Here is a 72,089-nt window from a genome sequence, read left to right as displayed (position 1 = left end):
TACAATACAATGTGGCACACAGAAAGGTATGTATCTCAGAAAGCATTACAGAATTAAATAATGTGAGGCAGCAGGCACAGTACAGTATGAATTACGCAAAAGAGTGTGAGGCAAAGGCACTCAGCAGAGAATAAATTAAAGCATTCAGTCATATAGATGAGAACACAGAGAAGTGGAGAGGCGCCACAAAATATGGAGGGAAGAAGTAAAAAAAGTTGGGAAGAGAGAAGTAATAGAAGAAACTTCAAAAAGATGCAAGTAACAGCTTCTATAGACAGTGTGTAGCTATGCTCAGGGTGGAGACAGGAGCATTAATTTATTTTGTGTCCTCAATATATATGGTGCTTTTAAGGATAATGGTGCTTTAAAGGATACTGGTAAGTAAGAGAGCAGAAGGTTTATACCTTTAGCAGCTTACAATCTAAATACTGACCCTAGCTGAGATGGGCAGGGAGGGAGAAGGGGAAGGGGAGGAGAAGTTTTAAAAAGATGTTGTTAATGCAGGTGTACCTATGTAGTTGGGTTCTATATATGTAGAGGACTAATGAGTACAGCACTGACTTCACAGAAAAAGTAGGTTTGGGATAAGGGTGAAGAAAGGAAGAATGGGAGATCATGTCTCATATATGTTCTGTTAGGAAGTTTTAAGCAGAGGGATGAGGATGAAATGGTTGCAGTAATCCCTCTTGTATTATATTTTATACTTAAAATATTGTCATAACTCTTTTCAACTTCAAAAATTCTCTGAAAACTTTACAGACAAAATTAAGAAAAGCAGTAAACCACCCAATATAAAACAGATAAAATAAACTGAACATGTCAGTAAAAGCATAGGCAAACAGGACAGGCCTCATTTCTCATCTTGAGAGCCAGTTTGATGTAGTAGTTAAGAGTGGCAGGACTCTAATTTGGAGAAACAGGTTTGATTCCCCATTCCTCCACCTGAAGCCAGCTGAGTGACCTTGGGTCAGCCACAGCTTCTTGGTGCTCTCTCAGCCCAGTCACAGGGTGATTGTCATGAGGACAATAATAACACACTTTGTAAACTGCTCTGAGTGGGTGTTAAGTTGTTCTGAAGGGCAGTATATAAATCAAATGTTGTTGTTGTTGTTGTTATCATCTAAAAGAATTAACCAACAACTAAGAGGGAATCTTCCTAAGAAAGCACCAACAGTAAGAGAGCAACTGCTCAAGGAAGAGGAAACAAGAAAAAGGTTCCCGTATTGAACCACAATTTCAAAGTCTATAATGCCTTCATTTGGCTAATGTCAATGAAGAGATAGTTTATATATATCACTGCACAAGTCCCTTATAAGTACATCAATACGTCAATACATCAATAGGACCCAATATATGAATACAAATATTATGAACAACAAGTGTACAAAGTTCAGTGGGTGCCCTTGGGCAGCTGCTCTTTTTCAATCTTGCCTACCTGACAGGGTTGGGTAAAGGTGAAGGTGCTCATGTGAGCTTCATGGAGACAAGACAGAATTAAACAGACAGATTCCTACGTGGGTTCAATGTGAATCTGAGTAGAAAGGGAGTTCTATAACCAGGACATCCATAATAGAAATTGTCCTTTCTCCTATAATCATTCACTTAATACCTGATGGCAGGGCTTCCAGAGAAGAGCTTCTAATACAGATTTTAACTTGAATGTGACCAAATGGTCTTTAGGATACCAAGGTCCCAAATCCACTTTGGGTTTTGAAGGTTAAAGTTTCTTTCAAAATCTTGGAAATACTTTCCATACCACTAGCCCCAGTCAGTCATCTTGCTGCCATATCTGGATCTGCTGATATTTCCAAAACACCTTCAAAGACAGCCAATGCACATCACATTGCAGGAATCAAGAATGGAATACTGTGGCAAGATCACTTCTATCTCAGAGGCTCACAGCCACCTCCCATGTCTGCTATGAGAATAAATTATGAAAATCCAATCAAATTGTGCTCAGCTTCTGTGCCTGAAATATTTTTTTAAAAAGTTCTGAATGTTGCCCTGGTGTTTTCAAGAAGCTTATTTGGCTGATTTGAATCTGACTTTGTTTAAAAGAAGATGCATGCAGCTCTGCAAATCACTGTGTTAGTAACCTCAGTTTCCATTCATTTTCCATTAATAATATCTTCTTGCCTTTGAAGTTTTGCCAAGATTTTTCTGCTTGATCAAAATCAAAAGTGAGGTGCCACTGGGCTTTGTGTTCTTTACACAGAAACAGGTTTAAAAACAAAGATCCTTCATGCACTTTAGCACATAAAAATGTTTCTGAAGCAACAGGATTTAAAAGCAACATCTTTCTAAGGATTATGTCCTTGGCATTCTTTATCTATGAGATAAAAGAATCAGGATGGGCCCAGAAGATATAATTGAAGGGGCCTCTAATCAGGTTCACTTACCAGCCCTGAGTTAGTGGGTAGCAGGTCTGGATTAATCAATTTGCTAAATCTCCACAGAAAAGGCCTGAGGGTAATCTGAGACTCCAGCATCAAACTGGGAGTTCTCCATTGTGGAAAATGTGCCTGTTCTGTTATTGCCTTTGGTTACTGTGTGATCTTTTGCGGTGAAGAAATGGCAGCTGTCTCATCAACATATTAGTGATGGATGAATCCTTTGGTTCTGTTTCATCAGTGCTTATCTGATTATCTGCAAAGAGATGTTCTGTTCCTCTGGCCTCCCCTTCTCCCATACACTATATGATAGGATATCTGTATGTGTTTGGCAGTGCAATCCTAAACAGAGGTACACCCTTCTAAACCCATGGGATCTGATAGATTTAGAAGAGTGCAACTCAGTTTAGGATTGGATCCAACATCCGAGAGGTGGATCCAACATTGCAGCAGGAGTTAGTTGGCTCTCAAACTGCCTCAGGCTGGGAAGGCCACCCAAACTGGTATAGTTATACTATCAAAAACTGTTGTGCAGCCCATAGATGCCCATGCAATGGAAAAGGCCAAGTGCCCCTCAGAGGTTTGCCTCACTGATGTGGGGATATGTGGGACGGCCTTGTAGTAGCTAGTCTCTTTTCTCCGCAGTTGGGGACAGTGGGTGGTGCTTAGGGAACAGGCATCACCATGCTTCCCATTGGTTTGTGGCATCCCTCAAGGACTGAATCTTTCTCCAATGTCTAACATATACATGCGTCCCCTCGCCCAGTTAGCACAAAATATTGGACTGAGTTGTCATCAGTATGCTGATTACATCCAGTTATATCTGTTGATGGATGGCAGGCTGGATGCTGCCCCTAGGGCTGCCAATCCTTCGCCCGGGGCAGGAGATTCCCTGTTCCCACCTGCTCCCCCTTGACTCCACTTACCAGGCCAGCGGGGGGCATGCCCCCAGTGGCACGGCATGCCCCCGGGTGGGATGGCATGCCCCTGTGTCCTGCAGTGGCATGCTTCTGCACCATGCAACAGGCCTGTTTCGGGCCAAATCAGGCCCATGGGGGACAATTCAGCCCCTCGGCAAGCACTGGAGTGCATGTCGGGCCACCCTTTGACTTGCATGGTTGTTGTTGTTGTTGGTGGTGGTGGTGGAGATGATGATGATGATGATGATAACAACATTTGATTAATACACCACTCTTCAGGACAACTTAATGCCTACTCAGAGCAGTTTATAAAGTATGTTACTATTATCCCCACAACAAAACACCCTGTGAGGTGGGTGGGGCTGAGAGAGCTCCAGAGAACTGTGACTGACCCAAGGTCACCCAACTGGCTTCAAGTAAAGGAGTGGGGAATCAAACACGGCTCTCCAGATTAGAGTCCCACGCTCTTAACCACTACACCAAACTGGCTCTTCCCAGAAGTGATGTCATCATGCACGCTGGGAGTGCGTGCACACTACACACACATGTGAGAAGGAACGCTGGATGCCACAGATTGTGAGTGCTGCATTCCCAGTCCCCCACTGGTGGATAAAAGGGACCTGGCAACCCTAGCCGCCCCAGATATCTTGGCCAGGGGGTTGGATGCCGTGACTGGGTGGTTAAAACAGAGTTGACTGGATCTGAACCTGATAAAGATGGAGGTCCTGCATCTGAGCTGTGGGGCAATGGATTTGGGAAACCAGATCACAGCCCTTGATGGGACATTACTGGCACCTGCACCAATGGTGAGGAGTTTGAGTGTGATTCTGGATGCCTCCTTATCAATGGAGGCCCAGGTAATGGGAGTTGCCGGATCTCTGTTTTTCTATCTTTGTCAGATCAGGCTGCTTGTTCCTTATCTCTATGTCCACAACCTGGCTGCAGTGATCTGGACAACGATCTGGAAACTGCAACTGGTCCAGAATGCAGGAGTGCATGTCCTTATGGAGTCCCCGTTTAGGATACATATACAACCTGTCTTGCATCTGCCACATTGGCTTCCCTTTTGAATTCCAGCTCAAGTTCAAGGTGTTGGTTTTAACCTTTAAAGGTCTTAGCGATCTGAGATCAACATACCTGTTGGACCACCTCTTGCCATATGTTCTCCGAAAGGTACTACATTCAGCTGATAAACATCTGCTGGTGATCTCTGGCCCCAAAGATGCTTGCCTGGCCTTTCGGCTCTGGCACTGGCCTGGTACAACGCTCTCTCTGTGGAGAACCAGGCCCTGTGGGACTTGCTGCAGTTCCACCAGTCTTGTAAGTTGGAGATGCTCCTCCAGGCCTATGGTTGTGGTTGAGGCACTAGCACACTATCCGACCGGCATCCCCACTGTGATTGTTTGATCTGATTCACCCTGCTCGATTCGATCTTGGCAATTTGCTGTGTCTTTCCCCACAGCATTTAAGTGTACTTGACTGATTTATATGCTAATTACCGCATTGGAGTAACTCTGTTTAATTGTATTTGTACTGTATTTATATTTAATTTACTCTATATTTATTGTCTTGCTTTTATATGTTTATGTACTGTATATGTCGTGCCTGGCCCACAGCTGCTGCTCCTGGGAGTGGCAGCAGCGTGGGAGAGCTGGAAGGCTGCAGTAGCTGTGGGCCAGGCACGGCTGGTGGCCAGGGCAGCTCGTGGGCAGCTTTCCACCCCTCCCAGTCAGCCGCCTGCGCACTGCTGCTGCCAGCTTTGTGGTACACAGTGCTGTCCCTGACACTGGCGCCCCCTCTGGTGCCTCAGTGCTGGAGGCGGTCACTGGGCTTGCCTCATTGGAAGTGTCGGCCCTGTTCACAACCGTGCACATGGTGATTCAACAGTGCGGGCTGATCCTGCACTGGGCAGGGGGTTGGACTAGATGGTCTGTATGGCCCCTTCCAACTCTATGATTCTATGATTCTATAATATTGAGACCCATCCTGAGCCTGCTTGTGGGGAGGGCAGACAAGAAATTAAATAAATCAAATCAATCATATGATTGGGGCTGGGCAGAGACACTTGCAGGCCCATACTGGGCTGTAAGCACACTCCCTGTCAAGGTTCTCCCTCTTCTCAGGCAGGGGAAGGGCTGCACTGTGCTTTGGGGTGCCTGGCAGCTGTCCCACTGTGCATTTTGGATCAGCTGACCAAGTAACCATGGGACGCATTGCTTTGCAGGATCAGAGCCCTATGTAGCAGTTGCTGAGCACTTCCCCACAGGATCAATAAGTGTCATTTGGATGGCTTCAGCATTCACTTTGGGGAGGGAGTCCCGAGCAGACAGAACCTCCCTCATGAGGTTGGAATTGCAGATCCTGCTGGGGCTCCTCAGGCATAGTTGAGGCCAGTACAACATCTGTGTCTGCTATCATTGCACATGATTATTTGACATCCAGGCCTGGCACCAGAGTTTCTGGTGGGGAACAAAAACACAAACAAACAGGAAAGTCTTCCTCCCAAAGACACGCAGAAAACAGAGAGCCACCAGGCTCAAGGAAGAACACCAAGGGGCACCAATATGAATACTTCCGTTGTTAATCCCAAGAATCCATGCAATAATACAATACAATATGGGTGCAATAGGAATGCAATACAAAATACAAAATGGATGTAATACAAAAAGCCAATGTAAGGCAAGATCAGTACATCTGTAGCAAGGCTTAAATAAGCTCATATGCCGGCAGTCCGTAAATGAGTCCAACCGGCTAAACCGGGGAAAGACAGTCAACACAATGCATCTGCCAAACAGAATTGCAGAAACGAAGGGTGTGGGCGACGAGTTGGGTCGACCTGTTCACTGCTCGTTTCAGTAGTACATTCTTCTTTCTTCAGGCCAAAATCTATGTGAACACATCACAGAAGGGAAATATAAACGGAATATACCTTATGGGCAGTTTTTAAGAATTAGGAGGAATGCCACTAACTATTTTGATTACATCAAGGAAGCCAGGACCATGAGTCAAGCCTTTAGATCACGGGGCTACCCTAGGCAGGTTATAGAACAAGCGAAATTACGAGCAGAGCGGTCCGCCCGGAGGGATCTACTTACCTATAAGGTGAGAGAGAATAGACCTCAAAAGAGAATCACATGGGCCATACACTTCTCGCCCCTATCTGGGAGAATTGCAGGAGCGATTAGGAGAAACTGGCATGTCCTAGCCGACGTGCCGGGCTGCGAGGCCCCACCACAGATCGGTTATAAAAGGACTAAAAGTCTAAGGGACATCCTGGTGCATTCGGATATGAAAACTTTGACCGCTGATAGTAATGTACCACAGGGGCATTTCCCCTGTGGCCGTTGTAATGTTTGCTCCCTTTGTGTAGACCTTAAAACCATTATTCATCCAGTCTACAATAACCCACTGGAGTCCAAAAACTTTTCAACTTGCTCCACGCCGAATGTGGTTTATTTGATCCAGTGTAGTTGCAAACTGATGTACATTGGATGTACCACCCGCCCGGTCCGTTTGAGGATCCAGGAACACCTCTCTAAAATACGGACTCGGAACGAGGAAGCTCCCCTCACCCAGCATTTTATGACTCAGCATAGTAGTGAGAGAGAACTAGTCTTTACGGTCCTGGAAAGGGTTAACAAACCTGGTAATGCAAACCGTTTCTTATTGCAAGCGGAGGCACGTTGGATTTTTCGCCTCCGCACAGTGTCCCCTGGTGGTCTAAACAATGAACTGGACTATTCATCGTTTCTATGATCGTTCTTCACACCATAGTTTTAATATTTATCCAGTAAGGACCTTTACATAGTGCCAGTATTCATAAGCAGGTCTCAGTCTCTGTGCATCTCAAGGTATTTATTGCATTTTTTGCATTTTTTGCATTGATTAATATTGCAGCAGAGTCAGATTTGGTGATTTTCACTTTAAGGAAATTTGGTGCCTTTTACTTTAATTAAATTGGCACAGCGTTTGTATAAATTATGGGAGAGGCTCAGACTCCTTATCCAAACGATTCGTTAGACTTACTTTAAGGACTTGAACTGGAAGATGCAGAGCGGTTCCTTGTCAGTAAGTTTTACACAGGGAAGATATTGTTTTGCTGAAACATTGGGGGAGGTGTGAAAATATTTCCCTTCTGTGATGTGTTCACATAGATTTTGGCCTGAAGAAAGAAGAATGTACTTCTGAAACGAGCAGTGAACAGGTCGACCCAACTCGTCGCCCACACCCTTCGTTTCTGCAATTCTGTTTGGCAGATGCATTGTGTTGACTGTCTTTCCCCGGTTTAGCCGGTTGGACTCATTTACGGACTGCCGGCATATGAGCTTATTTAAGCCTTGCTACAGATGTACTGATCTTGCCTTACATTGGCTTTTTGTATTACATCCATTTTGTATTTTGTATTGCATTCCTATTGCACCCATATTGTATTGTATTATTGCATGGATTCTTGGGATTAACAACGGAAGTATTCATATTGGTGCCCCTTGGTGTTCTTCCTTGAGCCTGGTGGCTCTCTGTTTTCTGCGGACCAGAGTTTCTGGTGCCTGAGGCCAGGGGGGCAGCTTCAGGACTGTTCCTGGCCCCGCACATGTTCACTTGGACTGTTGGGCGGTGGGCAACTGGGTGGGAGGGCTGGGAGGCTGCCAAACCAGCCAGGCATGGTGGGTGGCTGAGGAGGTGTGCATGCGTCCTCCCAGCCCTCCCACTCCATTGCTCTGCGCACCGCACCAGACACCTGCCGTGCCTGGCCCACAGCTGCTGCTCCTGGCCAGGGGCACATGTTTGGAGTGGCAGCAGGGTGGGAGAGCTGGAAGGCTGCAGTAGCTGTGGGCCAGGCATGGCTGGTGGCCAGGGCAGCTTGTGGGCAGCTTCCCACCCCTCCTGGTCAGCCGCCTGCGCACTGCTGCTGCCAGCTTCGTGGCACACAGTGCTGCACCTAACCCTGGTGCCCCCTCTGGCGCCTCAGTGCTGGAGGCAGTCACTGGGCTTGCGTCATTGGAAGTGCCGGCCCTGTTCACATCTGTGCACATGGTGATTCAACAGGGAGCATGACCAGTACCATTCCTGCTACTCTGCTCAGTCACCAGTTCCAGCCCAGCTCCTGGAGCATCCTGCCTCACCCAGCTGTCCAACCAACAAGTCCACCTCATTCACCAGCATGCTGTGCTCAAGACAGGTCAGCCTGTTCCCACATGGCCACTGGGAGCAGCTCACGAAGGCACAGGTGACAGAGTGGACAGAGGGAGTTAGCAACCCAATTCATCAAACCTCTTCATGATCTGCAGCTCAGTAAAGATTGGGGTGTCCTACAGCTTTGTCCCTGTCCATTTGTTATTGAGCAGATAAAACTATCTCTACACCCCCTCCCTGCCCCATCTCCTCTCCTCCCATCTTTCACTTGGGGCTACCCCTTCATACTTCCAGTAGAGTGTGTTCTGACTCAAGAATGTCCATGCTGGGATGGCTGTGGCTGGTCTTTCAGCTGCCACAGGCCTGTTTGGTTCAGCTGTAAAACATAGGAGGGGGGGCAGGGGCACCTTGGAGGCTGACCCCACATATTGGTCTTCTCTCTCTCTCTCTCTCTCACACACACACACACACACACACAGAGACACACACAGCAGGCTGCTATGTGCAACTTGCACATGAAATGGGCTGGTAGATGGCCCTGAGATGTGTGTAGCTGCCCATCATGGTGAGGGGATCTCTAGGTTCCATACTCCCACACAGCACTGTTGCTATTTAATAAGCCATGCAGTTGGGGCTTCAGGCAAAAAGGACACAGGGTGGCTTCGAGGGAGCTGCTGTCATGGGTGCAGCATGAAGGGGTTGTGGAGTGGCATCCCTGCCCAAATGATGGTTCTTCAGTGCTTCCCATTGGTTGGCTATTCTTCTCCCATTTTGCAGTTTGTGGGGACAAAATATTAGTGTCAGCCTCCGCCATCTGGGGGACAGAATCTAGGGGAGGTTTGCCATCAAGATTACCCTCTGGGAGGCCTCAGAAAATGGAAGGGGTATTACAGCACCCACACACACTCTCTCCCCCCTCAGAACAGTTTGGTTTCTTCTCTCTGGTACTAACTGAAAGGTCAAATCCCAGGGGGTATATCACAACAAAAAACCAACCAAAGCCCCCTGTACACAAATTCAAATTCAATCAATGAACCAATTTTTCAATACCAAAAATAAATTCATACAAATGCATATAATCAAATGCATATAATCAATATAATCAACAACTCTTTACAGACCAATAATGACTCTTTACACGTTTACAATTTAAATATCAAGTTTACAATTTCATTATACATCATTGGTTTTTATACTCCAACCGGCTGATGGTAAACATCCGACTGGTAAAGTGCAAGAAGTGCTGTATAAGATCTACTAATAGAGAAAGGAGAAACTCCTGCTTCCTCCAAAAGTCTCAAAGACAGAATTGCTAGCCGGCATTTTGGAATCGGTTTGAAGAATGTTGAAAAGAACTTGGGAATGATTTGAAACAATTGAACATCGCATTTGGTTTTTGAATCTTTTGCTCCTGAAGAAGCACTGCATTACATGCGAAACGGAGACGGCCGTGAGGTCCGTAGAGCAACTGGGTCTGGCAAAGACAAGAGGAGTCTCCTGGACTGCTATAATTTGCACAATACCACCCACACTTTCCCATAGGGGGGTTACCGAGCAATTCTGCCTTTGAGACTTTTGGAGGAAGCAGGAGTTTCTCCTTTCTCCATTAGTAGATCTTATACAGCACTTCTTGCACTTTACCAGTCGGATGTTTACCATCAGCTGGTTGGAGTATAAAAACCAATGATGTATAATGAAATTGTAAACTTGATATTTAAATTGTAAACATGTAAAGAGTCATTATTGGTCTGTAAAGAGTTGTTGATTATATTGATTATATGCATTTGATTATATGCATTTGTATGAATTTATTTTTGGTATTGAAAAATTGGTTCATTGATTGAATTTGAATTTGTGTAGGGGGCTTTGGTTGGTTTCTTCTCTCTGGTGCCTGCTAGAGGTGTCTCACTCTTCCTTCCCTTGAACACGGCTTTCCTGGATGCCTCCCTGCCCCCAGCCTCCATTCCCTTCCAGGGCTGCTCTCTCCCTTTCTCCAGGATTGAGCAGCAGACTTGGGGCCCAATCACCACCTTCAATGATTTCCTATTCACTGCCCAGTGACAGTTCTGGGCTTGCCTGCAGGGTGGGGCTGGCCAGCCTACTCCATGTGACGTGGGGTAGACGCTGTGCATGTGCTCTGGGCTGTGGCCTTACCCTGGTGTCTTACCCAACCCCAGCATGTCCTGGAGCCTTCTTGCAGCTCAATGGTTCCTGCACACCTTGTTGGACGGGTAGGCAAAGTTGCCTGTGGCAGCTGGGAAAGGATCCTAGGTCCCCAGGTAGGTGTGGGGGATCCCCTGCTCCCACTCTTCACCCCTTTCCTCCACTCACCTGGCTGGTGGGGGGTGAGACATGAGAACAAGCCACCTGGGTGTGCTCCCAGGGTGGCATGCCCCAAGAGTGCTCCCGTGCTTCACAGTGGGCTGATTTCAGCCCCAAATGGGCCCTAAATCAGCCTGCTGTGAAACACAAGTGCGCTCTTGCACTTGTATGATGATGACAGCCAGAAGTGACATAACCAGAAGTGACCTCATCACACAAGTGCAAGGAGTAAAGAGAAGCAAAGAGAAGGTGAGTGCCAGGTTCCCCTCCTCCCGGCAGGAGGGTAAGAGGTCTTGGAAACTACCACTGGGACTGCATTGTTGGTATGGAATGGCTGCTCAAGACTGCCATTCCAGCAGCCCTCAGGAAGATTTTGCTGAGTGGGGTCTTCCACCTTGGTGGTGTCTACCATTGCTCTGGCTGGGATGCCTCTCTGGGCTTGAAGCACTGCTATTCTAGAATACTGATAAGTCTAGGGCCCCCTCCAACCCTGGACAGTCAGCTCTGAGGATTTTACCTGCCTCTGGCCCTCTTCAGGTAGGGATTGAACATGAAGCCCTGGTCATGCTACCCCACTGTCTTTCTACTGAGCCATACTTGTCTGTTCAGTGATCTATGCCTGGCCCCATGTAGCTGATGGTGATGTCAGGTTGCAGTGGAGTTCCTACTGGTTGCTGGCATGCCTCCTTTGAAGCTACCGTCTTGTCCCAGTCATTAGGATGCTGGTCTTGGGTGTGTGTGTGTGTTGTGGGGTTATGGGTTTGACCCTAGCTTGTTTTATCTTGCCTTTTTATTTTTACTTTTTCAGGGGAAGGGTGTTTGTGACTCATAGCAGGAATGGCTTCATGCGGGCAATACTTTTGCTGTCAGTCAGGACCTTGCCAGGAATAGGTGGGAGCCTCCTATTTGGCACATGGGTGCCTATGGGTTCGGGAGGGTGCTCAGACCATGTGCCTTTCTTGGGATTGTGCTGTCGCTGGCTCTTTCCTCCCTGTTCACTGGCTGTCCAGGAGAGTGAGGATGGCATCAGGGGGTTACTGGACTGATCAGTGGCCATCATTGGCTGCAGTTGTCTGATTGGTTGGTGTTGCTGGGGTTCCTATGGTCTCTGGCATGGGATGTCCATAGGGAATGGACCAGCAGATCAATTGTTGCACCCACAGCAAGTTGACTCTGTCTTAGTGGCCTTCAGGATTTTGCTGTTGGTTCTAGAAAAAGTATATCAATTATTAAATAAACAAACAAACAGGGAAAACACTATTGTGTAGTTGATGATGGACAGTATTCATATATACACTATCTCTTCCACTCTGTCCGTACAGTACTGTCATACAAGTAATTCCATTAGGTTATTTGGGAATTACTGTTAAACCAATAAAATGTAATTAGAACTTTGCAGAAATAATGCACAGAAAAACATCAGCACCATCTGGTTATTTCAGCCTTGCTACTTGTTATTTTTATTTTGGAGCAGATGATGGAGATACTACACCAACACAGATTTCTGACACAAATGACCTTCATACATATATAGCAACTTGATTGCTGAATGCTACTATGAGATGCAAAAGCCCATCAAATGCAAGTTCTAGTATATTCCACAGCATCCCACCCTAACTGCAGAGACAGAAGTGGTAGAACAGGCCAAGGCATTATGTGGAAAGCATCAGGAGAGATGATAGGAAATAGGGTTTCACTTTTCATTTAAGAAATATTGGTCCCAGGTTAGGGTCACAATAACACCATTAGACAATTCTGGATGGAATTTGATGGATCATGGACAGCATCTGTTAGATTCAGTAGGGGTATTAATAGCAAAAAAAATCTTTGTTGGGACTGATCTAAAGTTTATTGTTTTGTTAGTTCTTGATGCTGGTTATCTGCCAATTAAACCAATAAAAAGTACCAGCAACTCTAGAGAGATAGCAGAAGTCAGTAACTCATACATTAATTTTGTCTTGGCAACATATCATAGTGGGATCAAGAACATAGTCAATAATAAGCCAGTGTGAAAAATCTGGTAGTAAAGCCAAGATGCAGAGGAACAGAAAGTGTGGGACATGAATGGGAATGATGACATCAGAGCAAGTCCATGGAAGAGGTCTCTGTCCCACATGCACACATAATTAAACGCATAGCACAGTGAACTATTGTTAACAGAAGACCAGGTTTCTAGAAACATGTATCTGAGAGAAGATTATAAGTATCTAGCCACAAAGGCAGTGGATGGAGCTATGCAAGTAGTATGGCCAAGAAGAGTGTATCTCCCACTGATGTTGATTTACTTTCCAGTGGTTCAACCTGATACTGTTACTTAGGCCAAGGTTTGACATGTTCCTATAATATGCTATGGGCCAATTATCTCCAAATTCTCTGGTGTATTCATACGACCAATTTCTGATTGGGACATGAAAGTAACCCTGGAGCACACTGAACGTAGTGGCTGCTATAGTGCTAACTAAGTCCCAGGAGTGTCAGTTCAGACTTGGCTGGTAGTGACATGGGAGGAGGCAGCACAACTTATGCATGTCGCTGCCACCAGTCAATTCCAAACCAAGCAGACCGTGAGTAGCAGATGTCCCATGGGAAATTTTTGGGTAAATTAAAGGGCAAATCCATCCCTGCATATGACCAAAACTTTTATTGACCTAGTTGAATAAAAATCCCCTCCTTGACCAAGGTACCCTTGAATTTTAATGCCACAGATTTTATCTATTTTATCATGATGGTTTATTTATTTTTAATAAACATTTTTATGCCACTTTCCCACACAAAATACGGTCCTCAAGGCAGTAAACAAAAGATGGTTAAAACATTAAAATAATATTTTAGATACATCTAAAATACAATAAAACGTATATGAACAAACAAACTAAGTGGCACAGATTGAACTGACACTACTTATAGCTTGAGATGGACCATGGCTCAGCGTTAGAGTATATGCATTGTATGTAGAAGCTTCTTGGATTAATCATGACATCTAAAGTAGAGGGTCACAATGTTGGGAAGACCCATGTCTGAGACCCAGGTATGTCATTACGGGTTAAAGTAGACAATGTTGAAGAAAAGCAATGGTCTAACTTAGTATAAGAAACCATATATACACCTCATTCTTCAAAAGGTCTGTTCTCAGGTACTAAATCACCGTTTTAGATTGTTTCTGCTCAGGAACCATGCTTTGCTCCTCATATACTCCCAGCTAAGCCATGTGACCAGATATTTAGATTATTAACATCTTGTTTTCTCTCCAGAATCCCTGGGTAACTATCACTGATATATATAATTCTAAACATGATCTCACATGCAGATGCTTAAATTTGCAGACAGGGGCCATGGAGAAAGGAAGGAGATTTTTCCACCCCACACTAGGCTTGCAGAAAAATCTGAAAAGCTAAAAAAATGGAGAGGGCTTAATAGAGTAATGTTCCTGTGCAGGCACAGATACTGTAAACATAGCATCAGCAGAGAGAAGAGGAACCCTCATGTCCTTTGGCATCCCAACACTGCCTATCCTCTGGAGGCTGACAGGCCAAAAGGAGGAACAGAAACCCCCTTGGGTAATGATTTGACTGGAAAGCAGCAGGAGCTGCTGCAGCTCCCCTGTTTCAGGGAGCCTGGCAGAAGGCAGGCAGATGGATGGGGGAGCAAGAGCCATTGCTTCCCCCTCACCACCAAGAGGTGGGAAGAAGGACAGACAGACAAGTGGACAAGATCTGCCATCCCCCATCTCTGCTATGTTAGCTGCAAAAGGGCAGCAGAGGAAGGAGCAGCCAATGCTACCACTCCTGAAGCTGCAGAGGGGCAGAGGTCGGTGAGGAAGGCGTCACCAATAGAGATGGGCACAAACAGAAAAAAACCCCGAATATGATGTTCGTTGTTCATTGCCATCCACGAACAGGAACTCACGAACAACCACAAACATGGCCCTGTTCACAAACATGTTCGTAGTTGGCTGTTCGTGGGGGGCAGCAGGCTCTCCTTTAGCCATCATCCAAGTCAAGATCCCTACTGCACCACTCCCAGAAACCTGACCTGAGCAGGCACCAGGAAAGGTACCAATAATAAATAATAGCTTGGCCCCAGAGCCTGGCACCAGCCTAGGAACTTGAAGGAGTAGATCCCTATCCCACCACACACAAAGAAAATTCAAGCTCCAATGCACTCTATCAAAATGCCAACAGTAACTGTCTCTCCACTGTCTGCAAAGTCAGAGCTGGAACCCTCCCCTCCCCCCTGGTCCTTGCTCCCTTGTTGTAACAAATTTGGAGCTCCACACTTGAAAGGAAGACCTGCCTATCAAGCTAAATTGGGCTTAGATTGGGATTTCCAGGGCAACAGCAGGAGTTCAGACAGAGCTCAGACAATCCCTGCCTAAGTTGCTAAGGGAATTGATTGCAGGTGCTAGACTATCTGGCTTGATGAACAGCAACGAAGAGTAATGAACAAGGCTTGCAATGACCATCTGTTCGTTTAGAATGGGGCCTCATGAACAGCTTGTTTGCAAAGAGCAGATTGGGCTGTTTGTGGCTTTTTTTTTGTTCATATTGCTGTTCATGCCCATCTCTAGTCACCAATGCTGCCACTGCCTCCCTCACTGGGAGCCAGAGAGTGGGTGAGTAAGCTGAGCAAGGAGAGCAGCAGTGTTGCCAGTGGGCAGACTACCCAAAAAGTGATTGACCCAGCAGGCAAGCTGGGAGAGGGGGAGATGAGCCCCCCCATAATTTTTGTGGGTCCCCACTTGTATATCCAATTGTCAATGTGGCCAAATCAGTGGATTCTTAAATCCAGAGATTCGAATCATGAACAGACAAGACAGAACTTTCTACAAACCTCATAAATACCCTTTTTTGGCAGGAAAACTGGAAAGCTAAAGAAAAAACTACATTGATTAAAAAACCCCAAAATAATAGAGACAGTGCCTGTAGTTTTAAGAAACGAATGCTCTTAGTGGCCATTGCTAGGCAACCACAACAACATGGCCTTCAAGCCTTGGTTTCTGCCAGTAAAAGGCAGGGGAAAGGGTCAGAGCCCTTTCCAGAGCTGTTTTGAGGCTAGGCCTGACAGCAGTCACCCACAATTTTCTACCATGTGACTTGCATAACTTATCCAGGTCTAGGATTGTCAACCTCCAGTTGGAGTCTGGAGATCTTCCAGAATTACAACTGATTTTCAGACAACAGAGATCAATTCCTCTGGAGAAAAAGGCTTTTTTAGAAGGTGGACTCCATGGCATTATACCTGGCTGAGGTCCCTGCCTTTCCCAAACCCCACCCTTCGAAGGCTCCACCCCCAAATTTCCAGGAATATACCAGCCTATAATTGATAACCCCTACCCAGAACTAGATGCATGCTACTATTCAACAGCAGCAACCCTACAAAAGTCAGAGTTTGTAGTGGTTAGAGTTTCAGAAAAGGATCTGGGAGACTGAGGTTCAAACCAATACCCTGCTGTGAAAGGATGCTCACTGAGTGTATTTGGCCTAGTTTCACATTAACAACAACAACATTTGATTTATATACTGCCCTTCAGGACAACTTAATGTCCACTCAGAGCAGTTTCCAAAGTATGTTATTATTATCCCCAAAACAATCATCCTGTGAGGTGGGTGGGGCTGAAAGAGCTCCTAGAAGCTGTGACTGACCCAAGATCACCCAGCTGGCTTCAAGTGGAGGATTGGGGAATCAAACCCGGTTCTCCAGATTAGAGTCCTGTCATTCTTAACCACTACACCGAACGGTCTCTCTAATTCTCAGCCTCTTATCTCGCAAGGTTGTTGAGAGGATAAAATGGAGAAGAGGAGAATGATGTAATCATCTTTGGGTCTCCTTAGGGAGAAAGGAAGGGTATAAATGAAGGAATAATAAATAGAGCTGAAGATGGGGGCAAAGAAAACCTTGATTGATTAGTAGGTGGAAAGGTGAGAAGGAAGCAGTGAAAAATATGGAGGTTGCCAGATGTAGGAAAGGAAGAAATAGCACAGGAAAGAGGATACATGGGGAAATGAGGTATTCCTCACAAGTCCTTGCAGATTCCCCATTGTGCAACTGGTCCCAATGGTTGGCAGCTGGCACTACACAACTGGGCCATAGTTTTCTTTGGTTGAGACTGCCAGGGAAAGGAAGGAGAGAAAGCTGAAGATGGGGAGGGAGCAGATGAAGGAAATTTCCCTGGTATGTTGAAAAGAGAGAAATCAGCAGGAAAAGGGGGAGAGATTATAGGGATTTTAGGTAAGGGAAAGAGGAGATAGCGGAAAGGGGAATATGAGATGTTCTCCACAAGTCCTTGCAGTCCCCGCTTGTTTATTCTAACTCTCTTGGCCAAGACATCATTTCTCAAATTATTCTAGCAGTGAATTATTCTAGCAGTGTTCCTAAAACACTGAAGTGATATCACAGTTGATTGGCAAACTTTGTTCCACTTAAAAATACTGGTAAGTTCACTCATATTTAAAAATAGAATCTATTAAATACGCAAAATGGATTCAAAAGCAGCATATACCTCTAGGAATTGTAATGTAGCTGAAGAATAGAACACTAACAAAAAGAAAATACTCTTTTAAAAATAAAAATGAAGGACAAGTATTCAGTTTTTCAGAGGAATTATTCTGTTCTTAGGAATGGCTGAGCTGGTTCCTTCAGATGAAAAGTATGGATTGATTTAGAGCTTTGACCCAAATCACAATGGTAAAATGTATTAAGGTTTTCTGGATTTGATAAACATATACACTCACAGGTAGAGCTACCTTCTGCGGGCAGCCTGCTTTTCCCACAACTATTCTAAAAGGCACTGGGATAATTTTTTTTAAAAAAATCACTTTCAGGCCAGTGATGTGACATCACTTGGGAAAGCTTGGATGACTTCAGTCTTCTCTAGGAGTCTCCTCCTAGAGACAACTGGCATCACTTCTGGGTTTTCCTTGGAAGCTACATTACGCTGTCACTGATGGTGCTCCCCCTTCATGTGCCAGGCCAGGCAACGTTACTCACAGACATGTGCATTGCACAGCCTCACAAAAAATATATGGTTCATTGAGCAGTGTTAACGAGGGTCTTAAATGGAACAAAAAGAAATATAATATCATAGCAGAACATTTGTCCTTCTTAGATATGGTTTCTCCATGGTTTAATTTAAGTCTGCAAAAGAGTTTCTTTTACTATGCACGATATATAGATAATTAGAAGAAAAGAACTGGAACTAGCCTCCTAGGCCATCTGTTCAAGTTCAACCTCCATTCAATGCAGGAAACTAAAAGTTAAAGCATGCCCAAACAAATGGCTATCCAAGTTTTTCTGAAGGCTTCCAATGAAGAATAGCCAGTACCACACCCTTTCAGGAAATTGGTTGAACTGTTCTCAAATTTTAGATTTTAACATTAGGAAGTTCCTCTTAATGTTCAACTGAAATCTATCTCCTGTAAGTTAGCCATTTCCATCAGATATATGCAAATTCTAAATAAAATAAAAACAGAAATTTACTCATCCTTAAATAACACCCCAAAACTGAGTAACCTTGAAAAATCTAAAATGAACAAGCCAATAATACTATCATTTCCCCCAAATCCTCTTCTCTGGCATTATTCCTGAAAGCTCACAGACAACTGAGGTAGCTAACTTGTATTTTGCGCTGCCTGATTCAGTATGCCCAAATTACCCCTATTTACCATAGTATCTATTTTCGCATACTACTCTAGTATGAGTAGTATGCCCCTATGTTTGCCTTTTGATGATTCCTTGTTAAAATTTAGTACAAATTTTGCTGGAGTTGTCATTCTTCAGGTACCTTCTCTAGAAGTTAAGTCTCCAAGTAGGTGGATGGATGCTCCTTGTCTCTGGGGCACAGGGATATAAATGCATTCACACAAATATGGAAGTACCATGCAGTGCACTGCCTGCCATTTTACTTACCCTACAGTTGCTAAAGAATATTTGCTATTGTTAGTAACATATTATAGGACAGTTATTTTTTCCTAGAACATCTTTAACTTACTTTTTTAAAAGAGTGGAAAATAGGCTATATAGCATACCATAGGGTTGAAAATTGCCTTCAGTAATGCATCATAATGTGTCCTTGATATGAGCAATGGGTTGTATAATCATTTCCTTATTTGTGAAACATCAGAACTGATGTAATTTTATGTATACATAAAAACTTTTGCTGATCTGCAGCTTTTTATAATTACCATACAGCTCCATCTGCACGGTGTAGAATTGATTGGAGATACTGAGAATGATTGCATTTCTCGTTTCTTGATTTCCTTCCTGGATATTTACCATTCCCATCCAACCTTCTTCTCTCTATATATATATTACTGAGAAAATGAGGAATTCCTAAAACAGTTGCTTTTCCTGCACTATAATAGAGAAGCTTTGTCCCTTTAATTATGCCCACAAATAGACAAACTCAGTTATGACAGCTTAAGGAACTACTTACACTCTAATGTGCTACATATTTTATTGTTTGACTTTCACCTATAATGGCTCTTTACAGTGAAGATACAAAATAAACATTGCCGTAGACCAGGATTACACAATGTCAGTCTAGACTTGTAGTACTGAAAGATGCTTTTACTCTCAGTTGCCTGGAGAAGAGCAAACCTCTTAGCTGAAGTTCAATATACTGAAATATTTAAAACTCAGCTGTTCAAAGTAAAGTCCCTCAGTTCCAAGCCAATGATTCATGCAATTACCTAGCACTCTGTGCAAAAGGCAAAAGTTGGCCTTTCAACCACAGGATGGCACCCTGCAAACCACCGCTTACCTAAAGGAAACCAATTTTTTAAAGCCTTCTATAATGTTATAAATTTCTGTCTGTCTCAAGGACTGTTTTCAGTTATAATACTGTTTTTAACCAGATTTGTGCAAACATATATTTTTTGTATCACAAATACAAGAAGTACACAGAAATAAAATGGTCTCTAGAAAATCGGTTTCTCAGATCCCTTGACCAGTAAATGTGAACAAGCAGTTACCTAGGTGAGTCAGAATCTTAACATACTTTCATAATATACAGTCAAAATCAAGGCTAATTTTTACCATGCAGCTATGTATGGTAAATCATCTGAGATAGCAGAGTTCATACCTTTTTCCTCTCCAACTTTTATCTGCATCTGTCATTAACAAAAATAAACTATATAGTCACCCAGACAGCACAAAGCATGCCATGTATATAAAATTATTCCACCTACTTAATGCCATGTAGGCCAACAGGTAGGACATCTGGGGATACTAATTAATCATACTACTCCCTCTGTACCATGAGCTGTTCTTATTTGAAATAAAGAATAAGCATAATCAGAATTAAAAAACTAAAATACATATAATACAGTTTATTAAGACTAACTAAAATAACACAGCACATTTTGAAAGATTTCAAGTTCTCTAAAACTATGAAGACATTTAAGGGAGTTTGTTTTCAAAGATCCACTTTTATTTTCAAATCCCCCTCTTGATACACAACTTAATTCAGTGAGGAAGTTTTAAGTATGTTAGTGAAGCTGAGAGCAATACCTGCAAAAGTTTGGTCTCTGTCAAGAGTCTAAATAGAAAACACATGGAATTAACTGAAAAACATGTTTTTGAAGTAAAAAAGGGACAATAAAATGGGTTAAGAATCCTTTTCTGTACACTACATTAAATATCTAGAATAAATGGAAAAAATAAACTAATTCCAGAAATACCCACATTACGTCCATTTATGTTACATCGTAATTTATCTTACATAGATAAACTAGAAGAATATATTAAATGGAAAGAAAAATGAATTTAAAGAATGAGAGATTTTTACGAAAATGGACCCCCCCTACTGTAGTACAATTAAAAGAAAAGTTGCAAGGAGTCTCCATGAATTCGATTTCTTTCCATCAATTACACTACAGTACTACACTACAATTACAATTACACTAATTCCCAGAAAGATGATGAAATTTGAACAGATTTTAATGTAACATAAGAATAGCGCAAAGGGAATAACCTTTAAAATATATTCTTATTTAATTGAAATAGTTACAAGTACATCAAATGGACTGAAAACAATATGGGAAAATGACACTAGAATAAAATAAAATTGTTGTTGTGTTTTTGTTGTTTTACTTTCCTTTTTTTGCTCTAACTTTTAACTTTTTCACAATAAAAATAAAATAATAACCTGGGAATAAAAATAGAACAAAATATATGGACAAATTATGGATGTCTCAAACAAAGAGAACAGTATCAATAGGCCTTAGAGAGAATTCTCTGAAATTATTACATAGATGGTATATTACTCTGGTACGTCTTGAAAAAGTAAATAATTAGACATGGACACGAACAGAAAAAAACCGAACATGGTGTTCAGTGTTCGTTGCCATCCACGAACAACAAACAATGAACATTGACGGACATGACCTGTACACGAACATATTCATTGTTCATGGAGGCCAACAGGCTCTCCTCCAGCCATCAAGATCCCTACCACACCACTCCCAGAAACCCTACCTGAGCAGGCAGCAGGAAATGTACCGATAATAAATAATAGCTTGGCCTCAGAGCCTGGCAGCAGCCCTGGAATCTGAAGGGGTAGATCCTTACCGCACTACTCCCAGAAACCTTACCTGATCAGGCTGCAGGAAAGGTACCAGTAATAAATAATAGCTTGGCCCAGAGCCTGGAAGCAGCCCTGGAACTTGAAGAGGTAGATCCCTATCCCACCACACACAAAGGAAATTCAAGCTCCAATGCACTCTCCCTGTATCTCTCTAAAAATGCCAACAGCAACTCTCTCTCCCTCACTTTCTGCAAAACCAGAGCTGGGAGCCCCCTCCCCCCTCTTTGCTTCCTTATAACAAATTTGGAGTTCCATACTTGAAAGGAAGATCTGCCTATCAAGCTAAATTGGGCTTAGATTGGGGTTTCCAGGGCAACAGCAGGAGTTCAGACAGAGTTCAGGCAGTCTCTGCCTCCAGTTGCCAAGGGAATTGATTGCAGGTGCCAGATTGTCTGGCTTGACGAACAGCAATGAACAGCAACGAACAAGGATTTCAACTACCACCTGTTCATTTAGAATGGGGCCTCACGAACAGCTTGTTCACGAACAGCTGATTGGGCTCTTCATGGCTTTTTTTAGTTTGTATTGCTGTTTGTGCCCATCTCTATAAATAATACAAATAACACAAAGCTGGGGAAATTGCAATTAGCAAGGTGATTACATTCATATGAGGTGGTTATGCCCTGTAGTATGAAAAAATATTTACTGAAATGGAAAACATCAAATCATTTATGCTACACCGGCATAAATTGTTAAGAATTTGGGGGGAACAAAATGGAAAAATGACATCAAAGGGATTAATAATGTTTATGTTGGTAGCAGCCCGTAGGGTACTAGCAAAGTACTGGAAATTGTAGAATCTCTATAATTACATTTTTGGTATTCTGAGTTATGGCAAATAGCTATGGCAGAAAAATTGACGTATCAACTTAGAGTAGTTAAAGGTAAGGCTAAAATGGCAGATTTCTATGAAACATGGCATGATTTTATTTTATAAACAAATCAGAAAGGTATCCAACAACATCTATCTGAACCCTTCCTCAAATTATGGAAAAGGAATTAAATATGAAGTACATATAGAAATAATTTAAAAAGAAATCTCCTGAGCCATTAATGATTTCCTCTCTTTGTTATATATTGCAAGATAAATTTGAAAAATGTGTTAAATATTACGCCCGCTGGGTTTTTTTCTGTCTCTGTGTGTTTTTTTCTTTTTCTTTCTGTAATCTTGCTTGTTCTGTCTATAATTCAGATGGTGGTTGTTCATTTTGTGTTTGAAAAATTAGTACAATTTTATTTTATTTTAAAAAGACTCTAAATTCCTAGCAGAGCCACTCAAGGTGGAATGATCAAAGCTGAGGCACCCACTCCCTTCACAAGTCAAGAGTCACATCAGCAGAAGAAAATTGATGGTTCCAGTAGTGATGGGGGCAGCAACAGTAGTAGAGATTGGTGGCTGATCTTTCCGAGACAATGGCAGTGACACTTCAGATAACCTTAGGAAGTACTGCTCAGGAGAAGGCAATGGTAAACTAATTCTGATAATCTGTTGCCTCAAAAATTCTGTGATGAGACAACCTAAAATGAAATAGTGCTGGAAGACTGGACCCCCAGGTAAGAAGGGAATCAATTAGTTACTGGAGAAGAGCAGAGGATAAATACAAATAGCACTGTTCTTAATTATAGGACTAGATTAAAGCTGAAAGTATGTCCAGTTGCTGATGTGAATAGATGCAAAAGGAAAGTCTAAAGTTGTGTGATATATATAATAGGAACATGGAATGTGAGAATTATGAAACCAGGTAAGCTAAAAATAATAAAAAGAGGAATTGAATGTTTAAACATAGTAATCATGGGTGTGTGAGCTGAAGTAGACTGGTCTAGGACATTTTTCAGTCAGAAAATTACTGTCATGTCTGTACCCCATCCATGCCATTATTCCCAGCTGAGCTGTCATTAAGAACCATTGTTAATGCTGTATCTTGATGTCACATTGCCGATGCTATAACTGCTTTGCTTTCACAGGCCTAATGAAGCTGCAGGTGTCTTATCTCATTCCTTTGAAGCCCCCAGAGCTTCTGACCTTGTAACTGTTCATTCTCATGACTTACTGTGTTTCAACTTTAATTTTGTATTTTCTTAGTGTCTAGACTTGATATGTAAACTATGTGAGGAGCTCTCAGGGCAATCTCATGCCAAAAGTTATGTTTATGGTTGGGAGGGGGGAAGTGTAAGTGTGCTCTATAATAGAATGATTTTTAGACATCTTGAGTATTCCTGTCAACCTGCTGTTACTGCTTAGTTGCTTACCTAGCTTCTGAGTAATCCTATGGACATATCTGTGGAAATGATCTGATTCCTGAATAAAACCTTTTAACCAAGAACCTGCATTCTTGCTGTAATGGTACAGGGGTCTATCTGCCATAGCCTGTCACCCATAGCCTGACAATTACGTAGTGTTTTACTATGGAAATGACAAACTCAAATGGCAAACTCAAAAGAAATGGTGTTCTAATATTGAGGAGAGATGTGGCATAATCAGGAGTTATAATGCAAAGTCTAACTGAATTATATCAGTCAGACTTAATGGAAAGCCTATCAACATGAACATCATTCAGGTTTACTCCCCAACTATAGATACTGAAAAGGAAGAAATTGAAGACTTTTATGCAAGTGTCCATATGCTGATAATCATAAGTGATTCAAACACTGAAGTAGGAAACAATGCATAAACAAATATTATTGGAAAATGTAAACTAGGATCACAAAATGAAGTAGGAGAGCAACTCATAGACTTTTGTGAAGCCAAAAATTTGTTCACTGCAAACATATGCTTCAGGCAACCAAACTGACAACCGTATATGTGGAAACCACTGGATGACCAATACAGGAATCAAATAAATTACATAATAAGAAATGAAAGCTCTTCTATGAATTGTTAATAATCTGAAAAATATTGAAACAATATTAGCATCAAAATAAAATCTAAATAAAATTCCTGAAGAATTTAAAGACCATGTAAAAAGCGGATTTGCGCTACTAAGATCAATAGAATGTGAACCAGAAGAGCTGTGAGTTAAAACCAAAGACATCACCAAGGAAGAATTCCAGTAACCAAAAGAAAGGAAAAGCCTCAATGGATAACTATTGAAACTCTTAAAATTGCAAAAGACAGATGAGAAGCAAAAGTAAAAAGTAACAGAAATCGGGTCAAAATTCGCAATGCAGATTTTCAGTGACTTGCACACAAAGACAAAAAGAACTTTTATAATAACCAGTACAAAGAAATAGAAGAGAACAATAAAAAAGGAAGAACAAGAGATCTGTTCGAGAAGATCCAGGAAATCAAAAAGAAATTCAAACCACAACTAGAGATGCTGAAAGATCAGTCTGGAAATCATTATGTGATCTGGATAAAATCAAGACAGAAAAAATACACTGAAGAAAAGATGAAAAAGTGGCAGATTCCTTGACAGAAGGATTTTTTTGTTGAGGAACTTGCAATTTTAGAAAGTAAATCAAAAGCTGCACTGAAAGCATGGAAGAAACAAATCACCAGAAGTAGACAAGATATCAATAAAACTATTTCAAGCTACAAAAACCAAGTCCATAAATATATTAAGGAAAATATGCCAACAAATTGACAAACAAAACTATGGCCCACAGACTGGAAACAATCTACATTTCAATTCTGAAAAAAGCTGATGTCAAAGACTGCAGCAACTATCAGCCTATTGTATTAATTTCCCACACAAACAAGAGATGCTCAAAATTCTACAACAGGAAACGAGAAATGTCAGATGGGCAAACTGGATTCAGAAAATGAAGATCCTAATGCAAATTTACAGTGGTTACTGGAGCATACCAGAGAATTTCAGAAGAAAATCAGATTGTGTTTTATAGATTACAGCAAAGCCTTTGATTGTGCAGATCATGAAAAGCGATGGTCTGTTTTAAAAGAAAAGTGTGTGCCTCAACATCTGATTGATTGGATGCGCAACCTGTACTCTGGACCAGAGTCTACAGTTAGGACAGAGTATAGGGAAACAGAATGGTTTCCAATTGGCAAAGGTGTCTGACAAGGATATATATTCTATTCCTGGCCGTTTTCACACATCTTTAAAATAGTGCAATACTCACAGAAGGCTGCTGGCTTCCTCGCACAATTTTTGATGCCATCCATTTACAAAAACCACGAAAGCACCATCATCACTGCCTGCCTTCATTTTGTAAACGGATGGCATCAAAAGTCATGTGAGGAAGTCAGCAACCTTCCATGAGTATTGCACTATTTTAAAGACGTGAAAATGACCCCTATCTGTTCAATGCAGAATATATAATAAAGAAAGCAGGATTAGATCTAGAAGAAACTGGAGTGAAAATTAGTGGAAGAAACATTAACAGTTTGAGATAGGCAGATGATGTCACATTATTGACAAAAAATAGAGAAGACTTGAAAAGAATGCTCATGAAAGTTAAGGGAGAAAGTGCCAAAGCAGGATTAATATTTTAACATCAGAAAGAAAAAAGTGACCACATAGGAATTACAGAACTTTAAGGCTAACAATGAAGAAATTGAAATTGTGGAAGATTTTCTGTTCCTCAGCTCAATCACCAGTAAAAAGGGAGATTGCATCAAAAAATCAGAAGATTGAGACCTGGAAGGGCAGCCATGAAGGAACTAGAAAAGATCATTAAGAATAAGAATAAGATCAAGATAATACATACTATTATATTGCCCCCCAAAGACAGAAAGAAGAGCTAGACACAAGTGTTGGGAACTAATGGGTCAAGTTTATTAAGCAACAACATGTATAATAAACATATACATACAGCAAAGGCCTAACTAGTGGTACAAGTCAAGCCCTGGGGTCACCCGCCTTGACCTGTCTAGGTGAGCCCTGTTGCCCTGGGTGCGAGCCATCCATGAGCATGGTTGGGACATGGCCAGCCAGGCAAATAGTTCCACATTCCAGTCCTATAGCACCCCAGCTGCAAAGCATGCAGGCCTTACTTGTACAAGCAGAGCCATGCAGCAGTCTGCCCAATCAGCTGGCAGTCATCAAACAATACCAATGATCCCAAAAGACCCCAATTCCATCCCCCCAAATGGGGATGCACCAAGGGTGCTCAACAGCCTGCTCATTTCCCCCAACCTAATCCTGCCACCTCCAGGGCCAAGCCTCTGCTTAGGCCCCTGCAACCCACAGGTGGCCTATTGCCAACCAGAGCCTTTGTTGCAGGTCATCTAAGAAAATGACATTGCCCTTCACTGAAAGGTGGACCCCATCTGCTTTGTAGAGGTCAGCAAATTCAGCCCTGATTTGCGGGTGATGCAGATAAATTCCTACCCTTAAAGACCTTAAAGAGGGCTCTATTGGCCTTATGCTTTGCCCCTTCAATAGCTCTTGGGTCCCAAGCTTTCCACCACACACAACATGGAAGCATTGTGGACCAGAAATCAAAACACTAAGCCACTGCTTGCCTATAAACTGCAAGTCAACTTGTGCCTGCAAGAACAGGTCCTTGCCCTGCGCCAGACAAAAATCATTTCCACTGAGGTGGATGCAGGGCTGGCACCACCATTGAGGTGGTGAGGCTGGTGCCACAGGTGCCGCGGGGCCAGAGGGGGCGCCGGAGTGGGTGCTGAGTTGGAGGCGCACACCACGGAGCTGGCGTGCCTGGCCTGCGGCTGCTGCTGCAGTCAGCCAGCCCCGCACTGCCACCACTGCTACATGTCCCCAGATGGGCGCAGCAGCCACGGGCCAGGCACGGCAGGCAGCCAGGGCGGCATGCGGAGCACGGGCAGCCTCCTTGCACGGCCCCAGCCACCCACCAGCCAATGGGCCCAGCTTTGATACATGATGGTGTCATCCCGTGATGATGTCATCACGCAGTCTGGGGGTGCACATGCACACTGAGCACACGCGCATAGGAGGGTGGCCACAGGCACCAGAAACCCTGGTGCCGGCGGTTGGTAGATAACTAAAATGTGAGGTGAAGGGCCACTCCTCCCCTCAAACAGTAGGGACAGCAGCCCAGACAATCTAAGGCCCCGTCTGCCCTGCCACTCGACAGTGGCCTACTCATTAAGCCCAAGCTGGGACCCGATCAGCATCCTCTTGGCTTAGTGCGCTCCCCAGAAGACCATGCTGTGCCTGAAGATGATGATCCTCAGCCTCCCATGGCAAAACTCAACAGCTAAAAGAAAACATAATTAGTAACACATTGGCAAGGGGTGTACGCAGGCCCAATAAACTGCCAACTTCCACCTACCAACCTTCTGAATAGCTGGCCCTATGGCTGCTGCCATCGAGGCGGACTCAATCTGGAAGGAATGGGTGCCAATTTTAACCCTATCTAAACCCAGTTTTGACAGTGCCCGTTTGGTAATTTTCCAAAACTGATACTTGGTGAGGGGGTGTGCCATCCCTGAGGTGAAATAACATTCCTGCACCCTCACCCAAGGTCTCCACATACCTCTGGAGTGCCTGTAATGGGAACAATTCCTGCTATGCCCAGAGCATAGCTCTAAAACTGAACACTTCCACCTCCGATCTGTTTTAGAGCATCTGACTTGAATTGTGACCTTAATTCATATAAACTTTCCATCCTGGGCTGACAGGGCTTTTCCAGACCCATTGTTAAGGGACTGAGAGACCAATTCACTCAAAGGGCTCCAAAAAAGGTGGTCAATGATGCTGCAGAAATATCAGCTCCTCAAAGCCAGAGTGGCATGCTTCAACCCATACTACCCCAGCCCATGGAGAACGAGAGAAGAGATGGGTTGCCTTTGGTCCCTGGTAGCCCCAGCCTCCCAGGACAATCCTTCCAACATTTACCTCTCTAAAATCTCCTGTGGGCTCAAGCATACCTCATACTTTACTAGCAAAGGTCAAGGCCACCAATTGGCTCCTGATGGACTTAACTGGTCCCTAGTTAAAACTCTCTGTTCCTAATCAGGAGGCCACTGCTCAATGTACCAGTGGCCCCAGAAATACACCCCCAAACCGGTGGAGCCGGAGGCATCTGAAGAAACCTATAGTTTGGCTTTGAGCAGCAGGTCCTCCATCCAGAATGAGACCTCATTGAAGGAGTCAAGGAAATTCTCCCATACATGGATATTGTTCCTGATATCCTTGCTGATCCTCAGCCTATGATGGGGCAAATGCAGAGAACCCAGGGCATTGCAAAGATGCCACAGAAAGGGTCTCCCGGGAGCCATCACCCTACATGTGTAAGTGTGTGTGTGTGGGGGGGGGTCGGCTAGTGAGATCACTAGGCCATAGGGGGTAGCAATTGCTTAGGCACCCTTCCCTGCCACCCTATCAATGGGGGTCACTGTGATGTAGCAGCACCCACTACCTGCTGACAAGAAAGAAGGGCAATGGGGGTGAGGGGTTGAGTGGCAATGCTGTACCAACCGCCAGCCCAGCCGCCCTCACAAGCCTGCTTTGTACAAAGCAGGAGGGGAGTCGGTACAGGAGCTGGGGCAGCAGCCACCAGTCGCAGCCACGGCCACAACCACAGCCCGCAAACGACCAAAACCTCCACCTCCTCTAAAGTATGGCCTGCCCTGAATGGTGAAGGAAAAAGGAAGCTAAAACAGCAGCTGAATGATGCTGTTGCTGCTGCTGGTTTTGGACATGCCACCACCACAACCACCGCCAATGTACTTGATGTGCCCCTGCCGACGATGACTCCGACGCCTTGGGCCTCTGCTCGGAGCTCAGGAAGAGAGCCGCTGGTGCTCTCTTCAACCAAGCTGAAGACAACTGTGAGGCAGTAGGGGGTCCCTACTGGAGGTGCCTTATATAGCTCCTGGCTCCACCCCCTCCTTGATCCCTGGATAGCCAAGAAGAGCATGCAGCTGGCTCATCAACTGGCAGGGAAGAAAAGGTGGCCCCTGGTCTTTGGCAGCTTGCTGCTGACCGAGTGGGCAGGAAAGTTGGACAACGAAGAAAGCTGACAGGAAGAAAATTGATTAATTTGAAATAGGTGTTAGAGAAGATTTTTATGGATACTATGGAATGCCAAAAAGACAAAAAAGCATGTTCTAGATAAAATCAAGCCTGAATTCTCCCTAGAAGTTAAAATGACGAAACTGGATTATCATACTTTGGTCATAAGAAGACAAGAATCACAGGAACAGACAATACCACTAGCAAAAGTTGAAGGCAGTAAGAAAAGAGAAAGATTTTTAAAGTAGGTTAGGCACAGGCCTTCTTTTAAAAAAATAATTTTCAGCTTAGGGGCAAACAGAGTTTTCTCTGTTTGTAGGCAGAAGAATTCAGGTGTGTTCCTTTCAAACAGATAAATAGAACCCTTATAGTAAAACATATAACTACACTGCTGCTCACTCTTGCTCTGGACCTCTTGGTTCAGTGAAGCCAGGACAGGTGCTTTAGAACTAGTCTTTGTACTGACATAGGCTGACCTGTAGTCTCGATTTCAGGGAGGTAATTGATTTCCTCTCTTCAGTTTCCCAGCTCTGGACTTCCAGAGGGAGTAAGTGAGCACACATACAGCTTATGCCTGCATCCTCTGTCAGTCTGTCGGGGAGGTAGGGAAAAAGTGATCCAGTTGGCACACCATAAAATACATGCTGCAAGTTGCACTACCTGCCCCCCAAGAAAACACCACCCCAGCCAGCACACTCCTTGGACCTTGGCACGAATCTGTGCAAATAATTTTTAAAAGCAGCACCAGAAATGTTGGTTTCCTGACACTGGAACAGGAGGATGCAGGGAGAGATATTAGGGAAAGTAGAACATTTGACACACCATGCAAGTTCCACAAACAAGCAGAGGAAAACCCTCAGAAAGATCCAAAATAAAGCTTGTTGTGTTGTTCTTGCGTTTAATGTTAATTTTCTTCATTGCAGGGTGGGAAGGAACAGGATGGCCAGTGATGAAGGGCTGGTGCAGCCTGCAGCTCTGGCTTGAGGCTCCTCTAAGCCAATGAGAGTGACAGTATAGGCAGCAGAGCAGACTGCAGAGACTAGAGAGAGGAGAACTTGGGTATCCCAAAATAATCCCTCCCTCTTACTATTTGAGGCCAAAGGGGATCCATTTTATACTAAGTTACAACTGTGTTTACTTGCCATTGCCTTGTGCTTGGGAGTAGAGATGGGCACGAACCGCATTATGAACGTCAAAAACCCACGAAATTGGCGATTGCGCAATCGCGATCCAGTGGTTCGTGATTGTCCACGGCCAACGAACCAGCATTCGGGAGAAGCCTGGTTCGGTGCGTTTGGCCGCAGTTCGGGAAGCCAGACAGTCAGGCGCCAGCAATCAATTCCCCTGGCAACGGAGCCAGGGGAATGTCTGAACTCTGTCTGTGCTCCTTCTGTCGCCCTGGAAACCCGAATGGAAGCCCAGCTTACCTTGATCAGCAGCCTGAGGAATGGGTTACAAGGAATTTATACAAAACAAAATGCAAAAAAAATTAATTAATGGGGTATTAACAGAAGCATTCCAAATTGAAAAAGGGACTAGGCATCTTGGCTGTTCACGGTTCTAATCTCTGGATTTAAGTATCTTCAGATTTATCTGGATTGAGAGTTAGATATGATGATGAACTCTCTTCCATTAAATACATTAAAAGGCACATCCTAGTCTGCTCATTAGCAATGGAATGGTATGGGTTGCCAGCACTGCCTCAGCAAATACCAGGAGATTTTGAGAGCGTTTCCTGCCAATGGTGGAGTTTGGGCAGATGTTATACCTTTTACAGTTGACGTTTTAGGAATTTCCTTTCATTTTTATGGTAAAAAGCATAGTGACATAGGGAAGTTCCTCAGTTTCTTGAGAATGCAGGGCTGGGGCCAAGGGCAGGGGGTTTATTCACAAAGGGCAGGAGGTTTAGCCTATGTGAAAATCGGGGGCACATTATGGAATTGGACCAGTGATTGAATGTAACTTTTATAGTGCAATCATAATAAAACTTTCCTGGGAGTAGGTAAAGGTACTCCCCTGTGCAAGCACCAAGTCATTACTGACCCATGGGGAGACATCGCACTCGCATCACGATGATTTCTTGGCAGACTTTTTATGGGGTGGTTTGCCATTGCCTTCCCCAGTCATCTACACTTTATCCCCAGGAAACTGGGTCCTCATTTTACCAACCTTGGAAGGATGAAAGGCTGAGTCAACCTTGAGCTGGCTATTTGAACCCGGCTTCCGCCAGGATCAAACTCAGATTGTGAGCAGATCTTGGACTGCAGTACTTCTGCTTACGACTATGTGCCATGGGGCTCTATTCCTGGGAGTAAGCCCCTCTGAATAGACCTAAGTAGTATTCTGAGTAGATCTGCTTAGGATTGCTTAGTCTTCAAAAAAATACACCTAAAATGAGCAGAATTTTTCTGAGCTGTTCCTGCAAGACACTTATGAAGCATAAATATATGACTGTGATTTACTTGGCTTTCCTGTACTTACTGAAGTCAACATCTGGAATAGCACTGAACCAACCAGTCAGTCTCACACAATTGGAGACTACTAGTTTTGTTACCTCCCCAGATGGCCTGACACATGTCTGCATATAAAGATAATTACAGGCATCCATCATTCTCAACTTGCTATGAAAGTGCTAGTCTTATACTGAGCCAAATGTTCTCTCTAGGACTCCATGTTTAGCTGATGCCATGAACAAGCTCATGTGACATATGTCCATGTATAACAGAGCCCATCCCTGTTTTTCCTCCCCTCTGATCATGGCATATTTATTTTGTTACCCTCCTCCCCTTTGTTGCAATCATTTTCAAAAAAGCCTTTCAAAATTCTTCTAAGTTTCAAGAGCAGTGTCTTACTGATTATTAAAGATCCTACAGTTACAACTCCCCCTTCAAAAATACAAAAGATCATCAAACATTTAATGAGAATAGAATTGGTATTTTCAGGCTAGTTCCAAATGGACAGATGTTCACATCATAAGAATCATCATCCAAATTGTTATTTAACGGGTGTCCTTGTTAGAATGTTCAACAGATTCACCCAGGAGTGAACAGGGCTCGGAGGTTGAGCAGAAACACATCGGCAGGAAAACTAGCATGGAACAAACATTCAAGACAATTGTCTGTTTTTATACATGAGGGATGCCTTTTTCAACAACATGTTTCTCTTCAACACTACATTCCAGTGATGAATAAATATGTAATGTGAATGCTGGATATATTTAGTATTTTATATATATACTACAGATAAATTGTCCAGGTAAGGCCTATGCAGTACTAATAAATCACAAACAATGGGTGCATGTTTCCTTCACTCCTTTATGATGCGGAGGGCTTTGGCCTCAGTCTTCATGGGAGAATGGAGGATGAGTCTCCTGGGGAACTTTGTTTGCCTCCCCCACAACCGTTGGTAAGGTTGAGTGGGAAACTAGGCCTGGTGCTTTGGACTGGTTCAGTGCTAAGTAGGAATGGCAGTAATACTGTGATTGGCTACTACATCAGTAGCAATAATTGGCAAGCATCCTGAAGCATCTAACAGTAAACGGAGGCTTTACTTATTTATTATTTATTTATTTTCTTTGGATTTCTATTCCACCCTCCCCACGAAAGGCTCAGGGTGGATTACAACATTTTAAAAAAACATTAAAATTAATTTATACAATTAAAACCACAAATAGATTTTTAAAAAACATTAACATGTAAAAATATACACTCAGATGGTGGCAATCAATAGCAGCATCTCAACAAGATAAGGTTTGCAAATTTTGTGGGGGTTTGCTGCTAGGGAGATTGCCGAGGAGACTTCCTTGGTCTTGAGCAATATCAAACTCTTAATTGCTGGAATGTCACCTTTCTGCACTATTCTGTGTGCAGGCTGGGATAACCATGCCAGGAGCAATGCTGGCTGCGTTGCTAGCCAGAGTGGGGTTGCCAAAACACTGGTAGACATTTAGGCTGTCTGTTCAAAGTAGCACTAAACATAATGTATTTAATGAAGAGGATTAGCTATAATTTTGAAACCCCTCTAACAGCTGTTCTCCTTCCCTAGAGAGTCCCTCAGATACCTGAAAAGACAGACTTCACCTTTGCCTTTTTAAAACACCATCCTTGCCAGCCTATTTTGGTGATACAAAAAGAATAAGATTTCCATGGTCCTTGTCTCCTGGTTGTAATTTCAGCTGTCATCTTCATCTTTTTTATCACTCTTTCCACTTTAGGATGACTGTATTTTCCCCTTCCGCTACTAGTATCTACTTACTGTCCCAGATCTTGCTTCAGTAAAAATCTCAACAGTCCTTTCGTCAGTCTACAGTCACATAGACCTCAACTTTAGAATGCCTCATTGGGCTTAAACCCTAATTTGGACTGTTACAGTGACATCTTAAGCAGTTATACCTTTCTGAGCCACTGACTTCAGTTGACTTAGAAAGATGTGATAGGGTTGCCAGTCCCCCTGCAGGGAATTCCTCACACTTGTGTTTCATTTCCTGCTGCTTCTTGGAGCAGTGGCAGGAGAAAAATTAAAAAAAAAATAGCCATTGGGCCATTAGTGTGATGTCACTTTCACATCTCTACATAATCATCAGAAAATTCTGGTAAAACCATAGAGATTTTGGCAGATCCTAAAGAGGACTGGCAAAGGGAACCCAAAAGTCACATCACTTCTTGTTAGGATTTCCATTGATTCTTAGAGAAGCATGACATCACTTCTGTGTTTTCCCTGGAAGTGACATCCCACTGATGCGGATGGCTGCTCCACATGCTCCTGCCCCTCTGGTCTTCTGGCCTGGCAACCCTAGCTTAGGCTGGCACTGTTAGACTCTTAGCATAATCTGCCCAGTTAGATGGTAAGCTTATGACAGCTGCTATTTATCAGTTGCATTGTTGCTTTTATTTGGTTTAATTGGCATAGAACATAGTTTCATAATGAAATATATTACTGGGGCCAAACTAGATCTTCCTTTTTGGGGTAAGTTGGACCTGGGTTCCCCCAATTCTCTCTCGCTTTTCCTGCATCTTCACAGCCATGCTGCTCCAAAGATTCTTTTCCGGCATCCTCACAGCCGCTGCAGGGAATGTCATTTTAAAGATCACAGGGAGCCATTTTCTGCTTGGAATTGTGGCATGGGGGCTGTTCACCACACCATTTTCAAAAGCTGAAACAGACCCCAGAAGGGAGTTGTTTACATAACTTTGGAGCAGCATGTGCTCAAAATACTCCATATGTTTCCTGTTGGGGCTGTTTCACATTTAGAAAATTGCTTGGGGAAGCCCCTCCTCCCTCCACACCAGAGTTCCAAGCTGAAAAGAGCTACTTTTGATTTTTAAAATGACATTCCATGCAACAGCTGCATAGCTGCTAGGAATGTGAATTAGGTCAGGGGAACCCAGATCCTACTCACCAGCAAAAAATATCTAATTTGGCCCTCCATTTTGGCTTGGTGCTCAAGGCTGAAAGAGCCCCTTTTAATATTATGATGCTCTGATCCTAGCACTGTTTGGAAAAGGGCTGCTCCACAATGGCTTGTCTTTGTTGTTAAATGTTTTGTTTAAAGAGTGACTGCTATGGTTCTAAAGTGAACCACATACAAAGCATGACACAGCTTTTATAGTGATTTCCAGGGTTCTTCTTATTTGTTTGTTCCAGCTAATTGAGTTTCCTTCCAGTAATTATGCTTTGGAATTCTTTATGACAAACACCCTGTTAACTTCAAAAACTTCTTAAGTTCAATTACTGCCTATGAACTTTATGAAGCTACCTCTAACTGGCATAGAATTGCCTCCCAGTTGTAATCTGGTAAACTGATGATTTCTTGTCATTCAAGGTATTATATCCTGCAAAAAGCTTAGACTCTGACATTGACCACTTCTCTAAGCACTGATACATTTGCTGCAAAATTCAATCCCAACATCTATGTGTTTAAGTCCAATGCATCTGTGATATACTCGGGTTTCTACATCTTTTAACTCTAACTCTCAAAAAGAAAGCTTTTACAGGGTTGTTCTGAAGGAGGGAAAGAAAATGAGGAGTAGAACTGTGTTACAATGGAATTTTTTTGAAAAAAAATCATTGGTTTGCTTTAAATTTTCAGCCTTCACAGAAGGTAATTAACATTTCAGAAAAAAGAAGTTCAATAACAGTACCCCAAACTTTAAAACTCATCAGCATCTTGGTTTATATCACTATCTTCATCCCAAGCTTATAATTATTAAAATCTGAATCTGTCATTACACCAGTTCCTGATCACCTCAACTGGCTGTGACAAGAGAGAAGGGTGTGGAATGATCATCATACCACCTACCTCTTCCATAATTCTTGAGAGCAGGGGCAGCAATTGACGGATTTTTATTATCCAGCAATTTTTTAAAAGATGGTGTGCATACTTTTAGAGTGTCAAATTCTTGAGACAAGATGATCAATTCAATATTGGTGCCTATTTCTATGGACTGGAAAACAACTTCATTTGTCATGATGCCTTCATAACTTTTTCCAGTATTCAAATGCAATCAATCAATCAGCCAATTAATCAATAAAAAAGTGGTAAGAAGCATATTAGTTCCTAAGAACAGACTATGATTTAATTCACTATGTTCTGTGTCAATTGTGCATGTGCATCTTTTGCCTTTAGTCACTGTTACTATAAACACTTGCTTTATAACCTATTTAATTTTGGTGTAATGTGTCAGACAACCACTGAAAAAAAACCTGAGTCACAGAATTAAATGGACTTGTGTATGAATTTCTGTGGTACATTTCTGATGGCAGTTGACTACTGTCTTGAATTGCTGGGGTTAGGAAAGCTCTCACTCTCCTGGCTTTCCCCAAACCATATACAAGAAGTCCTTTTACTCAGATAGGAGGGATGTGCTTACTGTAAGGAAATGATCTCAAAAAGATCTATCAGTAACAGGGCCAGATCGAGGGGGGCGGGAGGTAGTCTGCCCCCAGCGCTGCCAGGGAGGGGGCGCCAGGAGCAGCTGCCAGGTGCCAGAGCGCAGAGGCAGCAGCGCGGGCAGCCTCGCAGCCCCCTGTGCTGCCTTTTGCCTGCCCCGCAGGAGAGGGGGTGGCCGGCTTGCCACGCGCCCTCTGTCCTGCAGGGCAGGCAAAAGGCAGTGCAGCCGCCCGCGCCATTTGCCTGCCCCACAGGACAGGGGACAGCCAGCTGCCCCCTGTCCTGCAGGGCAGGCAAATGGTGTGGGCGACCTCGCAGCCCCCCACATTGCCTTTCACCTGCCCTGCAGGACAGGGGGTGTGCGGCAAGCTGGCCACCCCTTGTCCTGCCGGGCAGGTGAAAGACAGTGCGGGGGGCTGCGAGGCCGCCTGTGCCATTCGCCTGTGGGGAGGTGAATGGCACGGGCGACTTCCCAGCCCCGCATGCCGCCTCGGCCACTCCGCCTGCGTGATGACGTCACCGAATGACGTCATCACACAGCGCCGGGAGCGCGTGTGCATTGCACGCGCAAGTGAGAGGGTCAGACTAGGGTTGCCCCAGACACTGGCAACCCTAGATCCAGCCCTGATCAGTAAAGGGACAAGGAGGGACCACAGACTTTATTACTATTGCTGCAAATATTGAAGGACCATAAACTCCACTACTACTGCTATTAATATGACCCTGCTGGGTAGTTACCAGGGCTTTTTTTCAGCTGGAACGTGGTGGAACAGAGTTCCGGCACCTCTTGAAAATGGTCACATGGCCAGTGGCCCCGCCCCCTGATCTCCAGACAGAGGGGAGTTTAGATCACCCTCTACGTCGCAGCGTAGAGGGCAATCTAAACTCCCCTCTGTCTGGAGATCAGGGGGCGGGGCCACCAGCCATGTGACCATTTTCGCCGAGGGCGATTTAAACTTTAAAAAACTCCCCCCTTGTTCTAGCTGACCCCTATTGATGTCATTGTGTGGTTCTTAGTTCCACAACCTCTTTTCCCAGAAAAAAAGCCCTGGTAGTTACTATGTTATTTAATATGTCAGTAGTAGAACTGCTTATGCTCTGTTGCCCTTTGTGGCTAGAATTTCATCCCAGGCCTTCCCAAGGTAATTAAGTAAGCCATTGGTTTCCTTTGATCTAATAGGGCTATACAAAGTAGAATTTTTCAGGCCAGATCTTGGATTTTGCCTGGGCAGATCAATACTGGCCTTGACTGTTCTCCCAGGTAAAACCAAGTTAGCAGTAGTGCTGGCTTAGATCTGAACGGGGCTGGAGTTTCCTAAGAACATTGGCAGTCAGAGTAAACTGTCTGCTCTGAATGCCTGCACTTACATTTCAGGGAAATGTATTATGCAGATCAGCAATAAATAAACCTAGCTTAACCCATGTCTCTGTGTCTCATGTCTTCACTCTGGAATTGTGTGGAGGGAGCAATGGAAGCCTTAACAATAAAGCAGCTGTTTGTTCTTTGGACTATTTCTTCATATATCTTGTTTGGCTGTTGCCAGGCGGCTTCTAAGTTTCATGTCAGTTTCCAATGACCTAATATTTTAATTTCATATAATATAAAATGTACCTTATAACTATTGTGGTTGAACAAAAAATGTGTGAACTCTTTTGGCTTAAAATTATTAAATATTATTATTAATAATAATATTTTATTTCCTTCAGGACAATCATTTCCTTTAGGACAACTTAATGCCTACTCAGAGCAGTTTACAAAGTATGTTATTATTATCCCCACAGCAAAACACCCTGTGAAGTGGGTGGGGCTGAGAGAGCTCTAAGAGAGCTGTGACTGGCCCAAGGTCACCCAGCTGGCTTCAAGTGGAGGAGTGGGGAATCAAACCCAGCTCTCCAGATTAGAGTCTTGTGCTCTTAACCACTAAACCAAACTGGCTCTCAGCTATTCAGCAAAAACTCCCCTGTTTCTGAAATGGATTCTCTCCACTCAGGATGAAAATGAAGTAATCTTTTTTTTTCTTGACAATACTAAGAAAATTCAATAGATTTCACTTTTAAATGTATGCTTGTTTATACAAATGACACAAAATTGTTTTTAAAATATTGTTTTAAAATGGACAAATTACTAAGGAACATCCACAACTTCATTCTTCACCTGAATCGGAATAGGACGTTTTGCTTCCACTGCCCTAGGGGAGGGAGCTGGATGTTCCCTTTGGGATGGCTAGGACCAGTGCATTGTGTGGCCTATTCAATGAGAATTAGTGATGGAAAACAGCTCCTCCTGTCAGCCATGGTTTCTTCATCTTGATAGCTGCCTCTCTGTATACTGAGTGTGCAGGATTAGCCAGCCACCATTTGGGAACAAGAAGGAACGTTTTTGGGAGTGGACCTTTGTTGCCTGCATCACTTTTTTCTCAAGATATTAGTACTCTTCTGTGGTCTTCAGGCAGGCCACTCTATAATGTCCCACACAATCTGTGGTTCGAATGTCCCTCAGCCAATCATAAGAAGAGACAGACGCAGAGTCCTGTGAATGAAGCAAGTCTATAATGTTAATTAAACGTGGAGGGGCGGAGGTTACACAGAGAGTAAAGGATTCCCTCGTGTCCAACGCCCATCAAAGCTACTATAGCTGTGCGAAGCATTTTATACCTTTTGATTAATTACGATATTTGTTATTCTATTGGCTCAGATATTGCTGTGGTCCCCATTGGCTCAAGTGGGCTACCTCCTCTAATGATACAATAGTCCAGAGGAATTGTTATTGGAAGAAATAGCTTTGATCAACAGTATAATTACAATATTTCCCGATTGCCATTGCTTATCTTATCTGTACTTGTTTTATCTTTAGAAGGAACATCTCCCTTTCCCACACATCTCTTTCATAGGCTTTTCAATCTGCCCCCTTTTCTAGTTCATGTAACATTTTACTAAAGGCGCCCCAATGTCGCTTTTGGCAACCTTGTATGCTGGGTTCTGTGGAAGGGGATCGCTCTCCCTTCCTGAGGAAGGTGCTTGCAGTTGCATTTAGCACCCATTCCCCTTTCTCTGGGGCTTCTTCTCAGCCTTGAAAGGTACAGCTAATCTGATTAACTCACAGCTAGCTTCCCTCTTTCAGTAACACATTTTATTTCCCCTTTTTCTATTGCTACATTTAGCATAAAGCAGCTTTACTAAGAAGTTTCTGTCTCAAGTCATGAGCAGGTGAACTGCAGGTGCAACTACCTTATAGCGAGCTTCACGGTGGCTGGTCTTAGACTTCACAGTGATTAACATACATAACATAAATTCTGCTTTGGTCATTTTGTTTCAAGTCTCATTTTCTTGCAAGTTGCATTACAAATACTACATTAGCTCCTGAAAATAATAATGCATGGCAGTAATAAAGGCACATAAAGGTACATGAAATATTCTTCATTAAATCTACTTCCCACAATAAGGTGGGGACTACTGCAGAGAATGTGCATATATGGGCAGCTGTTCATTTTGCTCATGTGCAGGGAGGAACCTGCCGAAGCACCTATTCAGATGAGCAGAGCTGCCATGGGGGAACATAGGGAAAAGGCAGTCTGTCAGATATGAGGGATCAAGGCCATGAACGGCCTTGTATGTGATAGCCAAAACCTTCTATTGAGCCTAGTAACTGATAGGTAGCCAACTGAGTGACTGCAGAATGGGGCAATAATAACCATGCTCTGTATTTCTAGCTCCTGATAATAATTGAGTAGTATCATTTAGAGATGGGCATGATCCAAAATAAATTAACGATCCAGCTGATCGTGGATCGGCGCCAGCAACGATCCCCAATAAACGATCCACACCGATTATCTCCCGTTTCCGATCCGTGGATCGTGGATTAACATACATAACATAAATTCTGCTTTGGTCATTTTGTTTCAAGTCTAAGGCCAAAGCGGGGCGCACTGCTATTCCCAGCTATGTGGGAAGGTGGGCACTGGCGGTGGCCGCTGGGCCCTGCGGGCATGGGGAGACAGCGACAAGCCGCCTCCCCTCAGGGGGCGGGGGGTCTGGCCTGTGTTTGGCCATCAGAGCTGCCTATCAGGGTTTGCAGGGATGAGATTGGAGTGCCCATGGCTACAGAACACCCCCTTCCCCCTCCCTCCCCTGGCTGTCTTCTCCCAACTGGTGACTGCTTTGCTGCTCCGTAGTTGGAAGGAAGCCCTGCTGATCAAGGAAAGCTGGACTTCTATTTGGGTTTCCAGGGAAACAGAAGAAGGGCAAACACAGCTCAGGCATTCCCCTGGCTCCATTGCCAGGGGAATAGATTGCTGGCGCCTGAGTGTCTGGCTTCCCGATCTGAGCACGATCGCCCCGATCAAGCCCCCCCCCCCCCAATTGCTGGATTGTTGGCCGTGGCCGAGCACGATCCGCCGGGTCCCGATTGCGCGATAGCCATTATCATGGGGGGTTTTTCTATCATAATGCAGATCGTGCCCATCTCTAGTATCATTCTGCACCAACTGGAGTCTCCAAGTTGCTTTTAAGAGAAGACCTATGTAGAGTGCATTACAGTACTCTTTTTTTTTAAGAATTTTTATTGGATTAGAAATCTCTATAATATCTATTACAATCAATTCCCTTTAAATATTCCAGTTCTAACCCCCTCCCTTCCCCCCTTTTGTTGACTTCCAACAGTTTTCCAACCCCTTATCCGTTTTTCCCCCTACTCATTTCAAACTTATTTACTGCATTACAGTACTCTTGACGTTACCATGGCATGAATGCAGTTGTCCTAGCACATTCTAAATCAAAGGCTCAAGGCACTAATTAGTAGGGGCAGATAATTGTCCAGCCCATGGGTATGACAAAAGGAGGAGCATAAGAGTAGTTCTCTGCCTCCTCTATGCAGATTTTTGCTGCATGCTCTTGCCCGCCTATGATTCCTACAAGCAACATGATATTAGGTGTTTGCTTTGGAACTAAGCGGAAATTTTTGGAATCTCCCATGATTGATTTGGGAACAGGGATTTGGAAAGGAACATCCTAGTTGCTGAGCAACATCAACCAATCCCTTAGTTATTTGAAGCTGGGCAGGCAGTAGGCACTTTTTAGCACAGTTAACATGCAAGTGAAGCCATAAACTAAATTTGGCAGAGTTTAGAGCCAGAGTGGGATTGTCAAACTTATGTTCATCTCCTTCATGGGCAAAAAAATCCCTTCCTTCTGTTTAGCTATCTTGTTCTTTTTTTCTGTAGTTTTCATGATCCTGGTAATGGCAGTCACCGACCAGGTACCTTCTTAGTCTCTCATTTTAAATTCAAGAGTCTCTGGCTTGGATTGAAATATCATCTTGCAAACAAATGTAACATCACCATGAAGCCAATAAAGAGTGGAGGTAATGCTTCCCTCCATCTTTCTGGTGTCAGTTATTTAAAAGAAAACAAATTGCCCTGAAACTGTGAAATGCACCATTGGCATCCCTCTTTCCGAGCCACCAAAAAGGAGGACCTGTTCATAGCCAGTGGACAAGGTGGCAAAATAGCAGGGAATTTTAACACAACCCTTTTCAATATTAGAAAATACAAGCTAAATCCTTCCCTTATTCTCTTAAAATGGAATTCCCAGGTGAGTTTGGCCTTAGACAAGCCACAATACCCAAATCCTCTCCCTTTACTATTGAGATGATAGCAATATTAGCCAAGCTTCAAAGGTTTTTTCCACAGATTTCCAAATAAATTATATGATTTGTGAAGGTAGGAAAAGTTCAGTCTAAACACAAGGCATCATTGTTGCAGAGAAGCAATACTGAGAATACTAACAGCATATTATTTTTAGAGTCTTGTTAGGAATACTTGCTTCTTTCTCCTCTTAAGCAGCACCAAGAGAAAATTATCTGCCATAAAAATACAATCAGGTTATTTTTGTATGTACATTCTAACAAGTTATTCTCATATGTTACATAATATTAGCAAGACAAAGAAGAAATATGTCATTATATTTTCAAAATCTGAAGTCTGAAGCAGCTGAACAACTCCTAAGGAAGCCCAGAGTTTTATAATTAAATTTGAATCTGCTCCAAGGTTAGCTGAACATGAGATCAAAAACCAGATGGAAAAATCATTAAATTGCATACTTTCATTTCATAAGCAAAATTATATTTATCCATGGCAATGTCCTGTCATATTGCTAAACAGGTGCTTTGAGTGTACTACAGGCTGAATATCTGATCTTGTTTTTTCATGTTTCTTCTACTGATTCAGTAGATGAGGTAGCATTAAAACCCCATTTTTGTGGGATCACTGTTAAGGAGAAGCAGTATTCTGTCCAATATGGAGAAAATGGTAATTTAAGAAATGCCTCTTCTTTCAGAAGACAAAAGTTATTGTGGTAGGCTTGTTAGGATATAAGATTTCTCCAAGGGTTTTCAGTGGAAGATGGAGAATGTTCTTAAACTACCAATGCTTGAGGGAGAGGAATAACTGACTGAAGAGTTACATAAAAAGTATAATACATATTCTTCAAGCTCCTGGTTTTATTATAGTTTCCTACAATTCCTAGAGCTACCACTATCACTTCCAGGTTTTCCCAGGAGTGATGTAATTATGCTCATGATGCCAACACCCCCATGTACCCCCCAACCCTCTATCCAAGATACTGAGGGTATCTATGATTGTAATCCTATGCGTGCTTACCTGCAAGTACAACCATTGAACTGGGCATATTTGCAAAGAATTTGGCTCTTTATGAGCCCAACTTAATTAACGCAGAGGGTTGCTTTCTAGCTCTGTCAGTTTTCTAATTGTATGTAAAGAAGAAGGGTGTTAGATTTATTTAATAAGATGTGATTGGAATGACAGAAGTGTCACATTTAAATCAAGAAGGCTTAATCATCAGAGATCCTTTATTTTAAAAAATAATTTTGTATTCCAAAACACCTCTGTTGAATATAATCATGTAGAATTGTATAAGCTTTATCAGAATTATGTACATTCTACATTAAAACCAGAAACTAATCCATCAGTGTACCCTAGAAAGGTGAGTTCGGTAATCTGCACACACAAACACGTGTATTTTCCATGTTTAATTCTGTTTTTTCTGGTTAATTAATGACCATGAACTTATATAGAACACTGGCTCTCTCACCCACTAAAAAACCTATTCGGCTTCATTATGAAATTTCAGAAAATACTGGGACATTTGCAGTTTTATACAAAGGGGCTAGAAAGCAGCTTTCAAAACCTGGAATTCTGAAATTGCCGTTTTCAGTTCAAAATTCCATACTTGTGTGGATTATTTCCACAGCCCATGAATATAATAAATACACTTTATTTCAAACACCACATGAACCAAATAATGACTATCAAACATCATCATCCCACTGTGAAGACTGCAAACTTGGTTCTTTAACCTACTTGCATTTCACAACTCAGATTACTCACTTTGTATAATCCATTAATGTCACCCATTTACAACATAATAAATACTTCATGAGGCTGAATAACTAACAAATTATAAGTCTTTTCTGGGCAAAATGAAGCTCTCCTGGACTTAGGTTTACCTCTACAGTCTCAGTTGGCTAGTTGTGGTCGCACCTCAGCAAAGGACAACAGCAGAAGGGCACTGTCTGGGTGCCCACACATATCTGGGTCCTCCTCTGTACAGCTCTCCTTTAATGACAGTTTATTATTTCCATTTTTACTCTAATTTGCATAATTTGAGCCTTTGTGGCAGTCAAGAATTTGGAGGCTTGAGGAGATCTCTCCCTCCTCAATCCTGCACGTGCACTTGCATGAATGCTGGTTGCTTGCCTGCATTTCCTTGCATTGTGCATGAAAGCACACAGAAATGGAGGGATAGATCTTTGGTTTCCTCCACAGGAGGAGAAGTAGAGGGGAGATTACCCTCTCTTTTCTCTATCTTTTACTAGTAAAAATGGGAAACTGGACTGCACCCAGTCTCCCTTCTAATTAAAACCATTAACCCAAAGCTGAATGAAGAAGGAGGAGGAGTTGAATTAAAGGCAAAGTGAAGTTTGATAGAAAACAAAAAAATCTAACCAGGTTGGTCCCCCAGTGTGCAGTACTGATCTGGAAAGAGACCACACACAAACCTGCTAAGACCCTTCTCTCCCGTTCTTTAAAGCAGGGTTAAAAAGTTTTAATCAGAAGAGCCCAGAAAAGACAAGAGGAGTTAGCCATGTTAGTCTGTAGTAGCAAAATCAAAAAGAGTCCAGTAGCACCTTTAAGACTAACCAACTTTATTGTAGCATAAGCTTTCGAGAATCACAGTTCTCTTCGTCAGATGCAACAAGAGTCTTTCTGGGCAGAGTAAAGTTGCTCCTGGTGCTCCTTGACCCATTATATTTGGAGGACTACTTTAGTCACAGTGGTAGCACCTGAGTGAAGGATAGCAGCAGCAGAAGCCACTACTGGGTAGCCTGGCCCACAAATCCTCAGTGCCGCTCTCCTTTTATTATTGTTTATTATTTCCAATTTTCACCCTAATTGGCATAACATGAGCCTTTGAAGAAGCTGGTGATTTAGATACTGGAGGAGATCCCTCCCTCTTCAAACCTGCACGCTCACAAGGATTTTGTTTGCCTGCCAGCCTTTCAGCCTTTCATGGCATTGAGTGTAAAAGCAAACAGAAAGGGATTGGTGAGGCAATGCCAATGGTGCCATGCCATCTGCTGTTTTCCTCCTCATGCAAAGCAAGCCTTAGAGCCACACTGTACCAATGCCATTGCCTGGAAGGTGCCAATCCAAAATGCACTCATGTGTAACACACATATTTCCCTTCCTACCAATCGAATTATGCTAAGCTAGGGCTCAGTCTCTTCCCTTGGGATTCGATTGGTTAGTGCCTTTAAGGAAAAAGTTACAGATACTGCCGCCTGCCACTGCCAGCCCAGTGCCTGCCTGCTTGCAGTGCTACTTTGTGATTAAGAACTGAACAGAAACACAAATTTTTAACTTCATTTCCTGAATTTGTTTCACTATTCCGCAAACCATTTTAAAGAACCAAACCAGTGATTTCCAGGTGTATTTCTGGCTTGTTTCATTTAGCACCCCTAATTGGCATTACCCACTAGCAATCAAGCCCCTGCGGGAAATAATACCTATTTATAATTAGAGATGGGCCACAAACTGAAATACGAACCAAAGTTTGTAATGAACCAGGCCGGTTCATTGTTTGCTAACCAGTGGTTAAACAGAGCCCATTTCTGACGAACCGCCATGAACTTTAGGCTGGTTTATTTGGTTCATTTTTTGGTTTGTCACTGCAGACAGCCTGGCGCCAATCAATCAGTTTCCTAGGCAACAGGGGATGGACTTCCTGAAGGCCTTCTGCTGACCCAGAAGTGGCCTTCCGCTGGCCAGGAAGTGACCTTCTGCTGACCTGGAAGTGACGATTTGCTGACCTAGATGTGACATTTTCACAAATCAAACGAACTGGTTCATGAACTGGGGCAGGTTCGTGTAAGTTTGTGGTTCATGAAATGTGATGAACCATGAACCGCGCAGTTAGTTTTTTTTCCCATTCGTGCCCATCTCGATTTATAATCAGAATGCCATTGTTTTGTCTCAAAATCTCTATTTCATTTTTTTTCTCCTTTGTACTATGTCCGGCACCACCTCCCACCCTCTGGGAAGACCCCCCCCAGGCCCGCTCCCCCTCACCTGGACGCCGGCGGGTGCAGGGAGGCCGCCGAGCTCCGGGGGGGGCTCCCCACTCTGCTGAAGGCCGGCGAGGAGGCCCCGAAAACGGCCGCAATGACAGAACTGTCAGAGGCAGTGCAGCCTGCTGCGGAGGCCCCGCCCGCCGCAACTCGGCCGAGCCGTGGCCTGGGAGGGACAGAGCCGCCGGGGAGGAGGCGGCCCACCGTGACTGAGCTGGCAGCACCACCGCAAGCGGCTCCCACAGCTGGGACGGCCCTTTCCCTGGCAGCCCGAGCGGGGGGGGAGGAGCCCAGGAGAGGCAAACCAATGGGACAAGGGGAGGTCGGGTGGCGGGAAGAGCCAGGGGGTGGGGGGATGCCGCAGGATTGGCTACTGGGGGAGAGGGACAGGGGAGGGGGCAACTCCGGGTTGACAGGGCAGACACGGGGAGGCGGGGGATGGCGAGATTGGTGGAGGTGATGGGGAGGAAACTACAAAGGGGAAGCTCCTGATGATGCCGAGGAGGAAGTGGCTGGAGCGACTGGAGGAAAAGCGAGAGAGAGGGAAGGAAGGAAGGAAGCCAGAGCCCAGCAGGGAGGGAAGGTGGACGTTGGGTGCCTTAAACCCCCACCTCCCACCCATATCTGAGGCAGAGGGAGCTACCCTTCACTAGATCCGTCACGGCGGAGGGCGGGAATGGTGCAGGGGTGGAGCCAGCGCTCACACACTAGCTGAACCTGTGATTATATTTGTGCTACTGTCTATTTCCTCTCATTGATTTACACAGTCAGGAATTGCTAATCAGTGTTAGAAAAATATCAGATCTCTAGAAAATTAAGCAGTATATATGGTTCTGTCTCTGTCTCTTCTCACACTAATCTAAATCACCAAGCAGAACATGCTTTCATTTTTACCACCTGTTCCAAGATGATCAAGACTCCATGTCCATTTTGAAGTACCATTGCAGCTGCAAGAGCTCTTTTTTCTGTACCTTTCCTACTAGGGTCATCCCCAGATGTCTTCCAGGTCTTCTAAAATATGTATGATTTCAGGATTAGTTAGAAGAAAATAACTTAATTGAGATAATTATGAATTAGACTAGATTCTTTCAGTACATCAGAGGTTGCCTCTTTAAGGCCTCAAAATAATGAATTTGACAGATCTTGTTCACTCTGCTACCCTGTGCAAGGTTGCTTAGCAACCACAAAATGTGTAATAGAGAAGGTTGCAAGAGTCAGATGAAGAAAAAATAGAGAAATCATTAGCTCTGTGTATAGTGAGGATACTAAGGCCTCATCCACATAAGCATGTATCCAGAATACTTGGTAAATTGTACTGAAGTCATATGTGTGTGGGTGTTTATACCTACGGACACTGAGACCATCCATGCACTAATGTGGTATGCTATATAAAGTCTATATGATGCACAAACATTATACAGTCCATTTTGGGCTAAAAGAAATGTGGATAGTTAGGATTCCTTTCATTTGGAAAAAGAATGCTTCATAATGGAATGTCAAGAGCCTCTGGCAGTTTATTTTTACTCTAAATCTTCACTAATGGAATACCAGAATAAAAATCAATCCACTAAACAGATAACAGAGTTTTAGCAATGTAGCGAAAATCTGAGAGCCATCATTTCTTTGTGCTTTCAGTGTCAAAACACCTGCTTTTGTGCCCACCCCAAACATCTATCCAACATGGAATTTTCTTGTTGGCCATGACTGGAAAGAAACCTGAACTTAACAACTTTGGGGGGAGAAATTATAGTTCATAATCAATTCAGTGCCCAGGCAGAAAATAAAGAGGCATAATCAATTTCTCCTGCACATTTACTGCTCACTCTAATACAGTCTTCATCATTGTTATACAAAGAGAGGTTTGTGATGCTGCTGAAGCATTGTCTTATCCCACTTTTTAACATGAAATGTGCATTTCTCAATTCCTTTCAACCCCTCCGCTGTTTTGCTGTGTTATCTTCTATGTGGAAGGGGTGCATTTCAGTGTTTCTTATTTTGAATTTATTGAGGTGAGGGAAGGTAAATTGCCAGTTATTCATCAGTGGTTTCTAAAGGTATGAGCAATGATTTACATGTACAAATTTGGCAATGGTGACAAGTTATAGCAAAGAAGACTTCTGTGAGAAATACTGGAAAATTGTCTCTTGCATAATTTAAGCGGCATAGCAAAAAGTAGTCATGATAGATGCTTGTTATAGTATCTTTTTTGATCAGCTATGTCAAAATTAAAACCAAGCTGATATATTTAATCTCCTTTGGAAATGTAAAACTGTTATTCTGGATTTGCTGTTTTTCATTGCTGAATATTAGAAAAATCATTTTTAAAATGATAATTTATTTATGACTTTTTAATCCACCCATCTCCAAATAAGAGAAGGCAGGCTCTGATGTTATTATTTAACATCAAAATAAACCAAATATAACTACAGTTAATTACCAATAAAACATAACCAAACATCATTCTTAACTAATATCCTATAAATGAAACATATGCAGAAATATATTGGCTCAGTTTTTCTTACATTAAAAATAAAAATGTAGGAAGCAATAGTAAATCTGTCTTTCTTGCCATTTCAATAACCTCCGTTTCCTGTTGTCTCATGCTGCTACAAACTGCCTGTCACTCTGCTATGAGGACGCGTGCTATGGAGCTTATATTGCTTAGATACCTATCAAGTGGTTCAAATTCTTATCATGCCCTCACATATCTTTCACAGCACAATTTTGTTTCTTGTTTACTAAGAGTAACCACAGTGCTATAATTCCTTCATGTTCTAGGCCCCTCATATCTGCAAAACTGCCTCTTTTCCTATGTTCCACCAAGGCAGCTTTGCTCTAGATATGGGCATGATCTGAATTACTATTTCAAAAAAACCCCGATTTTGGCATTTGCGCAATCATGACTCAGCTAATTGGTTCCGTCCACGGCAACCGATCCAACAGTCGGGGGTTTGCTTGTTCGGGACTTGATCGGATGTATCGGTTTCTGTTTGGAATTGCAGACACTCTTGCGCCAGTAATTTATTCCCAGGGCAACAGAGCCAGGGGAATGAGCTGTGTTTGCCCTCCTTCTGTTGCCCTTGAAACACGAATGGAAGCCCAGCTTTCCTTGATTAGCAGGCTTCCTTCCAACCACGGAGCAGCAACCCAGGGGAGGGAGGGAGAAGGGGGCGTTCTGAAGCCATGGGCACAAAGGAAAGGCAAAAGGCAGCGCGGGAGGCTGGGAGGCCGCCCGCACCGTTCGTCTTTCCCCAGGACAAGGGGTGCGCGGGCAAGCCAGCCGCCCCTTGTCTTGCGGGGCAGGTGAACAGCGCGGGCAGACGCCGAGCCACTCGCGCTGCCACCAGCTCCACAGTGCACCGGGACAGCCAGCTTGCTGCATGGGCAGGGGGGGTGACCCAGGAGCATGCGTGCGCACGTGCACAAGAGCCTGACTACGGTTGCCCTGGGCGCTGGCAACCATAGATCCGGCCCTGGGAATGTCCCCTCCCTGAGGGGAGGCGGCTCATTGCTGGGTTAAAAACTCCCCCCCTCTACTCTAAGTGTGTGTGCGTGTGTGCGTGTGTGAATGTCCCCTCCCTCCCTGAAGGGAGGCGGCTCATCACCGCCTCCCCCTGCCCGCCGGGCCTGGCGGCCACTGCCACCAGCCACCATTCCTATATCACTGGAAACAGCGGGGTGCCCTCCCAATTTAGCCTTCCCGATTCCAGATCGGAAATGGGACTTGATCGGTTAGAATCGGTGGCCTGGGTTCGGCAGCACCCCAGATCCACGAATGGCTTAATCGGTATTTTTTTTTGGATCGTGCCCATCTCTACTTTGCTCATCTGAACAGGGCTTCTGCAGATGCAGCTGGGAAAATTGACAATTGCCCATACACACACTTTCTCTTTGGTAGCCCCCACCTTGTGAAATAGCCTGCTTGATGAGGTCAGGAAAACTCCCATTATCACTGCTTTCTGCAAACTATGCAAGACTGAACTATTAAGGAGGGCTTTCTACCCAGATCATGGGGCTGTGTCATAAGAAATAACTCACAGAGATACCTTGATAAGGAACAGAAACTCATGTAATTGGTTGTTGTGGATTTTCCGGGCTGTATAGCCGTGGTCTTGGCGTTGTAGTTCCTGACGTTTCGCCAGCAGCTGTGACTGGCATCTTCAGAGGTGTAGCACCAAAAGACAGAGATCTTTCAGTGTCAGTGTGGGAAAGAAGTTGGCAGGTAATTTATATCTACTCAGGAGGGTAGGGTTGGGCTGAGTCATTCTGTAAGAGTTTCCCAGGGTGTGGAATGCTAATGGAGGGAGGCTTCACTGTATCCTGAGGAGGTTCTTTTGCATCTGGATTGGTGCTTGATATGCTAATCTTCTCTGCAGGGCTATTGTCGGGTATAGAGTATTTTGTTACCCTGGTGTTTTTCAGGACTGGAAACCATGCTCTATTCATTCTTAAGGTCTCTTCTTTCCTGTTGAAATTGTGCTTATGCTTATGAATTTCAATGGCTTCCCTGTGCAATCTGACAAAGTAGTTGAAAGTGTTCTCCAGTATTTTAGTGTCCTGGATTAGGATACTGTGTCCTGTTTGAGTTAGGCTATGTTCAGCCACTGCTGATTTTTCCGGATGGCCAAGTCTGCAGTGTCTTTCATGTTCTTTTATTCTTGTCTGGATGCTACACTGTGTGGTCCCGATGTAAACTTGTCCACAGCTGCAGGGTATGTGGTATACTCCTGCAGAGGTGAGGGGGTCTCTACATCAGGAACTACAACGCCAAGACCACGGCTATACAGCCCAGAAAATCCACAACAACCATCGTTCTCCGGCCATGAAAGCCTTCGACAACTCATGTAATTGCTCTCCTTTAATGATCTATATAGTTATAATCGATGGTATGATTTTCTGTTGATTGAACTAACGTTGATTGAATTACTGGGTACTGTCTGCTGATGTAGATAGGTTCCTGCTGGGTAGTTCAGCATTGCTAAATATGTCATGTTAATTACTTGTGCTTTAAATTTAGAAAGGTTTCATCCATGTGTTTGGCTTTATGCTTGTTTTTTTAAAAAAATTGCAGTTCCCACATCCTAGGAGGACTGTATTGTAGGGAGGTGATCTCAAAGGGATGCTTCACTAAAGAGGTAGGGACACTAGACTTCACTACCATGTACTATCTGTTGCCTTTATGTCCGATCTGTTGCTTCAAGTATGTTCTACTATGTACTACCTGTTGCTTTAAATATGATTCTATTGGATAGTTCTATGTTTTTAATATCAGTCTTAAAATTACTTATGCACTGTTTCAGCACTTAGTCAACTCTGTATTGGATTTTTTTGCTGATGTTATAGCTTTGTAAATTTGAATTTATATACCCTATAGCATTTTTATTGAAATGTACTTGATATTGACTGTGCTAATCTCATTCTATGTAATCCGCCTTGAGTCTCAGTGAGAAAGGCAGACTATAAATGACACAAATAAATAAATATTGTATCTGTTTCCATTGAATATCCTGTTTCCATTGAATATCCATGTTATATTTTTTTCCTCTGGGAATGTCCTAGTTATTAATTGCATTGTATTCACTTGCACTATGTAATCTGTCTTAGATCTCAGTGAGAAAGGCAAACTATAAATAATAACAATAAAAAGTTGGGAGGTGACAGACCAATGAAAGGAGATAGTCAAGCAGGCAGGGTGGCTCTTTACCTTCTTTTACTAAGATGCTGCCTATCCACATTGGCCTTGTTGGTGTGCAAGGTTTTAAGAGCTAGTTCAAGGTATTAGTTATTACATACAAAGCTCTTCATGGCTTTGGCCTGGCATACCTATGGGACCGACTCCCTGCCTATGTTCCTCCACAGCAGTTTTGTTCATCTAAGCAGGGTCTCCTGCAGGTGCCAGGCTGCACAAAGGTGAAGTCAGAAGAGTCCCACTCTTCTGGCTTTTCATAAATGATGCAAAACCAAACTGTTCAATAGGCTTTTTCAAAATATTCAAAAAGGTTTTTTACTCAAATGGGAGGGCTGTATTGTAGGGAAAATGCTTTGCTAATGAGTTAGGGACCATAGACTTCATCACTATATTGCCTTACATATTATCTGCTGCTTTAAATATGTACTCCTATGTACCACTAGTGCTCCATGTTGTCTAATGTTAGCTCTAGAACTGATTATGTTCTGCTTCAGTATTTTTTTCTACTCGGTATTGGATTCTTGCTAATACTATGTCTTTTAAACTTGTATCTATTCACCCTATGGTATTGTTTATGAAATGTCCTTGATACTGTATTGAAATATACTTGATACTGATTGTACTAATCTCATACTGTGTAATCTGCCTTGAGTCTCAGTGAGAAAGGCAGACTATAAATGACATAAAAAATTAAATAACTTGCATATGCATTTATTTGTTTTCTCAGTGTTAGGAGAGCCATCCTTAGCAGATCTATTTAGAATCCTACTCAGGTCTATTCAATGGGGCTTGCAACCAGGAAAAAATGTTTTTTAGGATTGCATGGTTAATTACTCATTTATGATAAACATGAATGTCTTCTGTTTGTGAGTTTGTTTACAATGTAAGGACAATTACATGTACTACAATTTAGCTAAATTTTAAGTGATGTTGCCATATTTCAGGGGAATATGAGCAACAACATCTTGAGGTATCTCTCATCTTTAATATGTAATAAGTACTCTATTTCTAGTCTTTCTCATGAAATCAGAGGCTTGGTAGCCTAACAGAGGAAAAGGGCATTAGCTCTCCCCTCAGTTCTCATCTTTCCAGTTGGTGTAACCTACCTAAATAGATTCTCAGATTCAGCTAGGCATGAAAGATGAGAGCCGTCAATTCTGGGCCCACAAGATCGATGCCTCACCTACCTCTACCAAGATAAATCAGATTATAAGCACAGATAGCTGCTGCTCAACACATATCTTCAGTGCTTCTGACAGCCTGTATCAGGCAAGAAGATAACATCCCCCACTCCCATCAATGACACATTGATGTCCTTGACCTGGACAAAGCATAAATCAATGGTGTACCCTTTCTGTGCAAGCTGCTCATACATAGTTTGAAGCTGTTGTTGCTGCTTGGGCAGTTTTTCCTTTACAGGTCTGGAGAGCAACCATTGATATGCCAGTACTATCATCACAGAATCAGATATTAAAAGAGTAAACATTTCAAAAGCATCTATCAGCCAAAATATCAACTTAATCTAAGCCAATAAAATTCAGAGTGAAACAGAAAAAACATACATTCCATCCCTTAGGAAATTTTAGCCTTTTAAACATATTAATTGTGCTGGAAGGTTTGAAATTTTTTAAAAAATTAAAAAGTACTTATTAGGAAAGGTAACTTTCAGGCAAATCAAATAAAGCACAGAACTAGTAATCTCAAAATGAAAGGTATAAACAGTTTAATTGGAAACAATCATTTAACGTGTCAAAAGATTCATTCATTCATTCATTTATTAAAAAGCAGTCATAGAAAAAACAGATAAGGATGAAAAATTAATCTCAAAATGTTGCCTTGACTTGAATAAATATTATCTTTTGCTCATTATTGATTTCTAGAATATAAAGATATAAAATATCCAGTATCAGAATATTCCAGGTTTCTTTTTAAGCTAATTAGCTGCCTCCGGCAAGTGCTTTGAAAATCAGGGAAAAGTCACTCTGGGAGACGATGTTAAACTTAACCTACCATGGCTTTTCCATAATTTAAATAGCCCCTCCAAAACTTCATTTAACTTTAAGTGCTTGTAAAGACACAAACTCTTGAATCAGTGTTTTTCCCATGCACAGTTAATTGTGGGTTCAGAGGGAATTCTGGAATCATGAGAGAGGCATGGGAAGGAAGGATTAGATTTTATTTTACCCACTTGGGGCTGCTAATTAGCCTTCAAAAATGTGGAAGACCCTAACATGAATCCTTTATCTATCAGTTTTGCCCTTGGAATTTGATGGGAACATGACATTTGGCTGCAATTTGTCTCTAGAATTCATAGGCACATGAAGAATATGGCTGTGATAAAATAAGGTATTTAGGAAATTTTATGGAAGTCTACCAAACTCAAAGAGGGTTTCAGGTAGGTAGCCATATTGGTCTGTAGTAGCACCTTAAAGACTAACTAGATTTCCAGGATATGAACATTCAAGAGTCACTGCTCCCTTTATCAGATAATGTCAAAGAGGTCAGATAAAGTTAAAGTCAAAGAGGGTTATCAGTTTCATTGTTTTTCTGACAATCTATTATAGTCGGGGCTCAGGGGCTATGTTTGGCTCCTGATCTGTGCTTCTGTCTGAGATCAAGTACTTGTAGAGGTTCTATTCACCATATGCTCTTACTGTATTTGTTATGAGACTTAAACATTTGCACAATGTGACCTGTCTCTAGAGTTTTTATCAGCAAAGTTCCTAGTTGTAGGTATATGACACAAGGCTAGAGAAACAAAGTTTGATAGCCTATCATCTGAGATAGCAGGATTGTATATATATATACAGCTGTAGGACAACTTTGGTTGGTTGCATAGTAAGTTGAAATCCAGTGTTTCACTGTCATTAGGAAGGTAGGGCAGGAGGATGTTGTGAGAACAGTTATCTTTCTTCTAATGGTTAATATAATGTGGGCCAACAGCACTAAGGATGAGAGCTTAGAATCCCAAAGTCTGCTAATCAGTCACCCAATGCAATTCTATGCAATGTACCAGAATGACATTGTTTTACTATTGCATTGTGACCTTGTCCTAACGTCTCAGAGAAGTTGCACTTGTGTCAGCTGGTGCATCCACAGGATACGTCACCATGGAAATCTTATTTGCCATCCTAACCTTTTCTAGCCAGAATACCTGGGCTTTAGGATCACTCTATTAACTATCTAGGTTATACTCTAGCACCATCTTCTTTTTTTAACCTTTGGGTCTTCCTAAGAAAGAAGGGGTGTGCACTGAGAAAAATGTTATAATTTCACATCTGGGCTTTGGGAGGGAATTTTTTACCATGATTGTTTGTTTCCAGGTAGGGCATTACCGGGTCAGAATTCAAATCGATGTGGTTTTTCGGATGCTGGAAGTTCAGGACCATTATGTTCAATGGGGTTTATTGGAGGGTCTGGGGCAGCTGTTTATAAAGATAACGGTACCATATTTGCACAGGACATAGTGTTCCCTTTAATCTAAAGACCTGCCCAAGTTTCAAGTGAATTGGATGAAGGCATTCAATTTTCCAGACCTTCAAAGTTGGTGCCTCTGGACATAGACACACGTCTCTCCACTGATTTCTGTCAAGAGAAAATGGTGCCAGCCACTGACATTTAAAAAAAAAACTTTCTGCATTCATTTCATTCTCCTACTCATAGTGACTGAAATTTTTATAAAAATTACCTTTCTGTTGAAAACTCTTCATTTGCCAACTTTGTTGTTTGTTTCTTTTCTCAAAGTGAGAGAGGCTTTCTTTGCAGACCCTCCCTGCCTCCCCCCCTATCCTGCACAGCTGCCAATATTCCCTATTTTTCTTGGGGGATGGAGTGACTGTTTTTCAACAGTCTGAAGAAGTGAGCTGTGACTCATGAAAGCTCATACTCTACCACTAATTTTGTTAGTCTTATAGGTGCTACTGGACTCTTGCTCTTTTCTACTGCTACAGACAGACTAACATGGCTACCCAGTTTGTTTTTCAACCAAATGGCACCAGAATTACAGCAGAGCTAGTGCTGCCTGTCCACTAAAGAACGCTTAAGGTTCAAATGAATTGGACCACAGGGTTCAGTTTTATGGGCCCCTGAACAAAGTGCCCATAATATGATGCAGCCATCATATTTGTAAAGAAGCAGAGCTCTGTCCCCACAAAGGAGGAAGAGAAAGAGAACTGCAGCTCTTTGTGACTTGTCTCTGAATGTAAGCACTCTGTGCTCCTAACTCGCAACAATCTGATTGGACGGGAGAATTGCTGTTGACTGGGAAATCAGTAGAATGTCACTGCATTGCTGACACTAAGTACTTGAACATGAAAAACAGCAGAGATTTAGGGGGCAGGTCATAATACCTAAGAATCCCAGAATTGTGTTACGTTCCAGGAAATCACTGTAAATGACCCAAAGCAGCAATTTTTGTATATATTTTCTGCTCAGGAATTTATAAGTCAGTGCATATTTTTCAAATCAGTGTAAGAAGAATGCTGCTGGGTCAGACCAGTTGTCTATCTAGTCCAGCATTGCAGCATCCTGTTTCACACAACAGCTGACCAGTTGCCCTGGAGGACCAATTAACAAAATGTAGTGGGCAAGGCTTTCCTCCTAGCACTGGTATTAGACATCTACTACCTTTAGATTTAGATGCTCCCTTTAATCATCTTGGCTAGTAGCCATTGATAGACATTTGATTTGATTTGATTTGATTTGATTTGATTTGATTTGATTTGATTTGATTTGATTTGATTTGATTTGATTTGATTTGATTTGATTTGATTTGATTTGATTTGTACCCCGCCCTTCCCTCTAGCGGGCTCAGGGTGGCTTCCAACAAATATATTATTAAAAAACAATAAAACATTATAAATAATATAAAAACCAATATTGATAAACAATTACATATGCAGCATAAAAATCCAGCTGCCACCAAACAAATCTGGCCACTACAGAGTCACCACAACCACAGGTACTGCCATGATGTACCTCCAGGGCGGCTACAAAAGGAGGGTGTGGTGGTCAGAAAAGGGGACAAAAAGCTGCCCCCTAGTCAAAGGCCCAGTGGAATATCCTCCATGAATCTGCCTGATCCCCTTTACAGCAATCTATGCTCATAGACATCACTACATCCTCTGGCAATGAATTCTACAATTTAATTACACATTGGATAAAGAAATACATCCCTTTGTCCTTCCTGAATCTATTATCCATCAACTAGTTGGCAACCGTAAGAGAATAGAATGCAGAATTGAACATAACAACCCAACAACAATGAGAAAATCAGCATATTTTAAAGGGATTTAAATACGGCCCTCCCAGCTGGCAGCACTGGCTGCTCAAGCCAGGGGCCATGCTTTGCCTCCCTGAAAGAAGGAGGCAGCACCATTCCTGGCCATCTGGGACTTGGGTGGGGGGTGAAGCCAGCAGCCTGTTCAGGTGGCTCTGCCTGCCCTGGCTGCAGTTGCTTTTGTGCTTGGCTGAAGCAGGACATGGGTGTTTGTTTACTCCTGCCAAGCAACAAGGCATCCTGGGCAAATTTGGCAGTGGATTCGGTGGTGGTAGAGTTGGTGCTGGTGGAGTCAGTGGCTGCTGTGTGCAGGTGAGAGACGGTGGCCCACAGCACAGCGTTTGGTGGCCCACCTTCCCACTGCCCGGGAGAAGAATTGGCTCCGGAGAGGCACAGGCAGTTTGTGGCCCATAAAAGGACCTTTTCACTTTGCAGGTGGTGGCAGTTGCCTCTCCAGTAGGGGCAAAGCCCTGTGGGCCCCAGAGCCAGAAGGCAGGCTAGGCAACGTTCTTGGACAGCCAGTAGGGATCTGGTTGGCAAGTAGTGGTGCCACAGTGGCAAGGGCCTGGGGCCTTGAGGAAGTGTTTTAGCCTGCAGGGCAGCTGGCCATGATAGGGCCTAGGAGGTATTTATACCCCATTTTTCATGCCTAGGGGTGTGTGGGCTTCTTTCTGACCAAGAGAGTTTGGAGGCAGACTTCGCTCATCGAGTTTTGGGAGCAAGGGTTGGGCCTTGGAGCATAGTTTGTGTCCCTGCGACCTCCCCACCTTAGATAGCTTGTAGGGGCCCTTTCCCCCCTTCACATCTGTCCATAGACCCAGCATAGGCCTCATTTGCCCACTCTGGATGAGGCAGTGGCCATCTTGTGTGTAGTGGCCATTTTGTGAGATCTGTGGTCATTTTATCTCTTGTGGTCATCTTGGGTGCAGCGACCATTTTGTGGTTTGGGGGCTATTGGCTTACTGCTTATTTGATCATGCCACCCAAGAAGGGCAGTGGCCCTTCTAAGGGCAAGCAGCCTTCTAAAAGGGTGTCCCCAAGAGGCCCCCTCCTGTACTGTCTTCTTAAGAGAAGGAGGACATGAGTGCCAGCCAACAAGAAATTTTAAAACATCTGGAAGCCTTGGAACAGGCTAAGGGGGGCCCAGTGCCTGCTGCCCAGGGTACAAGTCAGAAAAGGCCAATTAGGCATGCATCTAGGGATCCTATTAATAGCAAAATACTGATGCCGCTTTCTGTTTCAGAAGGAGCAGCAGGAGGTTCAGCTGACGAGGGCAGTGGTGCTCAAATGTGTTCAGGCCATGGGGCTGAAGTGCTGGATTTGGACGAGGAATGGACAGCAGAATTGGTGCCAGTGGCAGTGGCCGTGGACCCGGTGGAAACAGGAGATAAGGAAGCTAAACCTCAGATGGGGTTCCCCTGGCCATGGGGGTCTTGGGGACAAGGAGCCACCTGTGGGGCACAAGGGCCATGCCCACAGTTTCCCATTGCCTGGCCTCCGGTGGGGAAATCCCCCTGGCTGGGTCAGGGCTTAGCGGCATCCTCATTGCCACAGGTGTCAACATCTCCCTCCACATGAGGGGGAGCAGAGAGTTCAGCATACCCAGGACATGCAGCAGCGTGGCCTGGATACACAAGTGGACCCTGGGGTTTTTACCTGTATCCCACTTTAGCCTATGGACAAGTTCCATCTAATGCTTTCCCATGTTGGGACACAGCCTTACACCTTGGGAACCATTTGACCCAGGTAACGAAAGATAAGATCCTTAAAGGTGAATATGTAGATGTCTTTAAGCTTCTCTTCAGGGAACTGGAGAAGGATAAAGAGAAAATGGATGACAAGGACAAGGAGCGGTTGAAGCGTAGGTGTGTTGACCAGACCTGGGCCAATTGGCTGACTAGATTCTTAATTCTTGCAGGGGTGTTGATGAGGGTGCAGCCCCAAAGGGCGGTGCTTCTATTGCAATACTTAGACATTATTTACAAAGGCTACACTGGCTTCTCGGGTGCTGCATGGTTGCAGTATGACGAAGAGTTCAGGATGCGGGCAGCTCTGAATCCAAGTTTGCCCCGGGACTGTATACACCAGCAGCTATGGCTGCAGGTGATGTCCCCAGCCAAGCCAAATTTAGGAGGTCAATTTGACAGTGGCCACCTTGTACAACACCCATCTCCAGCCACCAGTACCCACACACCAGTGGGGCAGCAGGTTCTACCCCAGCTGTTTTGCTGTGGGTTTTCCTACAAAGGTGTGTGTAACCGGAAGCCCTGCAGGTTCAAACATGAATGCCCCTCTTTTGCGGGCTGCACCCCTATAGTGCCTGCTCAAAGGCTAAGCAGGTTTGGGGGGTCAGAAACCTAGGGGCAGAAGAGCCGGCGGTAAGCAGGCCACTGGAAAAGGGATCTAGCCCTGTAAGGCTGAAGGTTCTTGAATGCTTATTGCATGCTTATCCGAGAGACCAAGACACTCTCTTTCTGCTGAATGGGTTTAAATTTGGTTTTAGAATTCCAGTTCAAGGGCTAAGAGCACCTTTTATATCTGATCATTTATGTTCGGTGGTTGGTGGCGAAAACAGTGTGGCAGAAAATATTGAAGGAATGTGCTGATGGTAGGGTTTTAGGGCCATTTGTAGCCTCCCCCCCCCATCCCCAACTTGAGGGTGTCTCCATTGGGGAGGGTGTCAAAGAAGATGGTGGGCAAGTTCTGCCTAATTCATCACCTGTCGTTCCTCAAAGGGGATTCAGTGAATGAAATTATTCCTGAGCATCTGTGCTCTGTCAGGTATACCTCTTTTGACCAGGCGATCAAAGTGGTGCATCGATGTAGGGCGGGGATGGAGATGGAGAAATGCAACATTAAGTCTGCATTTTGCCTCCTCCCAGTACACCCTGATGACTTTGAGCTCCTGGGCTTTTCTTTTGAGGGACAGTATTACATGAACTAAGCCCTCCCAAAGGGCTACTCCATTTCTTGCTCTGCCTTTGAGCGCTTCAGCTCTTTCCTAGAATGGAAATTGCGGCACCGGTCACGTTGTTGTGTCACGGTGCACTGTTTGGATGGTTTCTTGTTTGTGAGCCTGGCAGGATCTGGAAAATATGCTGGGCTGCTGGCCACCTTTATGATGCTTGCTGAGGAGCTGGAGGGTCCCATTGGCTTATTAGAAAACAGAGGGTCCTGCGTCAGTGCTGACTTTTCTGGGCATCAACCTTCCCTCGGAGAAAGGGAATGACCTTAAGGTTAGACTACAGGAGCTCAGGTCCCTCCAGGAGTTCTAACAGTTAGTGGGTCACCTGAATTTTGCATGTAAGGTGGTCAAACCCAGTAGGGCCTTTTTGTGCCGCCTTTCTGATGCCATGGTGTCACTGCATGCACCCCATCATCAGTTGTGAGTCAGTAAGGGAATGCAGAAGGATTTGGCGGTTTAGTCTGAATTCCTTAGGGATTTTAATGGTGTGACATTTTGGCAAGATGACCTTCTGCTCGAAGCCGAGCTGCAGGTCACATCCAATGCATCTGGTTCCACAGGTTTCGGAGTCTATTTCTGGAGGCATTGGTGTGTGGACCAGTGGCCGCCAGATTGGCAGGCCTCAGGGTTGAACAAAGATCTTACTTCTCTGGAATTTTTTCCCATTTTTGTAGCTGTCCACCTGTGGGGCGGAGAGGTAGCCAACCACTCTGTCCACTTTAGGTGGGACAATCTAGCAGTGGTTCATATGGTCAGCTCCCTGACTTCCAGATCCCCTAGAATGATGAGCCTGGTTAGGGCCTCCACGCCATTATATCTCCAGTGAAACATTTTATTCAAAGCCAAACATGTTCCTGAGATTAATAACTGTGTGGCAGGTGCTTTGTCTCGCAAACAGATGGAGCGATTTTGGCTGCCAGTTGCCTCAGAGACAGTGCAGATGCCCCAGGAGTTGTGGCAACTTGGGAGGCCAAAGCATACAGGGTTATCCAGTTAGCCATTACTCCCATCACAAGATGGGCATACGACAGAGTGGTAGTACAATTTGCAAGATTTAGAAGGGATGCTGGCCTGCAGCAGCTTTAGCCCATCCCAGCTGAACACCTTATGCAATTTTGTGTGAGGCAGAAGATCGTGGATTGGCAGTAAAGTCCATAAAGGCTGCCTGCCTTAGCTTTTGTAAGTACGGCTCAGGGGTTTCCTGAGGCCATAGGTGACTTCTGGGTCAGGAAAATGCTGGAGGGATCGTTGTGGGAATCTTCAATTCATGCTGACCCTAGAGAACCTGTTTTCAGCAGTGCTTAAAGGGCTTAGTGCCGCCTGGAGTGATATTTGCAACTCTACCTATGAAGCTAGGTTATTTCATGTGGCCATGCTGATGGCCGGGGGGGGGGGGGGCTGCACATTAGGGAGCTCATGGTTCTGTCTAATAAGGATATGTCAGGCCATGCCCTTATGGCACATGTCATTAAGTAGACTATGTTTTCCTTACAATTTGTAAGTCTAAGACAGACCAGAAGCAGAGAGGGTAAATATCAGATTGGGAATGTCCGTTGATTCAGAGTTGTGCCCTATAAAGGCTCTCTGAAAGTATTTAAGGGTCTGGGGAGAGGAGCAAGGAATCTTGTTTCGGCATGATAACCCTGGCCAAATTGAGATTAGCTGGCGTAAAATTCGGCACCCATTCCTTTAGGATTGGGGCTGCTTTGACGGCAACAGCTATGGGGTACCCAATGCAGGTGATCCAGCATGTGGGCAAGTGGAGGTCTTCTGCCTACTATTCCTATGTTCAGCCCTTGTCACAGTTTTAAATGTTTTACTAATTGTTTTTTTTACCATAGGTGCTGTGTCTTGCTGAAAGAAGTGACAGATTTTGATCTGTGGGCACAGCATGGTTTTTTGGGCAGCCCATCAAGTGAGGAAGACACTGATCGGGTTCCAGCTTGGCTAAGTGAATGGGCCACCATTGAGTGGCAGGGCCGTCATGGCCAAAATGGCTGGGCTTGTTGCCACTGTTGTTTAAGAACAGGTGTGATCCTCCACTCCATATTTTAGTCATTCACTTGGGTAAGAATGACCTGTGGCTCATGCAGGGCAAGGTCTTGTCTTTGCAGGTGAAAATGGGCCTGCAGTTGATCAGCCAGCCTTGGCTTATAATTTGGTGCTTATAATTTGGTCTGCCATGTTACTGTGCAGGGTTTGGTGGGACGTGGAGGACCGCCAGGCGATTGAAAGGGCTAGAATGAAGGCTAATAGAGCCATTCAAAAGGCATTGAGTGAGGGGTTAGGTATTTGTCTATCCCATCCTAGGATCATAGCCAAATTTGCTGACCTCTATAGAGGTGTCAGGATTCACCTGTCAACAACAGGCAATGACATCTTCCTGGACAACTTGCGGCAAGGGCTCCAGTTGGTCCTAGGCCAACAGTGGGACACTAGGGCCTAAGCAGAGGCTTGGCCCTGGCGGTGGCAGGATAGAGTTTGGGGAGAGGGAGTGGGGCCAGTGAGCACCCTTGGTGCTTCCCCATTGGTGAGGAAAAGGAGTCTGCCAGGAGCTGCTGGTACTGCTTGTGACAGCTGCCAGTGCATGGGCAGACTGCCTGGGGGAACCCTGTGTGTGAGTTTTTTCCTCACTACTGTACGGCTGAGGCTTAGGAGCTTGAAAGGGGGGAACCAAATTGCCTGACCAGCTGGGTTCCAGCCATCCACATGGATGGCTCGCACCTAGGGCTTCAGGGCTTGGAGGTCCAGGGGTGACCCTGTGGCTTGGCCTGTACAACTAGGCGGCCCTTGCCAGAGTTATTAATTGATGTTCTTGGTTGATCTTAATTTAATAAAGTGGCCCTTAGATCCAAGCTTGGTATCTGTCTCTTCATTCCAACTAGGGTGGCAAATAGATTTAAATGAAAAATAGTAGAACAAATCTGAAAAATCTGCAAGATTAGCTTTGGCTCAAATCCAGCAGTAACAGCCCCCCTCCCATTTTATTAATTTGCCTTGAATTGTCTTGCAACAATCAAGTCCTACATTATAATGCTGGATGCCCATGTAGTCTTAGGGCATTACCACCCATCAACATCTTAATTCTTTCTTCCCTGAGCTGTGTGTTTTGCTGAGCACAGCCACCCCCAATGAAGTCTATACAACACCTTCCTGTAGCAAGAATGTTCATGTTACTTATTGTAGCATGCTACTGAGGAAATTTCAAACCGTGATGGACAGATAATGCATTTCAATATTTCCCAGAAGTATCTATGGCAAATGAAAGAGGGATTTAAAACACATTTCTCCTTTTCAGTCACTGTTTGCTCTCTGTCACCAGACTCCTAGTTATTCTTATATATTAGCATTTGAAGTATATGGGCTCCTGCTGGCAGCTTGCCAAGCTCAGTGTGACTTTGGACATTTTAAATCTTACCGAGATCTTCCATAAGTTTAGCACTGCCTTCTACTGCAGGATAGAAAACAATTACAGCTGTACATTTTAACCTTATGCAGATATTTGTCTTTCCATGTTAACATAATTCAGTGATATATAGCAGACATCACGTTTGCAGGCTGGTAAGATTTTTTCCCTTTTGCAGCTTGAATAGAATATCCTTCAAGATATTTAAGTGTTATTGCAGCATCACTAAGCACTGCATGTTTAAAAGTATGCCAGCAATAAAATACCTGAAGATGTAAAAAAAGATCCTGTTCAGGCAACTTGACTAGCAGCATATTTTACACAAGGTAGCCAAGTGTTCAGGACATCATCCATTTAATAACGACAAATGCCCCAATTCAGCAAAGGCAATCTATGCTGGAAACAGGCCTTTGTGCATGTGGTCCAATAGAAGATGCCCTCTTCCCCTGTATTACCATATTCACAACTGCACGTGTAATGAATTTCTTAACAAATTCTGTCTACATCTATGTCTGTCTATTTGTGAAGCAAGCTTGAATAATCTTCCATGGTAGATGTGTGATATCAACTGTAGGCATAGGTGTAGCAGTAATCGTGCATAGAAATGCCCTTGAACAATCAACTGGACAGTTTGTGCCACCGATCAAGGCTGGCCCCATCCAAAATACTGAATTACTTTTTTTAAAATTTGCTGCTGGCCACAGGGGCTGCTCAACCCATCTGATCGAGCAGGCAGAGTTTGATGGATTTCCTGCATTAAACTGGAATATCGTTCTAGTGTTTTTCTTTCTATGCTCCTTCCCACACTCTGCATCCAAACCCTGCCCCAAACTTCAAAATGTCTCTCATTGGCAGTAGCCAAATCAATAGGTGTGGACACCAGCATCTTCTCCTTAAAAAAATGTCCCTTCTTTGTTGTCATAGCAGAAAACTTTCTGGTGCACTATGTGCAAAGCACATGCAAGAACTAGTGGCCTTGTTAATTTGCTCCCCAAATCAGAGCAATGAAGAAAAAAGATGACAGAGAGAAACATAGGCTGATGTTTTAAAACTTTTGAAACAATTGAGAGTGCTCTGGCTTCAGTTGATTGAAATAGATACATTCTAATTATTAATGGGAGAAATTTTCACACATATATTCCAGAGTTATACAGTTGCATGGAGACTATATAACTTGCCCTTCTGAATGTTTGAATTGACTTTGTTACAAGTTATGACAAGGAAAAGTTTCTCATGTCTTACACAACAATATTTATTACCAAACTACTCCTTGGGCTAGCAGCCTTCTAGACAGGGTACAAGCACTTAGTGAGAGCATGAATTCTCTTTATCATGAGTTGGATTCCAGAAGGTTGAAGGCAACAACCAAGGATGTATGCCATTTGTGGAACCATCTCAAAGGGTGAGAGTGCTTGGGCAGGCAACAAAACATGCATGAGACATTGCGTGGAGAAAAAAAGGCCACAACTTTATTGGTAATAGTGATAGGAGTGTTGGCACAGCATAGGGCACGGATCTCAGCATTGGCTGACCTGCATGCCAGCTGATGACCATTCAGCCCTTCAGCGCACCTGCTGAAAGGGGAAACCATGGGATGACAGTTAGTGGGATCCACACTGGGTGATAGCCTCTAAGTGGTTCCCTCATCACCTGGAAGCAGGCATGCTCTGGCAGCCCCTGAGCTGGGCTTGCCGCTGCCATGCCTAGTCCAAGATCCCTTAGGGAGATCCCCATCTCTGGGGAAACTGTGCACACAGGCCCTGTTCCTCTTCCTGAGGGGATTCATGCCCAATGCCCAAACTGCCACAGAAAGTTATGAGAGATAATATTACAGCAAACCCCCAATGCAACATACAACCTTGTGTTCTTAACGAATAGAAAACCTCACTGTCCCCTTAGCTGTAACGATGAATACATAACTTCCCAAAACAGGCTAAAGCCTTTACAAAAAAAATGTGAGATGTCCGTAGAACATTACAAACAAAACCTGCAACAAACTATGAAATCAAGCAGTGGGTTGGAGGGATCACTGTTCAGAGCCCAACTGCTGCACACTCTTGTCGGCTCCCATTAAATAGAGGGAGGGCGGACCCTTTCATGTCAGGGACTGAGTCCCACCCTCCCTCCTCCAGCCAGCCATTCAGAGCAGCTCGCTGGATTTTTCAAACCCTGCAGCTCCCCATGCTGAAGGAGCCATCCAGGCAAAGGAAGCCAGCCAGCCCACACCATGCCTGCAGCCCTGAAAACTCTTACCCCAGTGATTTCGGGGCAGGTGGCTTATGTAATTTTTGAAATGAAATAGGCATTTGTCTTTCATGGCTTATGAGACTGTATATATAGGCTGGGATAGAGGAGAGTGTTATAAATTTTTACTAGGGCTTAGAAAAATTATGTGGAAACCACCTTTGATGCTGAAGCATTCTTAAGAACTTAATGGAAAAGGCACTGTTGAATTCAAGAGGTATATGAATACTTTTCCTGAAACCTTCCTCTGCACTTAACTCTTATGGTTAAGTGCTCATCTTTTGAGGTGACAAAGGTGCTAAAGAAATGCCAGACAGACCAGACAGATCAATGTATTATGTGCTAAATACCAAATGGAGGATGATTGCAATGCATAAGAAAAGCCATGGTGTCGGTAGCCATTTTGATCCCACTAAATTATTGGAGTATGCTTTATTTTTAACATTTACTCTTGTACTTCTCCTGTCACAAACTTAACAAGTTTCCCTACTTTTCATCTCTTATATTCATGATCTCACAGAAAATTATACACATTGCCTTCTGGTTGTCAAAAAATATCCTGAGCTGGTACACCCTGAAAGGGAAAGAAACGATCTGTCAGTGCTTTGCAAAGTAACCGATTCCCCAGGCATAATCCTCATGCGAAGATGGGAGCTCAGTTACTTAAAGAGGTGTTTGCAGGGTGTTATCCCTGTGCTTTATTCACCTTTGAATTTGTTTATCCTGTTCATGGGCTTTGTGTTTAATACCTCCAGGGAGCTAAGAGTCCACATTGTGCAAAATGTGAAAGCAATGCAATAGAAACAATTTATTCCCTTTCCTGCATGTCTACATTTGCTGTTTTCAACTCACAGAAGAGAATCAATGATGAATGTTAGATATATGTTTGTATATGTACAAAGATGAAATTTATTGCACAAGGCACAAGAAAATTCTTTCCCCAGAGGTGAGAATTATTAAAGCCGAAAAATGGTTTGCTAAGAATGGCTTGGGATATAGGCTATATTGCCTGCCCCAGGTATCTTTTTTGGGTTTATTATTATCTATGCCTCTTGCTGCTATCAGTTAGAAATGGCATATTTGCTGTGCAGTGATCCCACTTAACAGGCATATTCAGTATACAAGAATGTTATTAAGGGAGTTTGCTAGGAAGTATCTGAACAGCACTTTCTACATACCTCTGTGTAGGCATTAAGATAATATTTTTAAAAATACCACTTCCCCCTTTTGCAAGTTATAGCACATTATAGGAAGCAATGTTCCCATGTGAGGAGTTGGTAACGGAGACTTAGGGTGTCTTTAAAATCTATTTGTTTACAAATATAGAAGTTGATCATTGGGGAATAAGTAGAATCCAGAGAAAAGCCTCAGGCTAGCAGAAAAAACTTAAATCTAAAAAAGTATATGCTATCAAGTTTCAACTGTCTTATGGCAACCCAATCAAGGGCCTTTCAAATTAAGTAAGAAGCAGACGTGGTTTGCCATTGCCTTCCTCTGCAGAGTCTACCTTGCTGGTCCCCATCGAAGTACCGACCCTGCTTGTTTTCTGAGACCTGATGAAATCGAGCTATACCATGCCACCTTTCTTTCCCACTGTGGGATTAAAGGCCCCATATAGGTTTAAGAAACAAATGCTCTCGGTGTCCACTGCTAGGCAACCACAACACTATTGGAAGACTTCCAGACTTGCTTTATGTAAGTAAAAGGCAGGAGGAGGGGACAGGGCCCTTTCTAGTACTACTTTTGCCTTTGAGGGCCCAGGCATTGTAGCAGCCACTGGGTGACTTGCTACCATGCAACTTGTATGCCTGATTGCTTGCTACTATTCAACAGCAGGCACCCCACAAATATGGTGTAGCTGTTAGAGTTTCAGAATAGGATCTGGGAGAACCAGGTTCAAATCTCTGGCACTTACAGAGTGACTGTGAGACAGTTACACATTCTCAGCCTAACCTACCTTAAAGAGTTGTTGTAAAGATAAAATGTAGCAGATGAGGAAGACGTACTCTTTAACATAGATGCTCTTTAACATATATATGTGTCACCTCACTCAGTTAGCTCACAGCTTTGGGCTGGGTTGTTGTCACCAGTATGTGGATGACACCCAGCTCTATCTGCTGATAGAGGGCCAGTCTGATCTCGCTCCAGATTCCTTGGCCAACTGTCTTGAGGCTGTGATGGTATGGTTACATCAGAGTTGCCTGAAATTGAATCCCCTGAAGACAGAGGTTCTGTGTCTGGGTCATGGGGCAATCAAGCTGAGGATCTGGCTCCCAATCCTCGACAGGCTACAATTGAAACCTTCACCAACAATGAGGAGCCTGGGTGTGACCTTGGATGCCACACTTTCAATGGAGGCTCTGGTCGTGACCGTTGCCGGGTATGCCTTTTTTCATCTTCGACAGGCCAGGCAACTGGCGCCCTATCTTTTGCCCCGGGACCTAGCCACAGTAATCCATGCAATGGTCATCTCCAGGTTAGACTACTGCAACTGCTATACTGTTATTAAAATGTTAAAACCAAAATAAAGTATTAAAAAAAGAAAAGAGCCCTTTCAGTCCTCCAATATGATAAAGTGTAGGGGTGCAAATTAGAATCTCATGTGTGACCACTATTTCTATTTTTTAAAATGCTGGAAGGATCTGATTATGGATCTCTCATATAAAGAGGAGGCATCACAGAGCATACACACAGTTAGTAATAAGGTGGAGCTGTTCAGAGAATAAAATGAAGATCCTTCTGGGATGTACAGGTATAGGATTGGAATGCATCCAGTATTTCCATGAACACATATATATTCTTTGTTGTTCCAACTGGATGAATTAAATTGGTCAAACATTTTGTGAAAAGATGTGAAAAAGGATATGGGGCAAGATATATGGCAGTCTGAGTGGAACTGGATATGGGAAAAGGTATGGCCAAAATTGATTTCAATGAATTTGAGAGAAAACTTTATACAAATACATTTCTGATGGTATCTTAGGCCTTACTGTCTATCTAGGATCTATTTCACCCATTCATGCACTTAAGTGGGACACTTAAAACAGACTTAATACATTTTTCCTGGGGCTGTCCATTGGTCAAGATATTTAGGGTTCTATTTATTGGGGAAATCCATAATATGACAGAATATTCACAACCACTTAGTACTAAAGTAATACTGTTATTTAGAGGAGACAGTAACAGATATAGACTTGGAAATGGTTCTTGTACTTTTAACAACAGTTAAAATGTATATAGCAGTGAGATGGAGGGGGGGGGGAACCCTGATTTACCAAATATGAAGAAATTATGTTTGAGAATATAGGAAGTATTTTTAATGATAAAACCAACATATTATAGGAGATCTAAAGAGCTAGCATCGGACATAATGAGAACACACTCCCAATGTTTAGCTTTATAAAAATACTTAACTACATAAAAGGATAAAAAATGGTTACATTGGAATAAAATAAGAAATGGGTAACTGGCTACATTTTGCTAGCTTGTGAACTATGCAGAGACTTGCTTGAACTGGACAAACTTCAGTATATCTTTCTGATTAATCCCCCCCCCAACAAACTGGTTTCCCAATAGAGATTCCTCATTAAGCATAGAGACTTCCATTCCTATGTGGAATGGAAGCTAAGTGATTATATGTGAATAAGTTTACTAAGTAACATAAAGAACAGTTTAACACAGGCCGTTTCCACACACGTTGAATAATGCACTTTCAATGCAATTTAGTTATCCTTTAGAAGTGGATTTTTTGTTCCACACATGGAAAATCATTTACAAATGTGCACTAAAGTGTATTGAAAGTGGATTATTTAACGTGTGTGGAAACGGCCACAGTCTTTCATGACTGAACGTAAACACTTGCTAATTCCCAACAGTGCAATGACATCATGTCTGGGAAGTGACATAATTGTGTAGGTGTGGGGGCATATGTGTGCTTCACAGAGAGCTGATTTGAGCCTCAAATGGGTCCCATTCAGCCCCTTTGGAGCCCAAATCAGCCTGCTGCAAAGCACAGGAGCACTCTCAGGGCAGCGGAATGACATCACTCCTGGGAAGTGATGTTGTTGTGCTGCTCTAGGAGTGCAACTAGGAGGCCCATTCCCACACCTTTCCCTGCCACTGGCCAGATAAGTGGTGGTGATGGGCAGAGGGCAGAGGGTGAAAGTGCAGAATCCCATGCTCCCATTGGAAGAATGGGATCCCTAACCTGAAATAACCCTGAGATGCTACTCCTGGGACATAGTAGCCCCCTACCCTCAGCAGCATGTAGGGGAGTTGGAGGGCTGCTGTGGTAGCTGCTGTGGGAAATAAGCTAAAATTTCCCTTTCACACATGGATGTTTTTGATGAGGTCTAATACTCATTCAGCTTCCAGTATGTGTAGGGGGTGGAAAGATAAACTAATAGTTAAACATTACTTTCTAATGCTTTCTGCCATTAGGACTGAAAAAGGGAAGTGAAAATCTGTTAAGGCAGCAGACCACTATTCTTGGCAGTAGATCCATTGGATCAGTTGCTAGGAAACAATGCACTATAAAACGTACAGAGCTTATTCTAGCTTTGTCCTACCCAGTACTACCTGCTTGCTTGCTATCCAGCCAGCCAGCCAATTCTGTTTCTTGCCTTAACTCATTCACTATTCATGACTTTGTCCCGTTGCTTGCCTTTTTGATTTTACTTGTGGCTACTACTTAGGCTATCAACACTGGCAGATTCACATCCTTTCATGGACAGTAATCCTACAGAGGCTTATGAACTGGCCACCTGCCAGACCTGACATCCAAACAAATTAAATAGTGGTTTGTTCCATCAATTTTATGTAATGCTGCCTCATCTGATGGTGTTAAACATCTGACACTTGGATCAATCTGATGCGGTGCTATTGTGAAACCCTTTACTTTGTCAGTGTCAGCTTTTAAGCCTATCCAGTTCCTTGCGTTAATGGATTTTTTAAAAGCTTATCTGAACTTCAGTTTATGGAATCAATGCAGCTAGTCTTGAAAACTAAAGAATTAGAGACAGGTTTGTATGTCAGAAATTAATCTAAATACCCATTGTTCATAAGCCTATATGTGGCTAGAACACCCATCCTGCTAACAGCTATTTGTTCCAAAGCAAGGAGCTTGTTTCATGTGCAGATTGAATTAAAGTAGTTATAAAGTAATGGTAAAATTTCCCATCACTTCTAAAAATTGCTTCACATAATGGGGAGAAAGTTTCAGTTTGGCACAAAAAGTTAAATATTGGCACAAAAAATTAAATCTTCAGTCTAACTACAGTATATGATTTGGGGGAACGCTGACGTCAGTAACATGGCAAATGCAGACTACGTTCACATTTCTAAGGATATGTAATATGTAAAAGGCACACAGAATTCATGTTCCTAATGATAACATGAACTTTAGATGTGCTGCCAAAAATTAGAAGAAATCTTTCAATATTGCACTAGCATTTCTGAACAATGTGTTAATCACTGTTTTTATATGCTACAGTAAAAATGAACTCTAGTACCAGATTGTTTTTGCAAAATAAATTGGATGAAAAGGGGAAAACAAGAGCCAAAACATGAGGGCCAATTCTCAACTATCATCTTTAAAGGGACCTAGCTGTGAATTTTCAAAGATCCCCTCTAAGAAATTCTAGAGCTCTTAAATTGTCGGTGTATGAGAAGTCACTTCTGCAGAATTCTGGAAAAGGAGAGTGAGTTGTTGCATTTTGAATGCAGTATTGGAAGCTCAGATTTCTGAAACAGACTCTGCCCCTCTCCACTAACTGATGTAAATACTGATGATAATGGACTTTATATGGATGATAATGGACTTTAATGGATGATAAATACTGACTGTAATGGACTTTATATGGGCCGCCTTTGAAAACTGCCCAGAAACTTCAATTGTTCCATAGTAGCAGCTAGGCTATAGACAGGGAACTCTTCCAGCCATAATAGACTGACCTAGGATTATTATCCTTCCCTGTCTGCGTAACCAAGTTGACATTGGTGAGCATGTGAGTAAGATTATTATCACGTGGTTCCCAAACATAGGAACTTCCTGCCTAGGGAATTAATCTATCTCCTTCACTGTTGGCTCCTGGAGATCATTTCTCCCCTCATCCTTTTTTGGAGAATGTTTGTGTAGATAAACTAAATTGATCTGACATGGTATTTTCTCTTGCTGATTGTTATTTTTTACTCTGGGAAGCTGGGTTTATTGGTGATTTCATCGCTATTTTAGCATAATGTTATTCATTGTTTTTTATTATAATAATGCTTATGTGTTGCTGCTATCTGCTTTGTCATTAGGGGTTTAGTCTGTTGTAATATTTTATCTTTATTAAAATTATCACTTGTAAGTCACCTTTAGCTCTAATTTTAGTAGAAAGGTATAACATCTTCTAAATATATACATAAGCTTGACAACTTAAAAAAAATAAATTTGTGATTCTCATGCATCTGGAAAAGAAAGGTCTGTGCCTGAAGGATTGTGTACAGCACACTGCTATTGTAACCATGCCACTTTCTATACTCCTTATTAAGCATCTGGTAGACGTGGATGTACCAGTCAATATTGCTTTTTTATAACACATTTCCTGAAGTTTCCATTCATCATTGCAAAGACAGAACAAGAAACCCCATATGTTCTCCTTTCAGATGACAAATGTAATTTATTTGCCTAATAATTCCCCGCACTATGGATTGAATCAAGCATTTATGACTACAAAGGAAGAAA

The sequence above is a fragment of the Eublepharis macularius genome, chromosome 6 (genome assembly GCF_028583425.1).
Source record: "Eublepharis macularius isolate TG4126 chromosome 6, MPM_Emac_v1.0, whole genome shotgun sequence".
NCBI lineage: Eukaryota > Metazoa > Chordata > Lepidosauria > Squamata > Eublepharidae > Eublepharis > Eublepharis macularius.
Note: the sequence above shows the minus strand (reverse complement) of the source record.